This window comes from Ovis canadensis, chromosome 3, assembly GCF_042477335.2.
Source record: "Ovis canadensis isolate MfBH-ARS-UI-01 breed Bighorn chromosome 3, ARS-UI_OviCan_v2, whole genome shotgun sequence".
NCBI classification, from domain to species: domain Eukaryota; kingdom Metazoa; phylum Chordata; class Mammalia; order Artiodactyla; family Bovidae; genus Ovis; species Ovis canadensis.
In genome coordinates, this window is record NC_091247.1 from 43,149,131 (window position 1) to 43,221,219 (window position 72,089).

Sequence of the window (72,089 nt, forward strand, 5' to 3'; positions counted from 1 at the left end):
ATAAACAACTGGTAGATACTAGTTCTGCATTTATGTCCTTTAACAACTCAGTATTCAAAAGTCTAGGGGGATTGGTAAGTACATAATTAAGGGACATATTAGAATTCCAAAGTAACTGTGACACCCATGTCCCTAAAATCTTACAGACATTATTCATAGGCTTATTCATGTGTACTGAAGCATGTCCAGCATGCAGGCAAACTTCTTTTATTTGTTCAAACTGAGGTAAAAGAGACAAAAAATACATAATATTAACAGAAGTGATATAATCTCTTATTACTTTATTTTTCAATTTAGAAGGAATTCAAGTCTGGGTACTATTTGATATTTTTTTCAGATACCAAGCAATACCGACAGGACTCATAAATATGCTTTTCTGACAGGAAAGTCTGCTAACATTTACAAAATACCAACTTTTCTTTCAAGCCTAAGATGGCTAAGATTTAGTAGTTATGATTAGTTTTTTCAGTACAAATACATATCTAAATCTTGATTTTTGGGGGGCCAACATTTTAAATAGTCATATTTTACTCCACTTTCAGGTTTTAAATCAAAACATACCAACAACAAAAGAAAATTAGTGAAAATTACCCAACTGGCAGGAAGTCCTATATTTCAATGTTATTTTTACCCCAATAATTATAACCTACTGCCAGTAATTATTTATATGTATCTACTTGTTTTTATTAAATAAGCACTGGTCGGTTATATAAAAGAATTTTTTAAGAATGGTACTTGGCACTGGGTTACCTTAATGCTTCTGGTATAAACAGAAGCACTTAGAAAAAATACCAGCTCTTAAGCACTTTTTGTCTGAAATTTGAATTTCCAAAAGCATTTTTTCAATGTTACTTTTCCACTGATAGATTCTAGGGAGTCTAATCCCAGCTGACATGGTTAATTTTAAAAAACAAATAAAAAATCCCCAAACCACATAATAACGGGACACTACACCTGCTTTTTACATCAGATAGAAACAGTTCCAGGCAGACCAAAAGTAGAAGAAAACCCGCCAAATCAAAGTATTGTAAATAAAGTTCATCTCCCGTACCCTAGAGCAGAAAAGCTCAAAAATCAAAAAATGAATATCAAAAGACTACCCCTGTCCTCCACACAAAAACCCACCCAAACAGTTTAGTTCTGAGCCTACCATTTCCCTAAAATGTTAATACCAGAAGCTTTAAGGTACTTAAAGCTGCAGCAGTAACTGTAGAAAGCACCACACTACAGAGGAAACTCCACAGAGGGTTCCGCAGCCGCCCACCCAGTCCTGACCACCCCCACCCCAGTAATATGTAAAAGCTCCTGTTAAAGTTTTTTTCTTATGCTAATAAAGGCATACCACCTAGTGTGCTAAAGACTAAAACTAGCAGCATTAGAGCAGTAAAGTGAAAATAGGAAGCCTACAGGAATGATCTAAATGCCTACCGAAGAAACAAAGCAGCAGAGAGAGGACCCTTGCCCTCTCCTGTGTTCGCAGGGAAGTGGCAGAATTAAACAGTCAGAGTCACCCACACTAACCCAAATTTAACACAGCTTCCACAAGACACCAGAATAAAACCTGACCTTTCCAGTCAGAGGGCACAGACAGACAGGCCTCTTCCAGGTCCTGGAGCTGAATGAGTTCAAAGACTGGCAGTAATGGAAAAAAAGAAAGCACATTAGGGCGTGATGGGAACCAGCTTCACAGTTTATCGAACCGTCACCCCGAGTTTCTCCAGCACACGAACACCCTTTTCTTGGTATTCCTGTCGGGTCATCCAGAAGTTGTCTTTGTCCTTCATGATGTCTGCTAGAACTGCACCTCCTAGGAAAACCATGTGCTTCCTGCGGGGCGGGTCTTCAATGCGGATCTTGAATTTCTAACGGAAGAGGAGACAGAAAAATGTCACACGTGCATGGTGTTTTCTATCTTAAGAAAATGACTTTTTCTTAAATTCTCATAAAGGTCCTATGATGTATACATGTGTAGGAGAGACCCAACTCACAGTCAGGAGATCGCAAATCCATCCCAGTGTGTTTAGAACACTCCCTGCTTACACCTGTGGCCCCATCGTTAACTGCACCCCTCATCACTCTCAAAACCATCCTGATATGAACAATGAATTCCACGGTCACCCTACCAAAAGCCCAAGTACTGGAGCACTGACTGTGACAGGTGTCTCACTGACCGGCAGATCATCCAGCCAGCTATCAAGTGAAGAGTTGGGATAAGAAGACTTGTACTTTCTTCAAGGTCTCATGCCCTTATGATTGTAGTCCCAGGCAACAAAGTAAGATTTAAGTTCTTATAAGCAAAGCTCACTTTCTATTGTCTCAAATTCAAATGAATGTTTGAATAAACAAGGCCAAATATGGTCAAGATAAATTATGATGTTGGAAAAAATGAACACAGTAAACAAAATTAAAGATAAGCGGGAAAAGCTTTGCACTCTGTAGCCACTCTCAGCTGTCTAACAAGGAGAGACCTCCTTCTGTATGGTAAGTCAACACATGAAAGAGAAACCTTAAAATGAAGTAGCAGTTTTATTTACAAAGTCACAAATCGTTCAAAAAAACTCGAAATAACTATGTCATCTTAACTGTCGTTATGTCACATACGTGAACTGTACGATCTATCATAACATAGGACATAGAAAAACACCTGTTTACTGATTAATTCTGAGGCTAACCTATTGTTCTAACTGCTCTAGTTACTTTTTTACTCCTAGGCAGGGGCCAGCAAACTTCTTCTACAGGGATCAGAGGGAAAATACTCGAAGCTCTGCGGGGTCTACTGTGGCAACAGCTAAAGGCAGCCAGAGACTGTGTGACAACAGGTGGCACACTAGGCGACAAGAGTCCGCTTGGCCACGTTCCCAAAAGCTTCCTTTATCAAACAGCCAGGTCTGGCCTGGGGCTGTGTTCTGGCCACCCTGCACCTGGGGAAACCTGGCTAGCCCTTGAGGACACCGCTGCCCCTGCAGCTTTTGCAACGGGCTGCTGTTTCTCACTACTGACATTCCAGAGACCCTCAGAAACTCGCCCTTCTGGCCATTCCAGCCACCACTCTCTGGGTCCATGGTGTCTACAGAGCCCCATGAGGAGGAATTCTCCTCAGACCTGCTCAGTGGCACATGTGAGTACTCTCTCCACCATGTCCTGACACCATCCTCAGTGACCCGGCCCATCTCTGCCTTGCTTGGCAGACTCCCATTTCAGCTGATCAACTCTTTCTTCTGCCCCTGCCCCCAAGCAACTGAGCGCAGGATGAGAAAAACTCAACATCCACTTTAAACTTTACCTCAACTGAGCCCCTCAGAGATGCTCAGCAACCCCGCGACATTTCTCTTCTCTCTTCCACCCTCTAAGACACCACTTCACACCTCCTCATTTATTTCACAAACATCTACCAGCTTCCTCCCTCCTCTGAGAGCCTCCTAACCCATACTGTGACGGTCACATTTCTTCCTCCCTTTCCTCAAGCATGTACTCACCTCATCAGACTTAATGATCCTTTAAACAAATCAGATACTACTTTCTCTGCTCAAGATCCTCCCAAGACTTTCTATCTCAATAGAAGGAAAGCCAAAATCTTTACCATGGCTGAACAAGACTTGCGTCCTGACTACCTTCCTCTTTTTGGGGTCTACCATGTGGCATGTGGGATTAGTTCCCCACCAGGGATCGAACCCATACCCCCTGCAGTGCAAGTGTGAAGTCTTAACTACTGGATCGCCAGGGAAGTCCCCTGACTGCCTTTCTGCACTCACCTCCCAGTCCCCTCCCTTGCTTACTCTGTCCAGCCATTCCTACACACTCCCCATAACTCAGGACTGTTACTACTGCCTGGAAGATTCTTCTCCCCAGAGTCAGGCTCCTCATTCCCTTCAGCCTTTGTTCAAAAGTTATCTCATTGGGCCCCTTCTCTGACACACCATCTCCCCAAATCACTACCACTTTCAAGCCTCTAACCTGACTTTTCCTCATAGTGCTTATTACTAACCAAAGTATTATTTACAGACTAAAAGCAGATATTTTTAGTTTTGTTCACCACTGTTTTGCCTAGACAAGTGTTTGGCAGATAGAAGGAGTTCAAGAAGTATTTGCTAAATAATCATCTAAGACTGACTTTAAATTATATGTATAACTCAATAAAACCACACAGATGAGTGAAGTACTTCGACAACATGCCTCCTTTAAGTCTTTTAATCTGTTTAATATATGAGTCCATATAGAATTTAATTTCAATAATTTGAGTTACAAATGAAAGATGTAATATAGTGTGTCTCCAAATATAAAGCCCTCTGTATGATGTAATCTCATTATCTAAAACAACTGATCAAAGTTGGCAAGATGAACTGCAGAGATTTTTTTTAAACAAAATTAAAATGTTTTATTTTATGCTGCTTTTCTTTTTTTAATTTACATTTACTTATTTTAATTGGAGGCTAATTACTTTATAATATTGTAGTAGTTTTGCCTTACATTGACATGAATCCACCACGGGTGTACATATGAACCTCAGAGATTAACTTAGACGACTCCTAGTTGAGCATGTAGTATGTACAGATAGTGTACTTCACACAGTCCAGGGTTTGTAGAGAAAAATCAATGTCAAATAACCATCAACTGTTACACCCTGGTTTAAAAATTTTTTTCCACTCTATGTATCAACAACTCATTTAAAGTCTGCTTTAGAGCTATGATTGTTGACACGGATGCAAAAGAACTGGAGACTATCTGATTGGGGAGATAAAAGACATATGCAAAAAACAGCCAGAAAATAATTTTATATCAGAAATACGAAACAGTCCAAGAGTAGCACCGAATGTCGATGACATTTAAAAAACACCCAACAACCTCTCTCCACAGTACAGCAGGTTCTTCCCACCCAGATACAGGCACCCTGGTTCCAGGCATTTGTCACAGATGAACCAAAACGTGTCCCTGGACCCACTGCCTCAGTTCACTGAGTAGAAAGGTGAGCTGGCACTAGGACTGCTGAGACAAAGCTCATCTCGAACCACGTACTTCTTCCTACTTTTCAAGGCTGCACTGGACTGCAGTAGACATTTGTTTACGAAGACTTCTTGCTCCCTCTGGTGGTTGTCAAGATTCACAAGCTATTTTACAGGGTTTTAACAGTATGCTAACAGTTGGAGTACTGACTGATACTTACAGAAAGTTTTTCCACATCACCCTTCAATACTCGTTCTAAGTAAAGCTGTTTAAGCTCTCGTTCCAACCGGGATGGCAGACCGGGGTACATAGTAGACCCTCCAGAAAGCACAATGTGCTTATAGAACTCAGATCTAGGAAGACACAACAGGTATTCATTAGGGGTTTCAGATTAGGAAAACATTACCTCAAGAGTTGCTTTTATTTACATTAGCCTCAGGTGGTTGCTGGGAGAATTAAATAAAATCCAACATGTAAACTGCAGGGCTGAATGCTTGCTATTACTACTATAAACAGATAACAAACTATATATAAAATATTTATATCATTTTGATGACAATACTCCTAAAGTACATAACACATTTTCTTGCAAATGTAATTAAGTCTTTCAGTAATGACTAGTTCACATAACAAAGGAGCGGTATTTGGGCTGTGCTGTAATAGTGCTTCCATGGAGCCACTTAGAGGCGGTTGTCTACTGTAATAAACTACATTCCACCATGACTCCACTTCTAGCTTTTGAATTTTTCCATTTGCCTTTTGTAGTTTTCCCTTTTGTTCCTCTGCTTTGAGGCCGCCAGCTATTATTTTTGGTTAGACTGATGTGCTTGCTTCTAATAGCAGTCCTGTCTTTCTTCCTTAAATATGCTGTTGGTCATGATACCAGATAATCAAACCTAAAATAAGTGCATATGGAGTAAAAGTATTAAGAGTACAATCTAAGTGAGGGTCGGAGGAGCTTTTTAGTAAAACTCAGGAGCTAAGTTGTATCCATTTTGGCTTCATTCAAACTCACTTCTAGGTTTTACTTCCTTTCAGGTTCTCAAGCGCTCAGGCTATTGTAATTCTAGCTTCTAGAAGTTTTGTATTGTATTTAATTGCAGATGCATGCATGAATGTAACATAAACTAAGCAGCTGAAGTCTAGCTACATGTGGTATATGCCCATGAGCATTTACATGTACGCTTTCAATACACTGAACATGCAGAACAAAATCTGAGTGCTCCAACTTTCCAACGCTAGCAATGTGGAAAGGGTACTGAACCTGACTCCAGTGCTTTAGCATCACTAAACTTCAATCACCACCAACAGGTATGCACTTTTAAATACAATCTTGCTATTAATGATCATTACATCAAGGGACAAAAGCATCTACCCAATTCCCACTATGAGAACTTATCATAATTATGAAGTCTAGAGTAGACTTCTGATCATCTTCCATTAGATTTATAGCTTGTTCTAAGCCAATTGCTATTTTTACTAGTTACCATTATTGTCCTGTTCCCCAGCCTCCCACAAAAATTAGGCAGTTATTTCATTAGGGTTAAATAAAGAAGTAAGTAAACACTTGCTTAGTAAAATGTTTCTGAGTGAATTTCTCAACTTGGGTGAAGAGGAGAGCTTTCTGTGACTCAAACTCAAGCTGCAATAAAAGATTATAAATCTTCTTTTACAACTAAATAAAACCAAAATTTTGTGTGGCCAGAAACACCAGAAGAGACAAATGAAAAATTACAAAATATCTGCAAATGGATCACAGAGCTCAAATAAAATGAACTTCTTTAAAAATTGAGAGAAAAAAAAAATTACAAAAATTTTACAGATAACAGGCAAAAGCCACAACCCGATAATTCACCAAGAAAAGATATAAAAATGGTCCGTAGGGCTTTCCAGTTGGCTCCAGTGGTAAAGAACCTGCCTGCCAATGCCGGAGACGTAAAAGACTTGGGTTTAATCCCTAGGTTGGGAAGATGCCCTGGAGGAGGCCATGGTAACCCACTCCTGTATCTTTGCCTGGAGAATCCCCATGGACAGACGAGCCGGAGGGGCTCCAGTCCAAAGGGTTGCAAAGAGTTGGACACAACTGAAGTGACTTAGCACACAACACACAGAAAACTATATGCAACTTCAATCTTAAGAGAAATGCAAGTTAAAATTACATTGAGATATCATTTCTCATTCATTAGACTGACATGCAAGTAAAATGCTGACAAACTCTGAAAGCTGTAGTGTCCTCAGACATGACTGCAGGAAAGAGAAGGGAATTGAGCAATAACAAAACCACACGCATTTGCCTTTTGACCCAACTATTTCCCGCTCAGGCATTTTTTTCAGGACATATATTCCAACAAATCAAAGATACAGTGTGCGCAAGGTTATTAATTGCAGCATTATCTGTCAGCATAAATACTGAACCCTACCTAGATGACCAGGATTCACTGAAGAAGCCATTATCTGTACACACTGGAAAAAAGAACAACAACAACATATAGGAAGTGGTATAAGATTGTTTAGGATGTATTAAGAGAAAAAAACGAAGCTCAGAAGAGTATTTACAGGATGCTACCTCTTGTGTAAGAAAATAAGAAACAGAGGGAGGAGCACTATGGTGAAAGACAGCAGGTGGGGAGAGTAATACTTCTGAGTGTCCTTTCTTTGTTTAGTTTTGACAGCCTCTTCAGAAACCAAAATTAAAGATGAGCTGGGAATATCCTGTGCCACAAACCAGAATGAAATAGAACGTGCTCAAAAGAGCTGAGGGTGCAAAGAGCCCCTGGAGAAGGAAACAACACCCCACTCCAATGTTCTTGCCTGGAGAATCCCACCAATAGAGGAGCCTGGCAGGCTACAGCCCATGGAGTCCCAGAGTGCCTGACATGGCTTAGAGACCAAACAACAACAAAGGACACAGAAGCCTGCCTGAAGGGGCTCTCATAGGCCAAATCACGAACAATTTAACAATTCAAAATGAAATAAGGCAGAGATAAGAAATTATAATCCACTGAATAAACTTACAAGTCCATACTGATAATCAACAAAAACAAGGGAGAAGGAAAGGCAGTTCCTTATGCGAGAGCCAACTAACAGACACACAAGCAACGACAGAGTTAGAAACACCATCTCTCTGCGACCATCACAATAAAAATGGACTTAGGAAAAATCACCAACTGATGACAAAAGGGGTGGAAGTCAGAAACTGACGAAGAACAGGAGATTTACATGGTCTCTAAAGTGTTTTCCGGCTCCTCTGGTGGCTCAGACGGTAAAGACTCTGCCTGCAATGCAGGAGACTCAGGTTCATTCACTGGGTTGGGAAGATCTCTTGGAGAAGAGGATGGCTACCCACTCCAGTATTCTAGAGAATTCCATGGACAGAGGAGCTTGGCGGGCTACAGTCCATGGGGTTGCAGAGAGTTGGACACTACTGAAAGTACTCTCCCACAAATTACTTATACATCAAGAAAAAAAAGAAAACCTATACAATGGAGAGGACGGGCTCAAACAAACCTTGTATGCACCAGGACCCAGGGACCTCACAGAGACTGAGACAGAACTGTGTTTGAGTATCTCCTGTGGAGGAATGGGTCGGCAGTGGTCTGGCGCAGGGACAGGGGCTCTGGGTGTGGATATAGCTTAAGTCCTCTTGGAGGAGGTTGCCATTAACCCCACCATAAAGCTGCCAGAACTTACACAGGAATAGGAAATAAACTCTTGGGAGGGTTCAACAGAATCTTGTGCACCAGGACCCAGGAGAAAAGAACAGTGACCCCACAGGAGACTTGCCTATAGGTGTCCAGGAGCCTCTGGCGAAGGTGTGGGTTGGTGGTGGCCTGCTGCAGGGTTGGGGTCTCGGACTGTAGCAGTACATGCATGGGATCTTTTGAGGGAGGTCAGCATTATCTTCATTACCTCCACCATAGTTTGGCCCCAGCTAAATAGCTGGGCTCTTCTCTGGTGGCTGAGACAGTAACGTATCTGCCTACAATGCGGGAGACCTGGGATCGATCTCTGGGATGGGAAGATCCCCTGGAGAAGGAAATGGCAAACCACTCCAGAACTGTTGCCTGGAAAACCTAATGGACAGAGGAGTCTGGTAGGCTACAGTCCATGAGGTGGCAAAGAGCTGGACACAACTGAGCAACTTCACTTTCACGTTCAAATAGCAGAGAGGGAACACAGCTCCACCCATCAACAGAAAATTGGATTAAAGATTTACTGAGCATGGCCCAGTAATACCTGAACCATGAACTTCCAGATGTTCAAGCTGGTTTTAGAAAAGGCAGAGGAACCAGAGATCAAATTGCCAACATCCGCTGGATCATCGAAAAATTGCAAGAGTTCCAGAAAAACATCTATTTCTGCTTTACTGACTATGCCAAAGCCTTTGACTGTGTGGATCACAACAAACTGTGGAAAATTCTGAAAGAGATGGGAATACCAGAACACCTGACCTGCCTCTTGAGAAACCCATATGCAGGTCAGGAAGCAACAGTTAGAACTGGACATGGAACAACAGACTGGTTCCAAACAGGAAAAGGAGTATGTCAAGGCTGTATACTGTCACCCTGCTTATTTAACTTATATGCAGAGTGCATCATGAGGAACGCTGGGCTGGAACAAGTACAAGCTTAAATCAAGATTGCCGGGAGAAATATCAATAACCTCAGATATGCAGATGACACCACCCTTATGGCAGAAAGGGAAGAGGAACTCAAAAGCCTCTTGATGAAAGTGAAAGAGGAGAGTGAAAAAGTTGGCTTAAAGTTCAACATTCAGAAAACTAAGATCATGGCATCTGGTCCCATCACTTCATGGCAAATAGATGTGGAAACAGTAGAAACAGTGTCAGACTTTATTTTTTGGGGCTCCAAAATCACTGCAGATGGTGACTGCAGCCATGAAATTAAAAGACGCTTACTTCTTGGAAGGGACTTCCCTGGTGGCTCAGGTGGTAAAGCGTCTGTCTACAATGCGGGATCTTCCCTGGGTTGGGAAGATCCCCTGGAGTTGGACACGACTGAGTGACTTCACTTTACTCCTTGGAAGGAAAGTTATGACCAACCTAGATAGCATATTCAAAAGCAGAGACATTACTTTGCCAACAAAGGTCCATCTAATCAAGGCTATGGTTTTTCCTGTGGTCATGTATGGATGTGAGAGTTGGACTGTGAGGAAGGCTGAGCACCGAAGAATTGATGCTTTTGAACTGCGGTGTTGGAGAAGACTCTTGAGAGTTCCTTGGACTGCAAGGAGATCCAACCAGTCCATTCTAAAGGGGATCGGTCCTGGGATTTCTTTGGAAGGAATGATGCTAAAGCTGAAACTCCAGTACTTTGGCCACCTCATGTGAAGAGCTGACTCACTGGAAAAGACTCTGATGGTGGGAGGGGGACGACCGAGGATGAGACGGCTGGATGGCATCACCGACTGGATGGACGTGAGTTTGAGTTAACTACAGGAGTTGATGATGGACAGGGAGGCCTGGGGTGCTGCAATTCATGGGGTCACAGAGTCGGACGCGACTGAGCGACCAAACTGAGCATGGCCCCGCCCATCAGAACAAGATGCAGTATTCCCCTCAGTCAGTCTCTCCCATCAGGAAGCTTTCATAAGCCTCTTATCCTTTTCCATCAAAGGGCAGACAGACTGAAAACCACAATCACAGAAAACTAACCAATCTAATGACATGGAGCACAGCCTTGTCTAACTCAATGAAACTGTGAGCCATGCTGGGTAGGGCCACCCAAGACAGATGGGTCATGGTGAAGAGGTCTGACAGAATGTGGTCCACTGGAAAAGGAAATGGCAAACCACTTCAGTATTCCTGCCTTGAGAACCCCATGAACAGTATGAAAAGGCAAAAAGATAGGACACTGAAAGATGAACTCCCTAGGCTGGTAGGTGCCCAATATGCTACTGGACATCAGTGGAGAAATAACTCCAAAAAGAATGAAGAGATGGAGACAAAGCAAAAACAACACCCAGTTGTGGATGTGACTGGTGATGGAAGCAAGTTCCAATGCTGTAAAGAGCAATACTGCACCTGGAATGTTAGGTCCATGAATCAAGGGAAACTGGAAATGATCAAACAGGAGATGGCAAGAGTACACATCAACATTTTAGAAATCAGGGAACTAAAATGGACTGAAATGGGTGAATTTAACTCAGATGACCATTATATCTACTACTGTCAGCAAGAATCCCTTAGGTGAAATGGTGTACCAATCATAGTCAACAAGAGAGTTTGAAATACAGTAGTTAGATGCAGTCTCAAAAACGACAGAATGATCACTTCATTTCCAAGGCAAACCATTCAATATCACGGTAATCCAAGTCTATGCCCCGACCAGTAATGCTGAAGAAGTTGAACGGTTCTATGAAGACCTACAAGACCTTCTAGAATTAATACCCAAAAAAGATGTCCTTTTCATTAAAGGGGACTGGAGTGCAAAAGCAGGAAGTCAAGAAAACACCTGGAGTAACAGGCAAATTTGAACTTGGGAGTACAGAATGAAGCAGGGCAAAGGCTAATAGAGTTCTGCCAAGAGAATGCACTGGTCATAGCAAACACCCTCTTCCAACAACATAAGAGAAAACTCTACACATGGACATCACCAGACAGTCAACACTGAAATCAGACTGATTATATTCTTTGCAGCCAAAGATGGAGAAGCTCTATACAGTCAGCAAAAACAAGACCAGGAGCTGACTGTGGCTCAGATCATGAACTCCTTATTGCCAAATTCAGACTTAAATTGAAGAAAGTAGGGAAAACCACTAGACCATTCAAGTATGACCTAAATCAAATCCCTAACGATTATACAGTGGAAGTGAGAAATAGATTCAAGGGACTAGATCTGATAGACAGAGTGCCTGGTAAACTACGGACGGAGGTTTGAGACACTGTATAGAAGACAGGGAGCAAGACCATCCCCAAGAAAAAGAAATGCAAAAGAGAAAAGGAAAGATATACCCATTTGAATGCAGAGTTCCAAACAATAGCAAGGAGAGATAAGAAAGCCTTCCCCAGTGACCAGTGCAAAGAAATAGAGGAAAATAATAGAATGGGAAAGACCAGAGACCTCTTCAAGAAAACGAGAGATATCAAGGGAACATTTCATGCAAAGATGGGCTCAATAAAGGACAGAAATGGTAGGGACCTAACAGAAGCAGAAGATATTAAGAAGAAGTGGCAAGAATACACAGAAGCACTATACAAAAAAGATCGTCATGACCCAGATAATCACACAATGGTGTGATCACTCACCTAGAGCCAGACATCCTGGAATGTGAAGTCAAGTGGGCCTTAGGAAGCATGACTACGAACAAAGCTAGTGGAGGCTGATGGAATTCCAGTTGAGCTACCTCAAATCCTAAAAGATGATGCTGTGAAAGTGCTGCACTCAATATGCCAGCCAATTTGGAAAACTCACTAGTGGCCACAGGACTGGAAAAGGTCAGTTTTCATTCCAAACCTAAGAAAGGCAATGCCAAAGAATGCTCAAACTACCACACAATTGCACTCATCTCACACGCTGGCAAAGTAATGCTCAAAATTCTCCAAGCCAGGCTTTAGCAATATGTGAACCATGAACTTCCAGATGTTCAAGCTGGTTTTAGAAAAGGCAGAGGAACCAGAGATCAAATAGCCGATATCCCCTGGATCATCGAAAAAGCAACAGTTCCAGAAAACATCTATTTCTGCTTTGTTGACTATGCCAAAGCCTTTGACTGTGTGGATCACAGCAAACTGTGGAAAATTCTGAAAGAGATGGGAATACCAGAACACCTGACCTGCCTCTTGAGAAACCCATATGCAGGTCAGGAAGCAACAGTTAGAACTGGACATGGAACAACAGACTGGTTCCAAACAGGAAAAGGAGTATGTCAAGGCTGTATACTGTCACCCTGCTTATTTAACTTCTATGCAGAGTACATCATGAGAAACGCTGGGCTGGAGGAAGCACAAGCTGGAATCAAGATTTCCAGGAGAAATATCAATAACCTCAGATATGCAGATGACACCACGCTTATGGCAGAAAGTGAGGAAGAACTAAAGAGCCTCTTGATGAAAGTGAAAGAGGAGAGTGAAAAAGTTGGCTTAAAGCTCAACATTCAGAAAACTAAGATCATGGCATCTGGTCCCATTACTTCATGGCAAATAAGTGGGGAAACAGTGGAAACAGTGTCAGACTTTATTTTTGGGGGCTCCAAAATAACTGCAGATGGTGACTGCAGCCATGAAATAAAAAGATGCTTGCTCCTTGGAAGAAAAGTTATGACCAACCTAGACAGCATATTAAAAAGCAGAGACACTGCTTTGCCAACAAAGGTCCATCTAGTCAAGGCTATGGTTTTTCCAGTAGTCATGTATGGATGTGAGAGTTGGACTGTGAAGAAAGCTGAGCGCCAAAGAATTGATGACTTTTGAACTGTGGTGTTGGAGAAGACTCTTGAGAGTCCCTTGGACTGCAAGGAGATCCAACCAGTCCATCCTGAAGGAGATCAGTCCTGGGTGTTCATTGGAAGGACTGATGTTGAAGCTGAAACTTCAATCCTTTGGCCACCTGACGCGAAGAGCGACTCATTTGAAAAGACCCTGATGCTGGGAAAGATTGAAGACGGGAGAAGGGGATGACAGAGGATGAGATGGTTAGATGGCATCACCAACTCAATGGACATGTGTTTGAGTAAACTCCAGGAGTTGGGGATGGACAGGGAGGCCTGGCTTGCTGCAGTCTATGGGGTCGCAAAGTGTCAGACACGACTGAGCGACTGAACTGAACTGAACTGATACAACGGAGAAAACAGGAAGCTTCACTAGGAGTTTAACACTAATATCACCAAACAGGAACAAACTGACATCACTCCTGGATGTGATAACCTAAGAAGGACACATCACTTAAGCAGTGTTCCAGCCAAAAATGCACAATCTAAATTTAATCATGAGAAAACATTCATACCCAAATTGTAGTCTGCAAAAATATCAATGTCATGAAAGACTGAAGAATTATAACAGATAAAAGGTTACTAAGAGACATGACAACTAAATACAATGTGTGCTCTTAGTTCTGACCCTTTACCAGAAAAAAGAAAAACTGTATAAAGGACATTACTGGGACAGAGAACGAAACTGAAATATGGATGGCAGATAAAAGTACATTAGCAATCAATCCCCTGAACTCAGTAACTGCACTGCGGCTGTAAGAAAACAGCCTCATTCCTAAGAAATACAAAGTAAATATTAAGGAGTAAAGAGGACTCACATATTCAATTTATTCTCAAATGACTCAAGAACAGGAGAGAGAGAGAAAGGGAGAGCACACAAACACGTAGAATGCTAAAATCAAAAAAATGGAAAACTGGGTAGTGTACAGGAGTTCTCCGTTCTATTCTGGAAACTTGCAACGTTTAAATTATTTCAAAATAAGTTTAAATGGGCACTTGTGACACAATGATATATGTCATTCAACAACCAGTGTTATCCTATCAAAAACTTGGCTGAGACAACAACCTGGTCACTCTAGCTATTTATATTCTATCTATTTCTGACAAGCTTCTTTGAAACAACCATTTCTAAAGTACCTGGTATCAATGTCAGCCGCCTGGATTGTGTTAAAAAGCAATTCAGCAACACCTACTCCCTCGACATTGATCAAGTGAGGCTGAAACAGAGCTTCCGGTGCTTCAAACCTCTCTCCCCCGACTTTGATAATGCGGCCATCTGGGAGCTAGAGACCAAGAACAATCAGGTATCAGTAAAAGATTTTAAAAGTTCCCAGTGTTCTTCAGATGCTAGTATGCCTGAAATACTAGCATAGTATAGTATATATACTATAACCGAAATAGTATAACCGAAATCATTAGCAATATATTTCTCCCGAAATACATTTTTGAAAAAAGACAAAGTAAAATACATTAAAATAATTGTTTTTATTATCATGCTCTGTTCTGCTTTTGAAATGATATGTCCTGCCTCCAAATAGCAGGAATTTCTTGAAAGAGTCACCAATACACAAATGTGTGATGTCCTGGTGTGTGCAAGGGAGCACTACAGATACCGCTGATCACCCACAGCAACTGGACTTTTGCCGGAGTCAATGCTGCTTCTCATTATCATTTTAACATATTTTCGAGTTTATAGAGATTTTTACCATGTAGCACACACATTCAATTAAAAATTTTAAATTTCTTTCAACAAATAATTATTCTGGGGAACTATTCTTTTTGCCATCAAACACTTTATATCACGTGTGAAACTTCTATCAAATCATTTAATCCAAGGAAAATCTTATAATCAAAAAAGTTCAAGGACGCTAACCTATTTTTTAGCAGGCAGTTCTGTTGTATCCTACTTACTAGGTTCTATTAAATTTTTAAATAGATAAATATAATTTTAAGAAAATAAGATTTAAGCAACTGGTAAGATACCACTAACATATGACCCTGCTAACCCTTAAGTTACATCATGTTTATGTTTAATTAAATGAGAAATGTTAAACAAAAACTCTCTCACAATTCATAGAATTGACCTAAGTAACAAGCATGCTGGTATATACTGGCATTTGACACATTTCTATACGACAGACCAGAATTAGTTTTACATTAACATTTCTAACAGTGTATCAGTTTAAAATAACGTAATTATAATAACTATATGTAGATCCCCAAACTCACTTTCCAACATGACAAAGTTATCTCAAAGCAAGTTCTTAAAGACGTTTACTCCATGTTTGCTCTAACTGTATACAGTATGTGCAACACAATCACATCTTTCAAAAACTCCACAATTATCTTTTTATAAATTTAATCAAATTTCTTTTTTTTTTAATTTAACAAAATAAACGCAACCATCCAGTGACTTTAAAAACCACATGAAATCACCCAAGATATATGGAAAAGCTTCATATGACAGAGTATCATTAGCATAAAACATCTATACCTGGACAATGTGGCTTTTCTCAAAGCTCTGGTTGGAGATCAACCCAGGGCCACCTACCCTAGGAACTACTTACCTTTCAGAACTGTTAAAACTGTATGCCTCCCAATTTCTCTGCACCAAACCTTATCCTATACTCTATTTGTCCACTATTTTCCCTCTTCATCAGTTCCCGGTTTATTTGTCACAAATACTTTTGTAACCTGCCTCAAATTCTGAGAAAGGAGGGGAGAGATAAAACATGTTTTGTATTTCTAGTTCCCTTATCCTCTGTCTCACGACACTTTCTTCCAAAATCAGGTAGACAATAAATTCTGAATCTAGGGGAACTATCAAGAAGGCCTCAGGAAAGAATCCCTAGGGCAAATCTGTAGATGACTGGGTTGCAAAGTATTGATTTATTGTCTATTTGGATCAGTATCTTCTGAAATGAAACAACATAACTTATAAAAATTTTAAATTATTTTTAAAGTGACTATTTTGTACATATTTATGATATGCTCTGTTTATATGAATTAAATAGTGGAAGAATACTTGCTTTTATTGCCTATCACTCAATTTCAGTTTTGGTGGCTCAGTGGTAAAGAATCTGCCTGCCAAGGGTTCAGTCCCTGGGTTGGGAAGATCCCCTGGAGAAGGAAACGGCAACCCTCTCCAATATTCTTGCCTGGGAAATCGCACGGACAGAGGAGCCTAGCAGGTGTCCACAGGGTTGCAAAGAGTTAGATATGACTTAGCGACTAAACAACAGTAGCAGATGAAAGACACAGTGTGGAAGTACTTTATACCCAGATGAAAATGACAGACTTAAGGCAGCAATACACTGAAAATTCAACTCCCCTGATACAAACTATAACTTGGTTCTAAGTATCGTTAGTTACAATTTCAAGTTAACATTTGTTCTGAACATCTCATTAAGAAAATACCAAGTCAGGGAGACTGCCACCTACTGAATGGTTAAAGCAATCCTATAGGATGACCATTTTCCAAAGTATCTTAGTATACCAGTCCCATGAAATGCTGAGGAATACCGTAATCATGTACAAATCAGCATATCAAAGGTTCTGAGAAGTCCTTTAATAAAGTGAATTGACTCTCCCCCAAACTTATCTGACAATGTAACCCTTCATTTTAATTTCTGTCAATACCTACTAACATCTCAGAGAAATAACATTATGTGAAACCCATGCTGAAAAATGCTACTCCAGGTACTGCTGCTGCTAAGTCGCTTCAGTCGTGTCCGACTCTGTGCGACCCCATAGACGGCAGCCCACCAGGCTCCTCTGTCCCTGGGATTCTCCAGGCAAGAACACTGGAGTGAGCTGCCATTTCTTTCTCCAATGCATGAAAGTGAAAAGTGAAAGGGAAGTCACTCAGTTGTATCCGACTCTTAGCGACCCTATGGACTGCCACCTACCAGGCTCCTCCGTCCATGGGATTTTCCAGGCAAGAGTACTGGAGTGGGGTGCCACTGCCTTCTCTGACTCCAGGTACTAGAATCTCAAAATAATATTTCATATCTAACTGTATCCTAAAGTAGAAAAGCAATATATGATTCTTGCCTTATTAAAATAACTAAATCATAGTATCATAATGTAGAAAGACATTAAAGGTCATACATATACAAATTATAACAACCCAAACCCCCAAAGTACTGGATTCCAAGAAAATCTCCTTAAGCACACACCAATAGTCACTGTCGCCCACTTTAAAACCATATATATATATCATACACCAGATATACTTACTGTGTAAGATTCAACCAATACTGTGGTTTCTAAGGCCAGTTTCTGCTCTTGCTCAATATTATATCCCACATAACACAATTTTTCTTTAATCATGCGAACCGTTTCAAAATCAGCAGAATGGTTGAAGGCATAACCCCGCAACAGAAGCAGCTAGTACAAAAAAACAGCAGTAAGTCCACAATTAATCTGAGTGAGTTCAAGTCCACAAAAGGGATTAATGCTAAGTATGTCACATCAATACCAAATACAATGGACAGCAGAACCTTTGCTCTTACTATTTCAGAAAGGAGAATATTACTCACCATAAAAGAATTTAATTTCACTTTCACAGAAAAGTTTCATAGGGAGTGACAGAATTTACAGTTCATGAATAATAAATGGGCAAAATATCTATTAATAATATTTTAGCACTGGATTCCTATAATCTGCAATTTACTCAGTCACTGCCATAATCATGAAATATGACGGACACATATTAGAGGGGCAACAGTATTTGTTAAATAGACAAAAACGAGAATTCAACCTGACAGGAAAAACAAAAACACAATACACATCATAAACAAATTAGACTTTTCACATAAAAAACTAGAAATCCTCTGATCTTTGTGTTTACAGTCAAAAGAAAACCCTTGGGCGATCCTTTGGCAGTAACCCTCAAATAGAATTCTGGCTTAGAATGATATTATAATTACCAATCTTATTACTAACCCAATGTCAATATGAAGACTTAACACGACCCAGAACAGTCTTCCCACAGTAGTACCAGTGACATATTGGACCTTATAATCCTTTGTTGTGGGGGATGCCTTGTTCACTGCAGAATGTTTAGCAGACTTCCTGCAAAGATGTTAATAACCAAAAATGTCTCCAGACATTTCAAAGTGTCCCTGGAGGAGTAGCATCATCCCTGATTGAGAACCACTCACCGGGAGAGAATGTACTAACTACAGAGTTCTGGTACAGACAATATTCTAAATCTTTTTTCCCCCACATTACAAAAACCACACATGCTTCCAAAGAGTGGCCTTATATATATATACTTTATCTAGCAATGTTTTAAAGAATATCATCACTAATTACATTCACAAATAAATTTTAATATACATCTTGTTCAAAGAGGGTTTTACGGCTGAAAGGCTGCCCAAGTTGTTCAAGGAAGTCTTAAGACTCTTCTTCCCTCCTTGATATACCTCTCTTCCCATTCCTCAGGAAAGACAAATTATAATTATGTAATGATGAACTCTCATTAGCACACAAAAGATCATGTGTGTGAATCTCATACAGATTTTTATATGAATAAAGTACTCGGCCACTTCTCTGGTGGTGCAGACTCACTAGAATCCTGAGGTGACACATTCAATTTTAAGTAGATATATATACAAACTTACAAAATCGAATTCCATGATATTCTCTTTTGCTTACCTTGATAAGATATCTGGTAATATCCCTCCCAGCAATATCCAGTCTCCTGGTAAGGTGGGGGAGAGAAAAGCCTTCATACACTGGGCAAATGTGAGTCACACCATCTCCAGAGTCCACCACGACTCCAGTTAATAAACCTGCGGAAGAATCATGAAGTTGTAAACAAAAAGCCAAATCAGAAATCAAAGCCAGCAAATTTCAAGTATTTCAATATTCAAAGATGCTGGCTTCTTTACAATTGATTAGAAACATCACCAACCAAAATGGCCTAAAAGCTAGCATTTCTTATTTGCTTACTGTGCAGTTTATTTCTAACACACAGACACTGAAGTCAGTGTTCTCTCACATGCCTCCTGTGAGACCTTTATTCTAATCATGTGCTCCCTCAGTGATGGGAAGAAACAGACCCCCAGACTGAGGACTGAAAAATACAACATGGTCTTTAATCCTAATTTTAATCTTGATTCCTGAATTCCCCTGAAGTCAAATTCTCTACTGTATCATGGATAACTTTTATGAAAACCACTGTGAAGGGTAATTACACAAGTTAATAGTGAATCTGCTGAAATAATCTAGTTCTTTATTATTATTTCTGTCATATAGTATATTCAAAACTCTGCTGTTTGGAAAATTTCTGTTGATACAAAATAGCTAGAAATCTGAGACTAATTCATCTTGACTAGCCAAAGAATCACTTCAATTATTCACCAGAAATCAAGAAAGACACTGTCAGTTAAACTTTGTGAGTGTGTGTGTTCTAAGTCGCTTCAGTCATGCCCAACTATTTGTGACCCTATGGACTGTAGCCCACGCGGTTCCTCTGTCCATGGGATTCTTCAGGCAAGAATACTGGAGTGGGCTGCCATGCCCTCCTCCAGGGGATCTTCCTGACTCAGGGATGGAACTCATGTCTGTTACCTCTTCTGCATTGGCAGGTGGGTTCTTTACCACTAGCGCCACCTGGAAAGTCTCTTGTTTCTCATTATGTGCTATTTAACGGTATAAATGGGGACTTCCCTGATGGTGCAGTGGTTAAGACTACATGCTTCCAATGTAGGGGACACGTGGGTTTGATCCCTGGTCAGGGGCGTGTGGAATTAAGATCCCACATGCTGTGCAGTATGGCCAAAACCAAAAATAATAATAATAAAATGAAATTTTTAAAAAATATATAAAAGTACAAAAAATATATAAAAGTTAGTGTTTCACCTTTTGTCCCAGAGTTAATTCAGAAAAAAAATTTTCTAAATCACATTTTCTAGCAGTTTTAAAGTCTAATGATACTTTTAACCAGAATATGCATTATCTACAGCTGCTTAAGCTCATTATTTTATCACTGTCCCATCCCTGAATAGACTCTCTCCCTCTTTTTTACTATGCACAAAACATCTAATTTATCTCTGAATACATTCATTCAAACCATCTCCTACTAAGTTCATATAATTTTGACTGATTTTGCAAGTTTCATAAAAAAATCATATGCTGCCTCTTAAGGTTGCTTTCTTTTAAACAAGAGATTTTCTATTGCAAGAAAGAAGAATCCACAGTATCATTAATTCAAAAATGCTCCCAGTAATACCAACTAAAGCACTAGATTACTCACTCTTTCTACTTCAATTCTGAAGGATTCTTTAAAGCTCAATCTAGTTCTTAACTTTTCATTCATACCTCCCTGACCATTTTAACCTCTAACTCAGACTCCATAATTCCAGTTATTCCCCTCAATCCTGTTCACAAAATGCAGTCAAACATACTTTCTTGAATCACCGTGTCACCTCTCTTATTCAAAAACCTTTCCTGGTTCCAAAGGTAGCTTCTTACTTTTTTGATTTAACTGGTAGCTTTTAGCCACCTTGTTTTTATGCAAGGTGAAGAGTTCTCTTCAGCTAAGAGTGCTTTTGATTAGAATTACTGAATTATCACTTCTCAAAACTAAGAATTCAGTATTTAAACAAAACCAGCTGAATATGAGGAGTTAAGAGAGGATATCTTCTCCTTGGACAGAAATAAATTTATGAATATTGCTAGAAATGTCTATTAAGGTCAATTTTATTCAATTAAAGCAAAAATTCATTTCAGCAGAAGTGTCCCATCTCCACCCCCTAACTGGAATCACCAGTTTCAAAGCTAAGATTCAAAATTTTTAGTATCTATTTTTCCAAAGTATTTTCTAAAATAAATTCTGAAATTTACTTGAAAAAAATGAAACACAATTTCCTAGATGCAGACAAACACTAGCTCCTCAGAACGCCAAGCTCACACCACATTGGTGAATGAATAAAGCCTCTTTAAAAATTTAATTCTCCCCAAGTATTTTCTTAGTATCTACATGAAGTAGTAAAGACAGGTTTAAAACCTAGTACATATTCTGACAAAGTGATTTTCACTCATCCATGTGTAGAGTCAGATGGGTCACCATAATATTAAAATTTGTTTCCTAACACAATTGATCCTTGAACAATATGGGGGTTAACCTGCATATAATTTATAGCTGGCCCTCTGCATCCCGATTCAACCAACTATGGACCATGTAGTACTGCAGTATTATTTACTACTGAAAAACATCCACGTATAAGCGGAGTCATACAGTTCAAATCAGCACTGTTCAAGGGTCGACTGTACTGTCATGTATCACTTAAGTACTAAGGCTTGACATTTAGTTGTCACCTCCTTCAGAAACCTTCTCTGACATGCTAAATCAATTTCTGTATCTTTCCCCCATTAAGAGTCTAAGTTCTTGAGGGATCTTTACATTTTAAGTGCCCAACAGGCTCTGTGCATGTATCTGATGGCCTCTTAAGGTCACCACAAGATCATCAGGATACAGAGTTCTCCCTACATGGCTACTATTTTATTCCCAGTAGATACGGAGGCAGTTACTAATGGTAGTACCAGGAAAACAAAATAAAAGTAGGTCCACTCCATTAAACCCACTTCAAAAGTTGGGAAGGTACGCTCAAATGTCTGCCTTTTCCTTTAAATCTATTATGTATTTTAAAAAGATAATTTTATATGAAACTTTCTGGCTTTTTTAAACTCTTGACAATTCTGAGAACAGATTCCATGTTTATTTTTCCCTTCAAAAATTTTCTTACTTTAATTTGCCTAAAAGAAGAAACTTTCTGCTGCTGCTAAGTCGCTTCAGTCGTGTCCGACTCTGTGCGACTCCAGAGACAGCAGCCCACCAGGCTCCCCTGTCCCCGGAATTCTCCAGGCAAGAACACTGGAATGGGTTGCCATTTCCTTCTCCAATGCATGAAAGTGAAAAGTGAAAGTGAAGTCACTCAGTCGTGTCCAACTCTTAGCGACCCCATGGACTGCAGCCTACCAGGCTCCTCCGTCTATGGGATTTTCCAGGCAAGAGTACTGGAGTGGGGTGCCATTGCCTTCTCCAAAGAAACTTCCTACTTATAAAAAAAAACTGAGAAGTTTCTTCTTAAGTCCTTCATTGTTTAGTAAAGAAAATAAAAATGTGTATATTTTATTTGACAAACTGTGGAATATTTGAATTAATACAAATATATAAAACTGAGCTTTCTGGGACTTAAAACTTCCTGAGAAATCAAATTCCTCCGACATAAAATACACGTAACAAATGTTTTTGAATTAATGATACGGAAAGTTAAGCTTTACCTACCTTGAGCATACAAAGTCAGGACTGCCTGGATGGCTACATACACACCAGAAAACTGGTAAGTTTCAAACATTACCTGAAAGTGCAAAAGGAAAGGGAAAATATTAGTATTTAGAAATTACATTATAATGTAATATATATGTATTAATATATGCTTTCTTGATGGCCAGAGTGGATTAGCTGCGAATCAAACGACCCAAAAGAATCTTCCATTCTCTTCAGGTGTTTCTTGCCTCTATTAAAGTCCTGCTGTCAGAGAGCCCTAATTTTGAGGACAGATTTTTTTTTTAAAATACACACAGTCCCCAAGCATTTCTTAAGTGCTACAAAGCAAAGATTTCTGAGAGTTTTTAGCTAATGGCAGATTAGAGTGAAACAAAGTGTTCTGTTTTTGAACAAGACTTTCTGAACTCATGTCCCTTAAGGGAAATGTCTTTTAATTCAAAGACAAACTACACAAACTACTGAACTGCCAACCTTCCCATCCCTTTACCTCAACCTGGGCCAAGCAAGACTGTGGCTCTACCTCCAGGTAATAAACGGTACAGCAGGGAAACAAGACTAAACAATTCTCGAATGCTGGCAGATCCAGAAGCTGCTCAGCTGCTGAGTCTGAGCTCCCCAGTGGAGCAAGGCTGCACTCCACCCTGTGCTGAGGTCCACTGCAGGGATGAGGGGCTCCTTCACGTCCTCTCTGCTCACAATGCTGCTCATTGTCTGTATCGCAGGTTGGCCAGGAATATTCTGTAGGATTTTCTCTGTCATCCACAGTTAGCATTCACTGACTGGCAGTGCAGACTACCACTACGAGTATCTGATATTTAGAAATTTTACAACTGATCACAATGAGAATGATATACAATTTAAATTTTTACAACTCTGGGGAATTCCATAGTGGTCCAGTGGTTAAAACTCTATGTTTCCACTGCTGAGGGCACGATCTCTGGTCAGGGAACTAAGATCCCGCATGCCATAGCCAAAACAAAACAAAAAACCTCTCAATCACTATGCTGTATACCTGAAACTTAAAACAGCATTGTAAATCAATCATGCTTCAATAAAACTAAATTTAAAAAAAATTTTTAATCGTAATAAATAAATAAATTTTATAACTCTGAAACACAAACTCATCAATTAAGCAACTAAATTTTCTGACTAGTATTCTATTCCATCATCCTTTATCCTCCTGCTACAGGGACAAAAATGGTATACAGCTGACCCTTGAACACCACAGGTCATTCTGAATTGTGCAGGTTCATTTAATTGCAGATTTTTTTCAATAAATGAATACTACATCATCACATGATCCAAGATCAGCTGAATCCAGGGATGCAGAACCTGGAATACAGAGGGCAAATTATAAAGTTTTATACAAATTTTGACTGAGGGGGATTGGCACCCTTAACCTTGTGTTGTTCAAAGGTCATTTGCATTTATCAACTGTATTTGCATTTATCAATTTGACAGTCTGTCAAAATTTATTTTTATTCATAAGATCATTAAGAAGTATTTGTAGCTCAGAAACAACTTCCTGAATGAGATTAAAATGGGGCATTATCAGTCATAGTCAAATTTCTATTTACAAGTAAAAAAGAGCATTAAACGAAGAGGAGACCTTAGAGTGTGTAGTAAGACTAATTCTTGTCATTTCTGCAGATTAAAAAAAAAATCTGTCCTAGTCAAATAGTTAGTTAGTGGATGACAGGTATGATGTTATCCACTACATAGCAAATGCCATCTCCCTTAATTTTCACTTGAAAGAAAACTTGGTTTCCATTCTGCTACTGTATTATTTTTTTGGAAGAGGTCTCCTTGTCTGGTAACCTCTTGATTTAATACAAAAATATCTCTACACTCTGTTTTTGCAATGCATTGGTAAAAATAAAGAGCAATTATAAATGACCACTTATCTGTTACAAATGATTAGTAACAATAAATCATTTAGAAAGTATAAAGCACAATTAAAATATAAATACAATAAAGCCCATCTTTCATAGTTTCAGGGGTGGCTAGGAGAAAAAAAAATAAAAAACAAAATATGAACCATAAGAAATGATTATGGATTCTGTAGCTAAAACCACAATCTCAAAATTTGAAAATACAAAAATTTTAAATCTCTTCTAAAATTTCCATCAACATCTCAACATAGTCAATGAGTAAAACAAAACATTTACTTACATTAAGCAGTATCTGGAAAGCTAATAAAATCCAAAGTAATTAAAATTTCCTACCTCATATATAACAAAATGAAAGAAAACTGTTGAAAAGTTACCCATCTCAAGTATTAAGAACGCAGACTTTTTGCTCTTTAACTGCCTACCTCGTTACTGTTTCCACCTCCCTTCCCGAGCCCTCCCATCTCCCTGGCCCTCAGCATTCTCCCCACTGTCTGCTATCACTTCTTTGGTTAACTATATTATCTATATCCTCGTGACTCCCAAGTTTATACCCCCAGCCTCAGACTTTTCTCCTGAACTTGACCTTATACATGTAACCATTTTTGCTTGGATGTCTAAAGAAAACCTAACATGTCCAAAACTGAACTCCTGATCCATCTCCCTCCCAAATCCTGTTCTACTCTCAGTGTTTGCTCAAGTGAAACTTTCAGTTACCTCTCTATCACATGTATTTAAGAAATCGGAATCTTTTTTTGGCCCTACCTTCAAAACAGAGCAACAATCTGGCCATTTTTCATTACCTTCTCTGCTATTACCCCTAATCCTAACCATCATTATCTGGTGTCTAGATAACTGAAAAAGTCTCCAAACTCGTCTTTCTTCTACGCTTGCCTCCTTATGTTCTACATTCAACACAGGAGCCATAGAAACCTCAGTCTGTAATAGCTCCTCCTTGTAGTAGCCCTACATTTCACTCAGAGTTTAAATCTAATCTGCTGTAAGAGCCCACAAGGCCCTGGATGATTCAGCCCCATTATTCCTCGCACCTCATCTCCCGTTGCTCTCCCACAGCGGCTTCCTTGCTGACTAATATGCCACGCTTGGTCCCATTTCAAGACCTTTATACTGGTTACTCCCTTTGCTTGGAATGCTTTTCCCCCAGTTAGTTACTGGCTAACTCCCTCCATTTAAATATTACCTTACAGACACGTACTATCACAACCTATGAAAAATGCAGCCTTCCTACATGCCCGATCTCCCTTACTCTTTCCCACCCCTCCTTTAGCATCTAGTATCTTCTAATAAACCATTCAATTAACTCTTTTTTTTTTGGTCTATTTTCCCCTGCTAGATGGTAAATTCCATAGCAGCAGGATTTTGGCTTTGTTTACTGGTATATTCTACTTATAATGACTAACATATACTTAGGTGCTCAATAAACAGGATCTGGGAGAAAGTAACAATTACTCTTATTTCCTTTATTCTCAACAACAGAGGTAAGATAAATTTGCTTTAATATCACATCACAGAAACATATACATGCACAACCCATCTAAAATCTTACCTCTACAATCTTCTCTCTATTTTTGGTTGGGTTCATAGGAGGTTCTGTGAGTAGAATTTTACAATTCCTGGTATCTATGTTAAGTTTTTCTGGTCCAAATGTGTAGTCCCATAGGTGTTTCATGTCATCCCAATTTCGTACTATGCCATTTTCCATAGGGTAATTAACTTCTAACATCGAGCGTAATTCACTTGCCTCATCACCAACCATAAGATCCTAGAAAATTATAATATCAAAGCTTTAGACCAAATTTTTGCATAAAATACCATCAGAAAATTATCCTCTTATATTTTGGAAAACTGGAGAATAATTAATTTTAATATTTCTGGCACTTTCAGATAAATTTCTTCATTCCACAAGTTAAAAAGTTGATCTTTCCTTTCATGAACAATGTCTTACAAATCTTAATCATGAATAATAAGTTTTTATGTACAATGTGGTTTAAATCAATAAATTGACCTTACCTTTAATAAATATGTTTCCAAAAGAAGAGCATTAGCACAAATAAACCCCACATTTTCATATTTTGGAGGGGTTTGTATGAGGTTTCATCTCTTTCTTTTGCTCAAATGTTCAAAAAATAAGGCCTGTGATATGTGAGATAGCATATCAGGGGAAAAAAAACTTGCAGAAAAATGCTCAACGCATGCAGCACATTTCTTTTTACTAAATATCAAAATGATAAGTGTAGTACTATGCGGCATAATGAGAAGCAAAAACTAAAATGATTTTTATTATACTTTAATAGTGGATATATGCACTACAAACTTGTAAATTTCACAAATGCCTACCTAGATATGTCCCAATTAAAACTGAAATTAAGCTTCAATATGTGCCTCACCAAGATGAAAGATAATTTGTAGAGATATAAAAAGTTAAGATACAGAGAAGAAATTCTTCTTTAAAATTATCTCATAAGCAACATTTCCAATCTTAAAGTAAAATACTGGAAAACTACGCTATCACCCAGGAAGCAGAATACTCACAAGTCTTGTCTCCAACAAGCACATACTTAAGATGACCCACATTTCAAAAGTCAAATTTTATGTGTATAAGGCTAATGATGTCTCAGAATTAAATCTTACTTTAAAAATTGGCTAGTCGAGATACTAAATAATCCTGATTTAAACACATACTGATGAATTAAAAAAATTCTACTATCAAAATAGCTACTATTTGCTATAAGATCTTAAGATGTTTTAAAACAGAAGTTTAAATAAATATATGACTTTAAACCGTTTTTAAATAATGATTTTTAAAAAAAGAGATAAGAAAGAAACCAGGGTGAGGACTCTATTTAAAGACAATAACAACCAAAAAAAAAAAAAAAAAACCAAAAAACTGGAAAATCCACTGAAAGCAACAAAAAGGAAAAACAAAGTTAAAGCAGATGCTAGAAATACTCACTAAAATGTTTCTATTGCAACTAAATTGCATATAAAATTAATGCACCATGCCTTAATACTCAAACTTCTTAAATATTAACTATTTAGAATGATCTGATACAAAAATGAAAAACTAAAAATCTTATATTAGATAACTCTACTAAATGACATGCATTTGTTGAATTACTTAGAAGAATACTGTTAATTTCAAATACACTGAAAGACAAGATACACAGATGGACTGACAGATGGATAAATGGGTAGATATGTGATATATCAGTATAGTAAACATTAATGTCAGAATCTAGGTGATGGATGTATGAGTTTCATGGTAAAATTCCTTTAAATTTGCTGTGTATTCCAAACACTTCATAATAAAATGTCAGGTGGAGGAATCTGTATCTCCAAATACCTATATGACTTCTGGCCATCAATATAATTTAATATATAATGTTAGTTACTTTTTTCTGGAATGCACATTTCTGTTATACAAGGTAATAATAGATTAGATAATTAAGATGGTTTATATCATTGATACATGTTCACAACTGTATTTCAACAAATTTAGTATAAATCTGGTCTAATTACATCTGACTATTTAGTTCTTATTCCATGCAAGAATAGGGGCCTACATATGTCTGATCTAATACCAACTCAAAATAAAAGTGTCATGTGTCTACTTCTAGGGCACACATACTATGAAGAATTAACTGAAAGAAACATCTGGCATCAAGTATCTTACCATCCCTCTGAACAAAGAGGACATTTAAAATGGAAGAAAACAAGTGTTAACTTGTCAAATTAGTGCAAACATTCTTGAATAACTCAAGCTACTTAATTCAAAAACTTATCTAAAATTTTATTTCAAAAAATCCTAAAACATAGTTTTCCCTAGAACATTTCAATTTCCAAAACTCCAAAATGCTAAGAGTTTTATGGAACTTGCCTTCATCTTCAAGATCAAAATTACAAGCGGTCAGATCAGGCCTTGGTTTTTTTTACCACCCACCTCATCACTGGACCTCAAGTGACATCACCTATTTACCACCCACCTCATCACTGGACATCACCTATTATCTGAAAAAATGAAAAATTACAGTAACTGTCTGAGATGCCATTTTAAAGGCATTTATATTTTATGAAAAGCAAGCAGTGTAGATGCGATACGCCAAGAATCATTCTGAATAATGTCACCTCAAATTGGAAATTAGAGCAAATATACTTTAAAACCACAATTAAATTCTTAGAAAGAAATTTCATAAAAAACATTAAAGAGTTCTCTGCAACTACTCTCTTTTCTTAATCTCCTTAGGATTTTAAGACAAATGCATGATCTTATTTAGAAATAATTTCCAGTTTTCCATGTTTTTGTTTATTCAAAAGAACCTGCCACTAGTTTAGTTACTGTTACTAGCTAAAACACTTATCACTAGAAAGGCCTGATATTTATCTCTGTCAAAGTTACTTACAAATAATATTAAAAACAAATGAGAATATCTACTATAGAAAAACTTAAAGACTATCACAGAAAAATATAATAAAAGACTCAACTGCTGGGATGTGTCCAGTTCTAGTTTAAATGAAAAAGGTACAATGGTATTTATTTAGAGGGAAAATCCACTGTCAATGGAAAAGTCTTACAAGACTTTGACCTTTTTCTTATTTATAATCAGGTAATGTAAAATCTGCTCATAAACAAGGATAATACAGGAAACAAATCAATCTTTTTCTCTCCTTTACTATTTATAGTTCATTGGCACATTACAATCTTACCTAGTTTATTAAATACATGTATGATACTGTACCAGATGCAAATATATACATATATAGGCTATGACAGGCAATGTTCAATTTAACAGTGAATTGATCCAAATGCAACAACTTCACCCCACTTTTCTGGATCACACATATCCTAAAGAAAGCCACTTGGTTTCTAACATAATGCACACTACATTCCATTTTAATTGTAACATTCATCTACAAAAAACACAAGGAAAACAATTCAAAACTATGTTAGTAATTAGTTCTGGTTTGGTCCATTGTATGCAATCAGGAGAGTATAGGACTTAATTAGTTGCTACCAAATTGAAGCAATGAAAAAGGTTAAAAATCAAAGTACTTAGAAATTAAAATATGGAATCACCCCCCTCCCCAATACTAAAGGGACACAAAACAACAACTACTGTCCCACCAAGCAAAAGTGGAAAACAAACAGAGAGCATGTGTGTAACCTCACTTACCATCTTTTTGTTATTCTACTTCAACAGGTCAAGAAAGGTGAAGAGAGAGAAGGTAGAAGTAAGAGTCAGAAAAGGCCTAAATAAAATCCTCACTGAAATTTTTAAACATACAAGCAATAGAGACAAATTAGGTCGAGGCAGATGCAGTACTACTACAGTTTACGGAGTTAATAATTAGGGCCAAATTAACATGGACAGTTATTACTCCTGAATGAAAGTTAACTCATTAAACAATTTAAATTTCCAGTTTTCAGTCTACCACATTTTAGGTAACAAGACACAAAAAGTATAAATCAATCCACTAGGCATATTCCAAATTTGAAATATTCCAAAAAAGTCAAATTTCTTTCATTTGTTACTGAATTTAAGTACCTTAATTAAGGAAAATAAACAGCAGAAAAGGTCTAGCTGAGTAGGGAAAGGGTGTTTAGAGTGTTTTTCAAAGCTCTAGTAGTCAAGTTAAATTTGACACAGTTCTCTTTTCTTTCACTGTTTTCTACTGGAAGAACAAATTAACTTGAAAGACTTAAAAAGCTAAGCAGATTGAACAGAAGTAAACCAACTTAACAGACTGACAAACCATACAAGCAAATGCTACTGGGGAATTCCTTAGCAAAAATGTCTTATTTGAGTATCACCTAGACTCATTTCTATCACTTGCCCTTAAAAAGCAAGAAAAGTAGGAGTGAAAAATATAGGTAATTATTTGTGACTATGCTGGACAAGAAAAATAGCTATATGTGATGTAGCTTAATACCTCAAAAATGTTATTATCCGTAAAGTATATTAAAAAACCATTCTTTAAAAGGCTGATACTGAATAAAAGTGACTTTCAACATTATTAAAAAACTGTATCCTTATCACTATTACTAGCTAAATTTTAAGCTGAAGTTCATTTAAGATGGAATTCAATCAGAACAAAAGGAGTTAACAAAAACAGAATATGGGATTCTATAAAATTCCCAAAAGACACTAAAAAAAAAAAACACCCCAAACCAAGAAACTCTCATATTGAGTATCCCTTCTGATTATAATAAAACAGAGGCCAGAATCATTCACTCTTTTAAGTCTTTAAAAAAATTATCACAGAACCTAAGTTTCAGTTTGTATTTTTATTCATCGTGTAACTCAATCCTCTAGTCCCAACAGCAGAGAGCTCTTCAGCAGCAAATGTCTCCTCTCTATTACCAGCTTTCTAAACACCTCAAACAAACGTCCCAGAGATGGGTAACTTAACTTACAACCTAACAAACTCTCTGAAGTCTTGTCAAGGACTGTCCAGATAGGACCAACGATGCTAGTCTGTTTACAAATGATTCATAAAACGGCTTCTAAATTCTACTACATTTCGTGTAACCTAATCTGATCCCTAGGCTATCTGAAGATTTTAAGTCAAGTGGTAACCACTGACTTTTGATTGTTCTTTTTTTTCTCCCTTCTAAAATATTGTTAACTCCCTTTTGATTTCCACCTCCTTTAATAGAAGATAAAAATCTATTAAGGTCCAGTCTCATGTTAAGAACGGTATGTAGGCAATGACAACATTCCCTCCCTTCTCCTTGTCCTAAGATAAATGATGCAAGGTCAAATAAAGACTTGCACAGCTTCCTCCTGCACACTGTGGAAATCACTTATTATACTGGTGAAAAAAGGAACCAATGAGATGCACACTCTATTTTTCCTGAATAGCTATATAAAAATGTAGGGATATCAGGCCATGAGAACATGGAAGAAGTTTCAGCTCCCAAAGAGACACTAACACTGAATGGCAAATATATGGAATTGAAAGGCATAAAAGTACCAGGCTGATTTCTGTTAAAATTATACTATAGGACTTTAAGTCACTAATACAGCATCCACATCAACATAAAAATCTTATTTTTATTGTATTCAGAGAGTAACGGCATCAAGCTATACTTAAAGTCAGACGAAATTACTTTCAGTTTCTGAACCTTTCTTCACGTGTTGATAAAAATTTAAAATATAAGAAATTCGGCCCTCCTCCTTTGCTTTTCAAGGCATCACATCTTAAAACTACTTAATTCAAAGAACATTTCAGTAGGTTTTGCTCCTCATTTATCAATAAATAAAATATTACCTTGATTTCAATGTTTCCCACTTTGGTGGTCGATCTGATAATAGGTCTTCCAACCAAAGCTGGGAAGATATGTTCTGGAAAGTTAGAGCCTGCATATCCACACTTCACAAACTGGAAAAGAACAGTAAAAAGTGGGTTAGCGTCAAAGTATTTACACTATTATCCATTTAAAAACTGTATCTGAAAAGTACTGTTTGCATTTATATAATATCCTAAACTTTTGGTGCTTTCAAATTACCCAAAGTAATCACCCCATCTATCATATCCTCCATTTATTTCCTTCATGGCCTGACTACTGGAGTTCCCATTTCGTGACTGGTTAACTCTTAGGGAAAGCCTCAAGGGACCTAAGCTGACCTGCTGCCTTGATGCACAGCAAGGAAGGGACAAATTCATTCAAAGAATGCTAAGGATTTTTAAAAGAAACGTCAGAAAATGAACAGAACGGAAGCAGGCTTTCATTCATGTCTGGGAATTCACTTAAGTAACACCATTTTCCAAAATGGGGAAATCAAATGGCACCTGGACCAGCAGCAAGTTAAAATAAACATTTATTAGGCATTTTTGGCTATTTACATTTTTATATTTAGAGAAACATTTAGTAATACCAGGTGACATAAGTTCATATTTAGATAGCGTACTTCTCCAATGAGGATGTAGCATTGATTCTAATAATACTTCCACTTTATGAATAAGAAACAGATAAACTAGGAGATTTAATGACTACAGTAAAACTGAAAATAGAACCAAGGGTTTTTAATGCTTATATCCATAATGCAGTCTGTTTAGCCTTATTTTTAAGAGCAGCCATTACAAGGAAAAGGCAGTTAAAAACTTTAGGGTAGGAGGAAGAAGCTATATAAGAGGAGCTGTCATCAACCTCTACCATTCCCTTAACAAGATTTTGTGCAATGTACAGTATACTGTGCAAACACTTTTGTGTCTACTGATGAATCCCAAGCACCTAGAACAGTGTCTGACACATGCTAGGTGCGTATCATTTAACTGATCAACAAAAATGAAAAGTTTTGCTGCTGACTCAAGAGTACAATAGTATGATTATTTTAATATAGAGAACATGTTTAATATTGAGACAGTCTATTGTTCCATGGATTTGGCACCACATTATCTTAGAAGAATTGAGGAGAAAAACAATACTTGAATGTGACATATGACAGAAATAACACAAAAGTGGACAGAAAGCTGTTACATACAAGGAACTGTTTTGTTTGATGGTGGTAAAAGCTAGCAACAACCTGAAACTCACTGACTTCTGACTAACTCTCTAAAACACAAAATTTTTCTATTTCAAAGACAACCTTGTTGGAAATGATACTGATGAACCACATTTAATTATAAATAGCCTAGAACATTCTGCCATGCATAACTGCAAGTCTTTTAAAAATAGTGCTTTAAAAAAATATGTTAAAATCATGTCTTCAGCAGACTGAAGCTACTAGTCTGAAAAAAATCTGTCTAAAATTTAAAAATTGCACATTTCCAATACCACCTGAATTCATATCCCCTCATTCATGTTCACATTTTAGAATTTACATAAAATATACTGTTCAAATAGGTTTTCTTCCAAACCCACAAAACCTAGTCCTGCTCAATTTGCCACTGAACCTAGGTTTTCTAAAACCTAAAACATCATGATACGATTCTTTCCGGATTACCTTCCAAGGCTGAAGTTAGTGCGATATGATGGCATATGCAATAGATATCCTGCCTGCTCATCCCTACCTCTACTTGAATAGTGGTTGATAGTAAAGAACAATATACTTCCCACGCTAAAAAAAAGTGTTTAACAGAATTCAGAAGTGTTAGTTCATTTTTCCACAATATCTTCCCCCAAAATTTATCAATCTGACCCAGAAAGAGTTGGAGCAACAACTGCCGCAGAGGAAAAGAATAATACTTAGTATTTTCTAGTCTATTCAAATTAAAAGGAAAAAAACCTTTCACACTCATCTCTTCTAAATCAAACTCTCTAGTCCTTAAGCCAAAAGCCAGTTCACTTATTGTGAACTGAGATCAGATGTTAGACCAGAGAATCTCTTCTCATTATGCCACTATATTCAAATTTCTACATAAATAAAATCTGTCATGACCACCAGACAAGTATCAGCTTTAGTCATAATTTATACATATATTCCAAATATAAACAGCAAAAACAACATGCACATTAAACTTTTATGTAGTGACATAACGAGCAGATAAACACACTGCTGCTGCTGCTAAGTTGCTTCAGTCGTATCCGACTCTGTGCGACCCCGTAGATGGCAGCCCACCAGGCTCTGCCATCCCTGGGATTCTCCAGGCAAGAACACTGGAGTGGGTTGCCATTTTCTTCTCCAATGCATGAAAGTGAAAAGTGAAGTCACTGAGTCGTGTCCAACTCTCAGCAACCGCATGAACTGCAGCCTTCCAGGCTCCTCTGTCCATGGGATTTTCCAGGCAAGAGTACTGGAGTGGGGTGCCATTGCCTTCTCCGATAAACACATTGTAAAACGAGTGAAAAAAAGACTCTACACATTTGTAAAGGCAATTTTCAGCATATTAAATGTAAACCAATGATTTAACTGAGAAATCTTAACACTAGGTGAAGGTGGGAGGAGGAGCCTGGGATGGAGCCTAAGTCAAGTCGTGTCTGTCCCATCCCCCCCATCTCCCCACCCGACCAGGCAGTCAGGAGGCTGAGGAGGTAAAATGCTTGTTCGAGCATATTTCACAGGACAACATATTTGCCAAGTGCCTAAAGTAAGAAGACAAAAATTAAGAATTCCTAAAACTATAAAAATAACTCTGAACTACTATTCCTGTGCTTCATTAAAAGATGAAGGAACTTCTCTGGAGGTCCAGTGGCTAAGACTCTGCATTCCCAATGCAGGAAGCCCAGGGATCAGGGAACTAGATTCCACATGCCACAACTAAAGATCCCATGTGATCCCTAACTAACCTAGTGCCACCAAATAAATACATTAACTAAAATAAATATTTTTTAAAATTATTTAAAAAATGGAAAGTTGGCTTTTAGTTCAAATTAAAGATAGCAATCACTAATTAATGAAATTATTTATTCTGATTAAGCAGTAGCTTACTGCAAGTAGATGCTGCCACAGTAATCCAGTGCTAGCATTCCTACAGGGAACTAGTGTTTGGTCAAAATGGCAACAGCTGCACTACATCACATTATTTCAGATGTCAATGCAATAGCAGTTAAAATAACAAGAATATAATTACAATGATCTATTTCTCAGTAATATATAACCAACAGACAACCTGGCATTTCCTTTCTTTCAAAAAAGCCAGCATTTTTTAAAAAATCTAAACCATAAGGTAATAATATACAAAGAAAATATTCTTTTCTAAACTACTTGTTTGGCATAACTTTAATTCTTGAAATACCTCCCCCCACTTCAATCATTTTAAGACCTCATGACTTAGTTCTCTCACTGTGTGCAATAGGGCTGTTTAAGAAATAGACTTTACCATATATAGTTTCCTCTTCATAGCACTGTGGTTTAAACAGGCTCCCTTACTTCCCACTGAGTCATCAAATGGTAAGAACATGAACAATATAATTTTCTTTCAAAGAAAAAAAAAAGCCCATGTACATTTGCTGTAAAGGTATCTTTCTCCCCTCAAAAAACAAACTGGGATTTATAAAGCTTCATTTGGGCTTATTTAATTTGTATTTTTCCTTTATTACTTTAAATTGGCACTGATATAATAATTTAATTGCATAGTGATTACTCTGATCTTAGATCACCAAAATATTTATTCTGTTTATTCCAAAGCATTTTCAAGGGCTAAACCAAATCTACTTTTGATTTGGTTCTACTTCAAACACTCCTAAATCCAACATATAAATTTGCTTAAGCCTGATAAAGCAAGCTGTAATCAACTACAAACATGAATTGTAAAAGTACAATTAAAAAAAAAAGTGTAACTATCTTAACACTACAAGCTACTCTGTGTCACTGGACCCTAAAAATTATACCAGTCAAGCAGCAAGCACTCCAAAAGTCTTCACTGTTGGTAAACTAACTCAACGTTGATGAAATCACCCAAGTCTGGCAAAAGAATACACAACGTCAGAGGCCTGGGCCCAATCCTTGAAAGGCACCTAAGCTGAAGCAGATCTCCACATCTTCACCTATCTGGCCACTTTCCGCAGCTTTACATTAGGTGGCGGTTTACACAGGCTCCATTTTAGGTTTGGATGGTTATGAGGATGAAGTGCATAAGGTATTGGAATCGGATGCGCTTTCCTCCTCTAGGAGGCCCTACAGAGGCACTGGCCAGCTTGGGAGCTGGAGAGGTTGAGGAGCAGGACCATAACCTGGCATGTGACCGTAAGAACTCATCTACCCTTATGGCTTTCCATTTAGGGCCTGCCAGAGAGGCTTTAAAAAAAAATCAACTTCTCAAATGGCCTATAATTTTAAAACCTAAAATGTGTTAAGAGGTAAGTTGCTTCAGAATAACAACTATTCTCATAAATTTTTAGAAACTAAATTTTAGTATCTTCTTAATCACAGAGGAATCATTAGACCTTCAGGTACCTAAATAAAATCAACAGGACTATGAAGTATAAGAAATACAGACTCTAAGTGGCTCCTAATTCTCTAAATTTTCAGAAATATCACAGCATTCCTGACTACGTACTACATCAGAGCTTTCTTCATGGAGTTTCTTCATTAAGTCAATCATGTCCTATAGAAAATCTGGATATTTAAAGTAATTAGAAATACAATGCCAAACATTACACAAAGTTTTGTTTGAATTAACTACACTTTTCTACTTATGTCACAATAACTTATCTTTTGTCTTAAGGAACAAGATTCTTAAATTATAGACATAAGGCTAATCAAATATACAATGAGTTTTGTAACAAGCTAATGAAACAGTAACATAAAACTAATTATGGGACTTCCCTGCCAGTCCAGTGCTTCCACTACAGGGGAAGTGGGTTCCATCCCTGGCCAGGGAACTAAGATCCCCACATGCTACAGAGCCAAAAAAAAAAAAAAGCTTAAGAACAAGAAAAGAAAGATTTTTAATTGCATATTATGAAATAACATATACTACAAAAACTGGTTTCTCTGTCCTTCAAAGAGGAGGAATCCATTAAAATATAACAGACTTCAATTTCTAAAAAAAAACAAAACTGACAGTCACAAAAAAAAATACATTAGTATCAATTTTTTTAAAGATTTACATTTATTTATATGTCAATTTGAGACTACAGGGAGGAATTAGGCCTTTTTTTTTTTTAAAAAGCACCTTTAAACTGAGTTTTAACTGTAAAAGGAACACATTTATAATTTCATTTAAAGACAGTTTAACATTGCATGGTTTGTTAAAAAATAAAGAACATTTTCCCAATAACTGAGTCATGAAGTCCTTCCCACCTGACCTCACTCTTATCCCTAGTCTCACGGATAACCACGACGAACATAAATTTCTCACAAATCCCTTCAAAACTTTCACATACACATATACATTTGTGGACACATAAATAACTTTAATAAAGAACACGCACATAAATGGAAGCTGCCTCTTTTTAAGTACTATGCTATTTTGTATGAACGTTGCATTAAATGATAACACTCTTCTTACTCTCATCCATTTTCAACTTAGTTCAGATAAAGCTAGTATAATCACTGCTTGTAAAAATTCAATCAAAGGCAGTATTATGGCAGTGAATATCAGCTCTTTTTTCCCCTCAACGATCCAGTTTCCAAAGTGACTTGAAGTTCATACAAAATCTATTTTAATTCATATATTACATTTATGGAAGGAAGGGGATAAAGCGACAAAATACTGCAGCTTCAAAATGGTTAGAAATTGCTTTAATGCAGGGGGAAGTGATCACTACAGAACTCATCCAAAATAAGTAACAGTTCTGTATTCTAATTTGCTGACTTTGCTGCCTAAAATTTTTTTTTAATTGGGGGGAGGGGCAACTGAGAGAAACAACTTTCAAATAATGTCTAAATCAGTGTTTTACTCTGATTTTTACAATTATTTGCATTTTAGGATCTTAAATACTAACATTAACTGTAGTCTGCCAATAAGGGAAAAAAGAAGGAGGGGTACCCAAACTTCCTAAGGTTAACTTCCCTAAGGTTAGTGGAATTACTACTTGGGCCTTAAAGGATCAAGATCAACCACGGAAACATACTGGTCTCTGCGGGGCTGCACCTGGGCCAAATTTCCAGCATGGAGAACAAAACGTAAATGATGCACAGCTGATCTGGCCTTCCATTCTCTCAGAAAACAAGAAAACAAAACAACAAAAGCCTCAGACACTGCGAAAGGACTGAGGTTCATTGCATGACAGCAGTTCCCTTTTTTCTTTAAACCCGTTTCCTGCCTCCTGTTCCGTATCTTCAACTCTACAGGAAGAGCAAGGCCTCTTGGTCTTTCTCCTTTTTTACACATCGGCGACCCTGGTGAGTGAAGCCCTTTCGCAACGCACAAGCCCAGCCTTTTACCCCTCCAGCCCTCGAGCCAAATTCCTGCGGCTAGAGCGCTGGGCCGGCCCCGGACCGGTAGCAGGTGGAAACCCCAACCATCATCGGCCTCGCCCGCCGTCCTTACCCCGAGCTGCGGGAGTGCCCAGCTCGGGGCTACTAAGGGGTCCAGTCCGCTCGAGCCCCACACCCACGCGGGTGGAAAGCGCTGGCCAGCGGCCCTCGGACCGGGCGGCAGAGGTCCCAGGGGTGCAGTTCCGGGCGCTTTAGGCCCGCGCGCCCCCCGCACATCCGGGCCCCGGCCTGTGGCCGCTGCAGCCTCCCCGCCGAGCGCTTACCCCGGTGCCGTTGTCGCACACCACCACCTTCCTGCCCTGGCTGTCCATCGTCCTCCCGGAAGAGAGCCGGAGCCACAGCCGCTGCCGAACAACCTAGAGCACCCACCGCCCTTCTCGTTCCTCTTCCTCCTCCTCCCTCTTCCCGGCCCCGCCTTCGGTCTAACGTTTCTCCCCCAACCGGAAGTGACCGCCGGCTCTCACCCGCCACCTAACAAACTGCCTGCACGGAAGAGGCGGGGACGGGAGGAAAGAGGCCGAGACTGGCAGTGGTGCACTCCAATAAGAAAAAAAGGAGCCCGAGGCCCCGCCTACGGCGCCAGCCCGGCTTCCGCACCTGCTCCGCCTTTAGGGTCGCCGCCCTTCCGGGTTCTTCCTGTGGGCGTCTTGTTCCCGACCCTTTGGTGGGCAGTAATAGTAGCCGAGCTGGCAGGCGGTTTCCCCTGCTTTCTAAGGCTTTGCAGGAGTTCGGCGTTTTCCGGCTGCAGGCAGATGAAGGACAACTGTCTGTGGCGAGAGGGCTTTGGAATGTGACAGAGAAGCCTGCCGGCAGGGCCGAAACAGAAGACACCCTTACTATCCCCACCATTGAATGAAACTTGGTGTGTCATTGCTTCTAGGCCTTTTCAGCAGGCAGAGCTGGGATGGGTATAGACACATGAAATCTTGCATTTATACAGATCCCCCTGATTCCAGTCCAACCCATCTCGTCCGGGTTTGCCGTTAGTTAGGTGAGCCTCACTGCTCACCACTTCCCTTCTAGCAGCACCATATTGCTTCACACCTCTATTGTACCTGTTTCACAGGCTCTCGACTTTGAAATGGGGCAACCCTACTTTCAAATACGGCCCTGCCAACGAAGACTAATGTGATCTGGGCCTACCCCCGTCTATTTACGGGGATAGCAGTCGCTCTTCCGTGGGTGGTTGTATGCTTAAAGGAAATGGCAACCCGCTCCAGTATTCTTGCCTGGATAATTCTATGGACAGAGGAGCTTGGCAGGCTATAGTCATGGGGTCGCAAAGGGTGGGACAGAACTTAGAAACTACACAGCAAAGTAAGCAATCCATTCAGTGGACGCTATTTACTATTAATTTCATATTCTTAAACTCGAATGTGCGTGCTCAGTCGTGTCTGACTGTGATCGCATGGACTGTGGCGCGCCAGGCCTCTCTGTTCCTTGGGCTTTTTCAGGCAAGAATACTGAAGTGGGGATCTTCCCAGCCCAGGGGTGGAACCCCACTCGCGTTCATTAGCAGGTCTGGAGTCTCTATCGCTGAGCCTCTTGGGAAGCCCTGTTAAACTTCTGGTTCTCTCTATAATGCTCCTGCCTTTTTTCTTTTTAATCAGTCAGGAGACATGCTCTCAGAGCCGGTTGTCACATCTTTGAAGACTTTGCTGATAACCTCCAAGATGCTCTTTATTCTCTTTTCTTGCTATTATTTTACCATGGGTGTTTGAATATTGTGCTTGTTACACTCAACAAGTATTTATTGTATGAATGACATTAATCTATTTGAAAATGCCATCATATTTGAGAGGTGAGAACTAGAACTGTGCCTTTCACTTGCTGTACATGTGTATTGACAAGAATAAAACTTGGATGATGAACCCCCAGTTTGGTATTATAATACTAGACTGCTTCTCAGTTTCACTCTGTCCTTTTATCAGTAGTTTTCAAACTTTATAAAGACGAAGAATGCTTTATTTAAATTTAATCTTAAATGGAAACCAAGTATATTAAAATAGATCAAAATATGGGAGTTCCATGGTGGCCTGGTGGCTAGGATTCTGTGCTTTCACTGTGGTTGGGGTTCAGTCCCTCGTCAGGGAACTGAGATGCCACAAGCCGAACAGCCAAAATTTGAGGGGGGAAAATAATCCAAATAAAACTGCCATAGTTGTTGGAAGTTTGAGAATTTAGGATGGCTGGATCATGGAAAAAGCAAAAGTTCCAGAAAAACATCTATTTCTGCTTTATTGACTATGCCAAAGCCTTTGACTGTGTGGATCACAATAAACTGGAAAATTCTTCAAAAGATGGGAATACCAGACCACCTGACCTGCCTCTTGAGAAATCTGTATGCAGGTCAGGAAGCAACAGTTAAAATTGGACATGGAACAGACTGGTTCCAAATAGGAAAAGGAGTACGTCAAGGCTGTATATTGTCACCCTGCTTATTTAACTTATATGCAGAGTACATCATGAGAAACGCTGGACTGGAAGAAACACAAGCTGGAATCAAGATTGCCGGGAGAAATATCAATAACCTCAGATATTCAGATGACACTACCCTCACGGCAGAAAGTGAAGAGGAACTAAAAAGCCTCTTGATGAAAGTGAAAGAGGAGAGTGAAAAAGTTGGCCTAAAGCTCAACATTCAGAAAACGAATATCATAGCACCTGGTCCCATCACTTCATGGGAAATAGATGGGGAAACAGTGTCAAACTTTATTTTTCGGGGCTCCAAAATCACTTCAGATGGTGACTGCAGCCATGAAATTAAAAGATGCTTGCTCCTTGGAAGAAAAGTTATGACCAACCTAGATAGTATATTCAAAAGCAGAGACATTACTTTGCCGACTAAGGTCCGTCTAGTCAAGGCTATGGTTTTTCCTGTGGTCATGTATGGATGTGAGAGTTGGACTGTGAAGAAGGCTGAGCACCGAAGAATCGATGCTTTTGAACTGTGGTGTTGGAGAAGACTCTTGAGAGTCCCTTGGACTGCAAGGAGATCCAACCAGTCCATTCTGAAGGAGATCAACCCTGGGATTTCTTTGGAAGGAATGATGCTAAAGCTGAAACTCCAGTACTTTGGCCACCTCATGCAAAGAGTTGACTCATTGGAAAAGACTCTGATGCTGGGAGGGATTAGGGGCAGGAGGAGAAGGGGACGACAGAGGATGAGGTGGCTGGATGGCATCAGGGACTCGATGGACGTGAGTCTGAGTGAACTCCAGGAGTTGGTGATGGACAGGGAGGCCTGGCGTGCTGCGATTCATGGGGTCGCAAAGAGTCGGACACGACTGAGCGACTGAACTGAACTGAACTGAAGGCTACAGGGAAATCTGTCTTCCCTGCATCTGCTTCTGTAGTCACTGAGGTACCTCAGCCTGCTGAACTTTGCAGTAGTTCATAAATTACACATCTTACTTTCGTGACCAGGTGTGCTGCAGTCCATGGGGTCCCAAAGAGTCAGATACGACTAAGCGACAGAAAACCAACAACTTTTGTGGCCTGAGTGCTAGTACTGTGCAGTTTTTCTGGAAGTTTATTTAATTGGTGTCAGCAAATTGAATTCAAGCATTTCTGTGTCCTTTTACTTTTCCTCTTTATGAAATTTAATGGATTACTAATTTTTCCTTTTTAAGAAGTAGCATTTGTTGTTCTGATTATAAAATCAGTCCATGCAGATGTTAGAAAATATCAACAAACATCTATGCTACACTAATGAAAATGCAGTAAAACCCCTTGATTATGCAAATTCAGGTATCACACTCTTGGTGATGCTCCTGTCTTCTGTACCAGCCTCATACTGATCATTTCACTTTCCTCAAAATAATGTGACCTCACATTTTAGGTGATTGAATTGTGTGTGTGTGTATGTGTCGGGTCGTGGTTGTGCTGTGGTCCACAGTGTGTGTGCCGTTAGTCGGGTTTGTGCTTTGTCTTCATGTCTCATTAAATGGTGTTTTTCCCCCATAGCAGTAAGTTGAGTTGGTGTATCACTATGCAGTTACAGGAAAAGGCAATGGCAACCCACTCCAGTACTCTTGCCTGAAAAATCCCATGGATGGAGGAACCTGGGTGGCTGCAGTCCATGGGGTCGCACAGAGTCAGACACGACTGAAGTGACTTAGCAGCAGCAGTGTGTGTGTGTGAAAGAAGGTTTCATTTCTAGACTTCTGCTGAAATTTTATGTATATTACTCTGCACATAATCTTGCTAGGCAGGTATTTCCTTTTTACATATGACAAAATGGAAGCGTTAAAAAAAATAAAGTCTCCCAAGATCTACATACAGAAATAAATATATATGCCATCAGCAAACAATCTGAAAATTAAAGAGAACAATTTTATTTACAAGAGTATAAGAAAAATCCGAATAAATATAATAAAAATAATTCAAGACCTATACACTGAAAACTACACAACATTGCTGAGAGAAGTCAAAGATCCAGGTAAATAAATATACCATTGTCATAAATTGAACACTTGTTAAGATGACAGTTCTCTTCAAATTGATCTACAGATTCAATATAATCTCTATCAAAACCCCAGCAGTCCTTTCTCTTTTTAGGATTGACAAGTTTGATTCTAAACTTTATGTGGAAATGCAAGGGAACCAGAATACCCAAAGCAGTTTTGAAAAAAGTGAAAGAGGCAGACTTCCACTGCTGCTGCTGCTGCTAAGTCACTTCAGTCATGTCCAACTCTGTGCAACCCCATAGACAACAGCCCACCAGGCTCCTCTGTCCCTGGGATTCTCCAGGCAAGAATACCGGAATGGGTTGCCATTTCCTTCTCCTAGACTTCCACTATCTGATTTTAAAACTTACTCTGAAGCTGCAGTAATGAATATAGTGTAGTATTGGCACAAGGATAAATGTATAGATCAATGGAACACAAAAGACAGCCCAGAAATAAACTCTAACATTTATGGTCACTTGATTTTCAACAAATGTGCTAAAACGATTCAAAGGGGAAACTAATTTTTTTTTACGCCAGTAGCGCTGAGATAACAATATGCAGGTATGCTGCTGCTACTCAGTCACTCAGTCGTGTCCAGCTCTTTGCACCCCATGGACTGTAACCCACCAGGCTCCTCTGTCCATGGGATTTCCAGGCAAGAATACCAGAGTGCGCTGCATTTCCGACTCCAGCGGATCCTCCAGACCCAGGGCTCAAACCGACGTTTCTTGCATCTCCTGCATTGGCAGGTGCATTCTTTACACCTGGAAGCCCCAAATTTCCGTGTGTAGTGGGAAAAGAACTTTGATCCTTACCTCACATAATACATAAAAAATTATTTCAAACGAATCTTACGCCAAAATGTAAAAGAGCTAAAACTACATAATTTCTGGAAGAAAACAGGAGAAAAAAAATTATTTATTTTGGCTGTGCTGGGTGTTAGTTGTGGCTCTTGGGATCTTTGTTACAACATGCATGTGCTATCTAGTTCCCTAACCAGGGATCAAATGCAGGCCCGCTACATTGGGAGGACTTCCCCAGGGAAGTCCAAGAGGAAAAATCTTTTGATGTTGAGTAAAAAATGACCTAGATATGACACCAAAATCATGATCTATGAAAGAAAAAAGTGATCTACTTGGTAGAAATGTAACACTTTTAAGTCATGTATTAAGAAAAGAAAAAGACTAGCCACAGACTAGAAGAAAATATATGCAAATCACATAGCCAACAAAGTACTTGTATCCAGAATAAATTAAAAACACATAGGGACTTCCCTGGTGGCTCAATAATAAAGAATCTCCCTGCCAATGCAGCAGACATGGGTTTGATCCCCGATCAGAGATGATCCTACATGCTGAGGACCAACTAAACCCATGTGCCACAACTATTGGGCCTGTGCTCTAGAGCCCAGGAGATGCAACTGCTAAGCCCACATGCTGCAACTATGGAAGCCTGAGTGCCTAGAGCTCGTGCTCCACAAGAGAAGCCACCTCAATGAGAAGCCCATGCACCGCAACCCAACTAGAGAGTAGCCCCCACTCTCCACAGAAAAACCCATGCAGAGAAAAGAGAAAAATCCATGCAGCAATGAAGATTCAGCACAGCCAAAAATAAATTTTAAAAAAATTTTTAAATACTTATAACAATAAGAAGATACATTATCTAATCAAAAAGTGGACAAAAGATTTGAGTAGACATTTCACTAATGGAGATATACATGTGAAAAGATGTTCAATGTCATTAGTCATTAGGGAAATGATTATGAGATACCACTTTATACTCACTAGAATGTCTATACTCAAAAGGAGAAAAGAACACCTATTGGCAAAGATTTGGAGAAACTGGAACTCTCAAACATCACTGGTAGGAATGTACAAAGGTGCAGCAACTTTGGAAAGCAGTTGGCAGTTTTTCAAAAAGTTAGACATAAAGTCACTATACCTAGCAATTCCACTCCTAGATACTATACCCAAGAGAAATGAAAAATTATATTCACAGACTTGTACACCAATGTTTGTAGTGGCATTACTCATAATAGGTGAACAGTAGAAACAATTCAAATGTTCTTGAATTTGTGAATGAGTAAACTGGTATATCCATACAATGGAATAGTGTTTGGCAGTTAAAAGGAAACTACATGCTACAACATGGATGAAACTTAAAAATATACCAGCTGCAGAAGACTCTGTGTTGTATGATTCTGTTTACATAGAATGTCTAGAAAAAGCAGATGTGTAGATATAGGAAGCACATCAGTGTTCGCTCAGGCTGGGAGCAGGTTTGGCTGAATACAGGCAGGAGAGAACTTTATGGGGTGATGGAAATTGGTGATAGTCAGTCAATGGTATAATTCACGAAAATCATGAAACTGTACATTTGAGAGTTGTAAATTATACCCTGTAAATTCCACAGAGTTGTTTTTAATAATTGTTACCTTACCCAATTCATCAAACTGTATCAGAACCAGGAATAGTTACAGGTGTGACTGACTCCAAAGTTTCATTCATTCAGGATTTAGGGGAACTTTGGAATTGCCATGAAAACCTGAACCTCTAGTTGGCATCTCAGTTGGAGATGACTTTCCTAGCATTTCACTTGGATCTTATTTAGCTTCTATGCTTAAATGGAAGTGCGTCAGTAGGTTTTTGTGGTTATAGAGTAATACAATAACTGTTAAAATACACTCCTACTCATTGATGTGTATCCTGCTTGAGTTGAGAAGGAAAATACTGTCTCCTAGTAATTAAAGTAAAATAATAAAACTGATTATTTTCTCTCCAGAATTTATGGATAGGAATAATTTCCTTGGATTCCCTTAAAAATACAGTGATTTATATCTGCAGTTTCTAATTTAATAAGCACAAAGTCACCTTGGGAATGTTTTGAGTAACACTTTAATTCATTCCAAAGGTGTCCTCGCATTTAGGAAACTGATAGTGTTACCATGTCTATTATGTCTTATTCTGTATCTGAGAACTCAGGAAGAGAACACCCATATCATTTAGTTGGTTTATATGTCTCTTAAGATTATTTTGGTCTATACTACTTCCCCATCTCCTTTCTAAATAAACTGGACCATTTTGTCTTCTAGATTTTCCAACATTCTATATTTGGCTGGCATGTAGTATCGTTTTTCTTGTTCTCTTAGCCTCCATATCTTTTGTAAACTGGTAGTTAGATCTAGAAGCATGATTAGATTAAGATTCAGTTATTTTGGCAAAAGTATTTCATAGGCAGTAGTATGTACTTCCTCTTGTGTCACATTTGAAGAAATATGTCTGGGTGTCCCATATTTAGTGATGTTAAGAATATTGACTGGATTTTGGGGGTCCCAGATGACCTATTACAGAATTTCCCCAGGAACTTGTCACTTAAGCAGATGGGAGTTTAAGCAGCCATCAGTGATTGTTGCCAGAATGGACCAAAAACAATGAAGTACAGTTTGCCTGACCCACAATTTCTCATTTTCTAAGCTAAGAGGTTTTTACCTAATTAGCCACTGCATTTGCTTTCAAGTTAAAAGGCTATAGTTTTGAAACTAGACTACTTAAGTGTTTCTTTAAATTAAAAAAAAAAAAAATCTCATAGGCATTCTGAAAGTGAAAGTGTTAGTCACTCAGTTGTGCCCGACTCTTTGTGACCCCATGAGCTGCAGCCTACCAGGCTCCTCTGTCCATGGAATTCTCCAGGCAAGAATTCTGGAGTGGGTTGCCAGTTCCTTCTCCAGGGCATCTTCCCCACCCAGGAATCAATCCTGGGTCTCCCACATTGCAGGCAGACTGTTTACCAACTGAGCCATCAGGGAAGCTTCTCATAGGCATTATGTGTATATGACTTACAGTTTTACTTGACGTTTTATTTATTTTTTAATTTTTTAGCGTTCTTTCTTTCTTTTGGCCAAGCCCCCTGTGATATGGGATCCTAAATCTCCCACCAGTGATCAAACCCGTGGCCCCTGCAGTGGAAGTCCATTTAATAGATTATTATTCAGCCAAAAAAGCAGGGTAGTACTGCTACATGCTACAACGTGGGTGAACTTGGAAAACATTACACTAAAAAAAAGCAACCAGAGACAAAAAGTCACATATTGTGTGATTCCACTGATATGAAATATCCAAAATAGGCACATCTTTAGACACAGAAGATGGATTGTCAAAGCTTAGTGGCTTGTGGGGGAGAAGTAGAGAAATGGGGAGTGAGTGCTAATGGGTATGGGGTTTCTTTCTGAGATAATGAAATGTTCTAATATTGCTTGTGGTGATGGTTATACAACTCGACTCTTATAGTGTTTTTTTTCTAATTTCATTGAGATATGCTGTGCTGCTTAGCAGCTCAGTCATGTCTGACTCTTTGTGACCCCATGGACTGTAGCCCCTCAGGCTCCTCTGTTCATGGGGATTGTCCAGGCAAGAATACTGGAGTGGGTTACCACGCCCTCCTGCAGGGGATCTTCCCAATCCAGAGACTGAACCTGTGTCTCCTGCATTGCAGGTGGGTTCTTTATCATCTGAGCCGCCAGGGAAGCCCAAGAACACTGAAGTGGGTAGCCTAACCCTTCTCCAGGTGATCTTCCTGACTTAGAAATCAAACCAGGGTTTCCTACATTGCAGGCAAATTCTTTATCAGCTGAGCTACCAGGGAAGCCCTCATTGAGGTATAATTGACTATAATACAGTATAGTATTATATACTTTAAATAAGTGAATTGTATAGTACATGTGTATCTCAATAAATATTTGTGAGGGTTTTTTTTTTTTTAACTTTCAGGATAAAAATTAAAGCAGTTCACTGAGGGGCAAACTGTCCTACTGTTATTCATGGTGGACTAAAACTTGAACTTTTAGAATGGACTGGCTGGATCTCCTTGCAGTCCAAGGGACTCTCAAGAGTCTTCTCCAACACCACAGTTCAAAAGCATCAATTTTTCAGTGCTCAGCCTTCTTCACAGTCCAACTCTCATATCCATACATAACCACTGGAAAAACCATAGCCTAAGTTAGGGAGATGATATTCTAACATATTAAGACTGAGGAAGTTAGCTGTGGGGGCCATTTTAGTGGCAAGATTGTATAGAAGTTAAGGTCTAAAGATTCTTTGGCGCTCAGCTTTCTTCACAGTCCAACTCTCACATCCATACATGACCACTGGAAAAACCATAGCCTAAGTTAGGGAGAGGATAGTCTAACATATTAAGGCTGAGGAAGTTAGCCGTGGGGGCCATTTTAGTGGCAGGATTGTATAGAAGTTAAGGTCTAAAGATCCAGCATCATAAAGACTTGAATTTAAAACCTGGTCCCCCTGCTTCCAGGCTCTCTCCTTGAGCAAACCGCTCAATCTCTTGAATGCATTTTCTCACCTTGTCCTCACATCACTCTTGATATATAAGTGTTGTTAGTCCCATTTTTACAAATGAGAAAACTAAAGTTCAGTAAATTAACTAGTCGAGTTCACTTTTCTTTAAATGGTAAAACTGCTGTTCAAACTTCTCTCTGCTTACACTGAAAGTTATGCCAGCCACTTACTGTTGATTCTTATATGCTTCTATCTCCAGGTTTAATTCTGTCGATGAGGCTTGCTAAATGACAGGTACACAATGACTCTTTTGTTGTATAGGTTTTATTACAAGTTGTATAATAGATCTATACTATAATAAAATGCATATAACATATAGAACACATATAAAAGTAAGCATACATATATGATAAAAACTTCTGTTTATACAGTGTAGTACAAAATGATATATAATTTTAATGACAATTATTAGAAGTTTCTTAGAGATATTGTTGATACTCTACCACTGAAAGAGGCAATATGAAGTCTATTAATACAGATAGTTTTAGAAGAGCACAGAATTTAAAGACACATACGATGATACTATATATTTTCTATATATCCTTACTTAGATAATGTATGTGAAAAGGATAAACCAATATCCTCTTGGGAGAATATAAGATCTGAAAGGGACCAAAAAGGACTTACTCCAAGTAAAATATTCTGGTTTTTGTTTTTCCTTTTTTTACAGAGGATGTTTTCATGTATTCCCCATGAAATTAAAAATTAATGTTTAAATAAACGTGTAGACTTTAAAATAAATTCTAAATTCTACTGAGCTATAATACACAGTTAGAAAAGGACACAGGACTTCCCTGGTGGTCCAATGGTTAGGACTTAGTGCTTCCACTCCAGTGGGCTCAAGTTCCGTCTCTGGTTCAGCCAAAAAAAAAAGGAAAAGTTAACAAATGGTACTTTTCTGGCTCAAGACTATTACTAAGTAAACACAGCTACATAACCACATCAAGGTCAGGAATTACACATCTCAGGAACCCCGGAAAATGCCCCTACACTTCCTCTGCCGCACTTTTCCACTCCAAAGGAAAACACTACTAAGCTTTGATAGATTAATTTTGCCTGTTTGCTGGGGTGGGTGGGGGGTATTCTTCTGGTGGCTCAGTGGTAAAGAATCTGCCTGCCTATGCAGGAAACGCAAGAGACCCAATTTTGATCCTTGAGTTGGGAAAATCCCCTGGAGTAGGAAATGACAACCCGCTCCATATTCTTGCCGGGAAAATTCCACAGAGGAGCCTGACAGACTGCAGTCCATAGGGTCGCAAAAGAGTCGGCCACGGCTGAGCACACAGCGCACACCTATTTTTGACTTTGTGTAAATGGAATCATTACACTGTGTATTCTTTTGCCTTGTTTCTTTTGCTCAGCATTATGTTTGTGAGGGTCATTCATTCACGTAGTTGCTTGAGGTTGTCATTGCTCTCAGAATTAAACTATTAATAGATGACTTTTTAAAAAGCTTCCAATACCACTAAAAAGTTTTTTGAATAACCAAGTAGGATTGAATTTCTCTGTTCATATGATTTACGGGGAAAAGAGTGCCCGACATTAGTATCCAACATCAAAATGTAAGCTCCCAAACTCCAAATGATCCATCATTACGGACTGACAGAAAACTCTCAGAATGGCAAAAGTTTCAATTCCAGAATCATTTGAATTATCTGCATAAAATGTATTAAATCTGACTAAATTCAAAATTTACATATCTTGAACCTAAATATTTTAATATATATTCTGTTACCTCCATACTGCGATTAAAATCTTATGTTAATAATTTGCTAGTGAAAAGAGAAGAAACACAAAGCTTGTGGAGGCAGTGATAGATTTAAATTTCTAATGAAGGATGAAAAAGGAATAGGTTCCGTGGCCAAATCCCCTAAGAGCAGCCTGTAGAACAGCATGAGCTTTAGTCACAAGCTGCTCGGGCCTTGAAGCTTAACAAACAAGTCTGAAATAAAAAATAAGTGACTTTATGGAAATAAAAATAGGACTTACTAAGACAAAGCTCGAGTTCTGCCTCTTCTGTTGACCTGGAGGCCTAAGGGCTGTTGCTTCTACCCTCCTGGGATCTCATCTTATCTGAATTCTGGTCTTTATGAGTCCAGCTGAGGTCTTTACCTACAACCTTCAGAAGAAGCCATGAGCCCTGACTCATCCGGGCTCATCCCCTGACTCATGTGTTAGTCCTGGCTTTTAGAGAGGAAAGAGCAGGGAGGTAACTCTCTCTCTGCCACTGCTAAAGCAACATCGTGGTCTAGCCCAGTGGTTCCCAACCTTCCCAGTACATGGAGCCCATGGAGTACACTTTGTTGCTTAAATTTTGGCTACTCCTCTGAGCTGTTGCCAGACAAAGCACATCCTCTATGTGTTCAGTTCAGTGACTGTCTGACACATGTTCCAATAACTGTTGTGGCACACCCTGAAATAATCAGTGTCACTATTATACAAACTAACAATATTGCTGGTTTTTGGAAGAACATTGGAAACACCCTACAGATGCCCATGATTACCTTCAAACTTGTTACCACACCCTTCTTTTGCTGCTTGCTGGCTTTCTCTAGTTGCAGTGAGTGGGGATTACTCTCTAGTTGCAGTTTGCAGGCTTCTCATTGTGCTGGCCTCTCTTGCTGCAGAGCAAGGCTTTACAGCTCTCGGGCTTCAATAGTCGAGCGCTGGCTCAGTAGTACTGCGCACAGGCCTAGTTGCTCTGAGGTATGTGGACTCTTCCCCAACCGGGGATCCAACCTGTGTCCTCTGCATTGGCAGGTGGATTCTTAACTACTAGACCAGCAGGGAAGTCCCACCCTCTTCTTTTAAATATGAATAGACAGAGGTGCAGAGAAGTTAAATGGATATAGTTATATCATGGAATAATGAATCTAATGGAAAGCATCCTGAATCATGAATGAGAATATCTGGGCTCTTGTCTTCACTTAGAAGGTTTAATTTTGTGATCCTGATCAGACTTTTCAAAATTTTCTCATTTTATAGAGTTCAATTTGTTTTTTTGCCCCCAATAAATGTACTACTCTGTTAATTTATAGAAGGCATTATTAGTAGTAGCTTTTACAAATCACAGTTAAAATAGTGAAATTCATCTTCCCTTTTGTTTTTTCACTGAGTGAGCATTAAGATGATCAGATAGGCTCATGTCATATACTTGTTCCTTATTCTCCTTCCCATGTTTCTTTTCTGTCCTTTATTATCAGAATAAGATTCATCATGTTCACCCCACAACCTTTATTAACATTTCTAGAAGTGTGATCACTCTATGTGTGTTCAGGTAAACATAGGTAATTGGCACAGAGATAAGTGCAAATTATGCTTGAATCGAATTTGCACTGTAATGAGAAATTCAGCATGTTGGCACCTAGAAGAATGTTGGCATTGATGATAGATCAGACATCAAAAATGGCAGAGAAAGCAAGTGTGCGAAAGTGGACTAACTTGTCTTGGAGACCTCTGACTTAATTTTCATGATATGGCACCTTCATTTATCACACAGTACAGAGAGCTTGAATTTCTTTTGAAGATCTGTGTGAGATTTCATCTTGGAACATAAAGTTGCCACAGAGAAACAGACCTGTTCAAACCTGTTTCGGCATTCTTAAGACTTGATCATTGCTCTGTGGTTCAGTCTTTGGTACAAGGAGGCTTTCCTGTGTAGATTTGGTCTAACAATGACACTGATGTAGAAAAACACTTTGTTAAGCATTATAGATATTTTTGTAAATTTCGAGGACCTCAAGGAAAAGAGTTTACTAGGGATTTGTGAGTGTCAACTTTGTACAACCCCAAAGCATAACCTATTACTCAGTTAGGAAGCATTGAATGAGATCACTAAGCATGTTACAGCATGATACTTTTTCTGAAAATGAACACTAGTCCATTTATTGGAAGTTGAGAGGAATCGAAGGTCTAAATACATTAAACACTAAAAATTTCATTCTTTGTAAGAACAGTAGCTTACTACTACTTATTGAACAGCTCTTTTCTACCATACACTATACTTAGCCCTTTTAATACATTATCTAATTTAACTAAATCTTCATAACAGTCTTATGAGATAGGTATTATAATCACCTATTTTACAGTCAGGAGAAGTGAGCCTATCTTTACGGGATTAAATTCTAAGAAAGCATAGATGGGACTTCCCTGGCTGTCCAGTGTTAAGACTCCACACTTCCACTCCAGGAGGTATGGTTTCAGTTCCCTGGCTGGGGGACTAAGATTCCCCATGCTGCCTGGTGAGGCTAAAAAAAATTAACTAATTAAAAATAAAAGTGAAAAAGAGTGATTATATGTGAGTGTATAACTGATTCACTGGTATAACTGATAACAGAGACTAACACAACACTGTAAATCAACTACGCTCCACTAAAAATTAATAAAAATAAAATGCTTACTTTAGAGTTAAAAAGAGAGAGGAATGAGATTAAAGGGGGTTAAAATCAACTATTTAAAGTTTCATACTTGATAGGAACATCACGATTCAAACCCAAGTCTGATTTGAAGTCTGAGTTGTTTCCATGATAAAATACTGCTGACGCTTTTTATTTTATGGTTTTAGTTAATAATTAACTACACAAACAGTATATGAATTCATTCTTTCTTTTAAAACATAAGGTATTACAGATACACTTTAAGTCCCACTTAAGACAAAGGTTTGGATAGTCAAAGCTGTGTTTTTTCCAGTAGTCATGTATGGATGTGAGTGTTGGACCATAAAGAATGCTGAGCACAGGAGAATCGATTCTTTTGAACTGTGCTGCTGGTGAAGACTCTTGAGAGTCCCTCAGACAACAAGGAGATCAAACTAGTCAGTCCTGAAAGAAAACAACCCTGAATATTCATTGGAAGGACTGATGCTAAAGCTGAAGTTCCAATACTTTGGCTACTTGATGCGAAGAGCTGACTCATTGGAAAAGACCCTGATGCTGGGAAAGACTGGGGGCAGGAGGAGAAGGGGAAAACAGAGGATAGCTGGATGGCACCAGCAACTCAATGGACATGAATTTGAGCAAACTCCAGGAGATAGTGAAGGACAGGGAAGCTTGGCGTGCTGCAGTCCATGGGGTCACAGAGTCGGACACGACTGAGTGACTGAACAATGAAGAACAGCAATTGTGATTTGTAAAAACATATATTTGGAGCTCCTAAAGCCTTTGGAATTTCCTGTGCTGAGAGTGACAAAGGTGTCACTAAATAATCTGGAATTAGTTGACTCATGTAACTGAAAGTGTAGAGGTGAACTTCAAGCATGTGACAGGAACTCAAATAATGACATTGGGACTCAGCTTCTCTTTTCCCATCTTTTGGTTATGTTTCTATTGTGCTGGCTTTATATCAGGCAAGCTTTTACCTTGAGGTGATAAGACAGTGTCAACAGATCTCCATCCTCTATTATTCTGGGTTCAGAGTCAGTTGAAAAGAAGTCCTTTCCCATGACTCATTGTGAAGGCAAATTTGGCCAAATCACCTCCTCTGAATCAATCACTGTGACCAGGGAATGGAATTCCAACACTTGGCTGGTCCTGATCACATGCTAAACTCTTGATGGAGGGAAGGTACCCATTTGCTGCACATGGACTTAAAACAGGAAGAATTTCTAACAGGATACCAGAATGAAGTTACCAAAAGAAGGGGAAATAGGTGTATGTTGGACAACCAAAAAGTCACAGGAGGCCTCCGCAGTATAATAAAATTATTTGTATCAGTTAGGACTTTTGCTGACACAGTGCTGAAGTAAAATCACAGATTTGTCTGTAGTAGGGCAATCAAACTAAGACAGAAAGAAAAAAATAAATAACATGCCCCCTTTGTGGTCGGCCTTTCCCAACATATAGTATGAATCTACATTTTACATTAACCAGACCACCTCAAAAGAGAAGGATGTAATCAACCTTTAAGAAAAACGGTCTCTTTCCTCTGACACAAGCATTATAATTTTAAGGTTAAAATTTCTTTTTTTATCCCATACAGGGGTCACATTGACCAAAGGCTTGCTCTGTACCTCTTTAGTTCAGTTCAGTCACTCAGTAGTATCTGATTCACTGTGACCCCATGAATCGCAGCACACCAGGCTTCCCTGTCCATCACCAACTCCCGGAGTTCACTCAGACTCACGTCCATTGAGTCAGTGATGCCATCCAGCTATCTCATCCTCTGTCGTCCCCTTCTCCTCCTGCCCTCAGTCCCTCCCAGCATCAGAGTCTTTTCCAATGAGTCAACTCTTCGCATGAGGTGGCCAAAGTACTGGAGTTTCAGCTTTAGCATCATTCCTTCCAAAGAAATCTCAGGGCTGATCTCCATCAGAAGGGACTCTCAAGAGTCTTCTCCAACACCACAGTTCAAAAGCATCAGTTCTTCGGTGCTCAGCCTTCTTCACAGTCCAACTCTCACATCCATACATGACTACTGGAAAAACCATAGCCTTGACTAGATGGACCTTTGTTGGCAAAGTAATGTCTCTGCTTTTCAATATGCTATCTAGGTTGGTCATAACTTTTCTTCCAAGGAGTAAGCGTCTTTTAATTTCATGGCTACAGTCACCATCTGAAGTGATTTTGGAGCCCCCAAAAATAAAGTCTGACACTGTTTCCACTGTTTCCCCATCTATTTCCCATGAAGTGATGGGACCAGATGCCATGATCTTTGTTTTCTGAATGTTGAGCTTTAGGCCAACTTTTTCACTCTCCTCTTTCACTTTCATCAAGAGGCTTTTTAGTTCCTCTTCACTTTCTGCCGTGAGGGTAGTGTCATCTGCATATCTGAGGTTATTGATATTTCTCCCGGCAATCTTGATTCCAGCTTGTGCTTCTTCCAGTCCAGCGTTTCTCATGATGTACTCTGCATAGAAGTTAAATAAGCAGGGTGACAATACACAGCCTTCATGTACTCCTTCTCCTATTTGGAACCAGTCTGTTGTTCCATGTCCAGTTCTAACTGTTGCTTCCTGACCTGCATATAGGTTTCTCAAGAGGCAGGTCAGGTGGTCTGGTATTCCCATCTCTTTCAGAATTTTCCACAGTTTCTTGTGATCCACACAGTCAAAGGCTTTGGCATAGTCAATAAAGCAGAAATAGATGTTTTTCTGGAACTCTCTTGCTTTTTCCATGATCCAGCAGATGTTGGCAATTTGATCTCTGGTTCCTCTGCCTTTTCTAAAACCAGCTTGAACATCAGGAAGTTCATGGTTCACGTATTGCTGAAGCCTGGCTTGGAGAATTTTGAGCATTACTTTACTAGCATGTGAGATGATGATTGTGTGGTAGTTTGAGCATTCTTTGGCATTGCCTTTCTTTGGGACTGGAATGAAAACTGACCTTTTCCAGTCCTGTGGCTACTGCTGAGTTTTCCAAATTTGCTGGCATATTGAGTGCAGCACTTTCACAGCATCTTTCAGGATTTGAAATAGCTCCACTGGAATTCCATCACCTCCACTAGCTTTGTTCATAGTGATGCTTTCTAAGGCCCACTTGACTTCACATTCCAGGATGTCTGGCTCTAGATGAGTGATCACACCATCGTGATTATCTGGGTTGTGAAGATCTTTTTTGCACAGTTCTTCTGTGTATTCTTCCCACTTCTTCTTAATATCTTCTGCTTCTGTTAGGTCCCTACCATTTCTGTCCTTTATCGAGCCCATCTTTGCATGAAATGTTCCCTTGATATCTCTGATTTTCTTGAAGAGATCTCTAGTCTTTCCCATTCTGTTGTTTTCCTCTATTTCTTTGCATTGATCGCTGAAGAAGGCTTCCTTATCTCTCCTTGCTATTCTTTGGAACTCTGCATTCAAATGGGTGTATCTTCCCTTTTCTCCTTTTCTTTTCGCTTCCCTTCTTTTCACAGCTATTTGTAAGGCCTCCCCAGACAGCCATTTTGCTTCTTTGCATTTCTTTTTCTTGGTGATATTCTTAATTCCTGTCTCCTGTACAATGTCACGAACCTCAGTCCATAGTTCATCAGGCACTCTATCTATCAGATCTAGGCCCTTGAATCTATTTCTCACTTCCACTGTATAATCATAAGGGATTTGATTTAGGTCGTACCTGAATGGTCTAGCGGTTTTCCCTACTTTCTTCAATTTAAGTCTGAATTTGGCAATAAGGAGTTCATGATCTGAGCCACAGTCAGCTCCCGGTCTTGTTTTTGTTGACTGTATAGAGCTTCTCCATCTTTGGCTGCAAAGAATATAATCAGTCTGATTTCGGTGTTGACCATCTGGTGATGTCCATGTGCAGAGTCTTCTCTTGTGTTGTTGGAAGAGGGTGTTTGCTATGACCAATGCATTTTCTTGGCAAAACTCTATTAGTCTTTGCCCTGCTCCATTCCTCATTCCAAGGCCAAATTTGCCTGTTACTACAGGTGTTTCTTGACTTCTGACTTTTGTATTCCAGTCCCCTATAATGAAAAAGACATCTTTTTTTGGGTGTTAGTTCTAAAAGGTCTTATAGGTCTTCATAAAACCGTTCAACTTCAGCTTTTTCAGCGTTACTGGTTGGGGCATAGACTTGGATAACTGTGATATTGAATGGTTTGCCTTGGAGATGAACAGAGATCATTCTGTTGTTTTTGAGATTGCATCCAAGTACTGCATTTTGGACTCTTTTGTTGACCATGATGGCTACTCCATTTCTTCTGAGGGATTCCTCCCCACAGTAATAGACATAATGGTCATCTGAGTTAAATTCACCCATTCCAGTCCATTTTAGTTCACTGATTCCTATAATGTCGACGTTCACCCTTGCCATCTCTTGTTTGACCACTTCCGATTTGCCTTGATTCATGGACATAACATTCCAGGTTCCTATGCAATATTGCTCTTTACAGCATCGGACCTTGCTTCTATCACCAGTCACATCCACAGCTGGGTATTGTTTTTGCTTTGGCTCCATCCCTTCATTCTTTCTGGAGTTATTTCTCCACTGATCTGCAGTAGCATATTGGGCACCTGACCTGGGGAGTTCCTCTTTCAGTATCCTATCATTTTGCCTTTTCATACTGTTCATGGGGTTCTCAAGGCAAGAATACTGAAGTGGTTTGCCATTCCCTTCTCCAGTGGACCACATTCTGTCAGACCTCTCCACCATGACCCGCCTATCTTGGGTTGCCCCGCGGGCATAGCTTAGTTTCATTGAGTTAGACAAGGCTGTGGTCCTAGCGTGATTAGATTGACTAGTTTTCTGTGAGTATGGTTTCACTGTGTCTGCCCTCTGATGCCCTCTTGCAACACCTACCATCTTACTTGGGTTTCTCTTACCTTGGATGAGGGGTATCTCCTCACTGCTGCCCTTCCTGACCTTCAATGTGGGATGGCTCCTCTAAGCCCTCCTGCGCCCCCGCAGGAACCGCTCCTTGGATGTGAGGTTCTCCTCCCGGCCGCTGCCCCTGGCCTCGGGCGCGGGTTGGCTCCTCTCGGAGGTTCCTGCGCTGTCGCAGCCTGGCACTCTCGGCCGCTGCCCCTGACCTCGGACGTGGGGTAGCTCGTCTCGGCCGCGCTCAGGGCGCCGGTCACGACCGCCTGTACCTGTACAACCGACCAAAACATTTTTTAATGAACTTTATGTACAATGTCAATATGTTGCATAAATTCTTTGACTCAAAAATGTATAAAACTGCGTATTTAATTGCTGACCAGTGGCCAGTTCTCAGAGCTCCCGAGAACCTGTTTCGAGTTAGAAGTCTCATTTTAGGGCGAATAAAATTCTCTTTTTTTCTTCTTAGCTTGATTGTTATTCGATTTTCCACGAACACTGGTAAGAAAAGCAATCTAACTTAAATTGTCTTTTTAAAAATAAAGGAATTTATTGGCTTCTGTTTAAAAATGTACCCTGGACTTGTTTTAATCAGGTATGCTAAGACATACCCACATGGAAATGATTGTCATAAAAGAAGTTTATACTCATAGTTCCTTAGAAACAGGAGGGCCAGCCTATCACACAGGGCCGTTTGGGGAAGGACCAGGGCTGGTCAGGGGGCAGAGAGGATCAAGGCAGGAGAATGTGGCCCAGAGCCTTTAAAAGGGTTTTGATAGGAAAGAATGGGTGAAATAGGGTAGGTACCTGAGTCAGTTTAGAATTATAGAGTTTGATTCATTGAAGTAGGTTCTGGGCTCTGGGATGGTCTCTAGCTGGTCCTGGCCCTGGATTGATTTAGGGCAGGGGGAATACTGGTTTCACACACGAGAGTTTGATAAAGAAAATAATTGGAGAGGTTGGTTCTGGCTTCTCTGGTTTGCATGTCAAAGCCATACTCTGGGTATGGGAGAGGGGAGGGGATCATTTGCTATCTGTAAGAATTAGCTAGCCCTGGGAAGGTAAGTCTCTCCAGGATCAAGGCCCCAAATGCCAGAGCATCAGGAATACAAAAAATAAGGAAGTATAGTCAACATAGCTCCTATAACTGCAAAGTTCAAAGAAATAAATTTCCCAACATAGCTAGATATGATACATACAACATTATCTCTGCATCATGCTCAGGCTCCAACTAGAGTCTCCAGGCAGTTTCAGACTCCCCTGCTGCCTTCTCTACCCCCAGATCGGTGATGCCCAAAAGAGGGCTGCATCTCTTTCCAACATCTTTTCTGCTTCAAATCCTGAAGGAAAGAAAGAGCTTCTTTATTACAAGAGTCAAAGAAAAAAATCTTGATCCACATTCTGATTGGCCAGATTCGCACCAGTTGCTGGTCCAGAGAGGTGGGAATTGCTTGTTGACTTAAGGAGCACGCCCAGCTCCAACTACACGATTGAGAACCAAGAGGTGGCTCTCCAGAGATGTTCTGGCATGATGTTTCCCCAGAAGAATGGGGAATGGATGCTGGGGAAACCAAAGCAACAGCTGTTCATTACACAATTACCTTGTAATTACTGATGACTTGTTTAGTGTAACTTGGAGTCTTTCAATCCAGTCACATGTGTCATCAAGAACTGTAAGCTTAAGTGTTAAGTGAGCTAGCTCAGCCGTGTCTGACTCTTTGCGACCCCATGGACTGTAGCCCACCAGGCTCTTCCATCCGTGGGATTCTCCAGGCAAGAATACTGGAGTGGGTTGCCATTTCCTTCTCCAGGGGAACTTCCCAACCCAGGGATCGTACCTGGGTCTCCCGCATTGTGGGCAGGCACTTTACCCTCTGAGCCACCAGGGAAGCCTTGTAGTATTTAAAAATGTCTCACTGACACTCAGAACTCTGTCTTAAAGTTGCGATATTAGTTGACAAGAATCGATCCTCCACCTACCCCTCACCATCCCCCACCATCTGCCTACATATGTCTGCTGCTGCTGCTAAGTCGCTTCAGTCGTGTCCAACTCTGTGCAACCCCATAGACAGCAGCCCACCAGGCTCCCCCGTCCCTGGGATTCTCCAGGCAAGAACACTGGAGTGGGTTGCTATTTCCTTCTCCAATGCATGAAAGTGAAAAGTGAAAGTGAAGTCGCTCAGTCGTGTCTGACTCATAGCGACCCCATGGACTGCAGCCTACCAGGCTCCTCCATCCATGGGATTTTCCAGGCAAGAGTGCATATGTCTAGTCTTCGGGTATTTCATCTTTTCTTTAAGATTTTTCAGATGACTGTTAGCAGTTCTGTGATCATGTCTGCAAAGTCTTTCATTGCAACAGGATGCAATTTCTCTTGACATTTGAATTCTGCTGTCATAGGCTTCAATTTCATCTTTAGGATATTCATTCTACCAACATCCATCCACTCCTTATGAATAATATAGCAGCTACAAGACCTGAGAGGGTGTATGGGTGGATCCCCATCCCCAGTTTCTAGGGAGCACTCGTTCATTCTCTCAGTCATGTGTGACTCTTTGTAACCCCATGGACTGCAGCACGCCAGGCTTCCCTGTCCTTCACTAACTCCTGGACTTTGCTCAAACTCCAGTCCACTGAGTCAGTGATGCCATCCAACCATCTCATGCTCTGTTACCAAGGGAGCACTCAGATGGGTTTAATTCAATTAGTGTAATTCTGTCTCATTTGCAGCATCATTGGTTTAGGTAGCCCAACTAGAAGCCAGTTGCATGGGACTGGATGATCACTGGAATTGGGTCAGAATTGGTCTAATGAGCGAAAAAAAAATTTTGAAGACTTTAAAAATTTCTCATTTGGATAGTATTGTGTCTCTACTTTCACTGAGGTTATAGTGCAGTGTAGAGATGATATATAGACATGAATAGTTAGGTAACTGTCCCTTACATCCCCTCTGGCAAATTCTCACCCTCCTCTGATTGTGTATGTATGTGTGTGTGTCTATATAGCTATATCTTTGTAAGTCATTTTAGGATTGTGGATCTAAGAAAAACCATAGCAATTCATTTTCATTAGCAAAGTTGGAGGTTTTTAATCTATGTGGTGTGGTTTATTTGCCAAGTCATGTCCGACTCTTGCTATCCCATGGACTGCAACCAGCCAGGCTCCTCTGACCATGGGATTCTCTGGGCAAGAATACTGGAGTGGGTTGCCATTTCCTTCTCCAGGGGATCTTTCCAACCCAGGGATCGAACCTAGATCTCCTGCATTGCAGGCAGATTTTTTACTAACTGAGCCATGAGGGAAGCCCCTTTTAATCTATAGATAGAATTTTATTAAATAATGAAGAATGTAGGCACAAATTTAGCTGCAAAAAGACTCTCTTTAAAGTACTTATGTAGAAGGAAATGGCAACCCACTCCAGTGTTCTTGCCTGGGAAATCCCATGGACAGGGGAGCCTGGCAGGCTACTGTTCACGGGGTCACAAAAGAGTCAGACATGACTGAGTGACTAAACAGCAACAACGAAGTACTTTTAGAAGGACTTCCCTGGCCATCCAGTGCTTAAGATGCTGCATGCCCAACACAGAGGGCACAGGTTCGATCCCTGGTCCCAGAACTAAGATTCCACACCTTGCATGGTACAGCCTTAAAAAAAAAAAATGTTTTTGAAACATCTTGTGGCTTCCCTGGTGGCTAAGTTGGTAAAGAAACCGCCTGCAATGTGGGAGACCTGGGTTCAATACCTGGGTTGGGGAGATCCCCTGGAGAAGGAATGGCTACCCACTCCAGTATTCTGGTGTGGAGAATTTCGTGGACTGTAGAGTCCTTGGGGTCGAAAAGAGTCAGACATGCCTGAGCGACTTTCACTTTCACTTTTTCCATACATCTTGTATAAGAACATTGTAATAAGCATCTTTAGTAGTTAACTCCTTATACACATAATTATCTCCTTAGAATGTAAATGCCCAGAAGCAGAACTGCTTTATACACACATCTCTGAGACCTTGTTCTCAACTACAAGCACCTTAGTTTTCTAACTCATGTTCTTACCTCTGATCTCTCCCTCCTTTCTGCCTTTCGCTGAGAAAAGTATCTTTCTAAAATATTATGTTTATTATTTTAGATCCTTCCAGAAAACCCATGCTTTCCCCTTGCTGGGGCCCAGTTCCTTATCCCGATATCTGAGGACTTTCACAATCTGACTCCGCCCCAATTTCTGGACTTTTCTGCCACGGCTCCCCTCTATGAATCACCCATTATAACTAAAGTCGTCTACTCCCTCTCCCCCAGTGCACCTTGCAGTTTCCTGTCTTTGCACATCTGTTTATGCTGTTCCCATCCCCTACAGGATAGGAAGTGGGAATTGTATGACAAAGGAAATGTTAGCATTAGGAATGAGCGATTCAGTCCATCACAGCTCTCTATAAACCTTTCCCTCACCTGCTTTTCCCCACAGGACCCAAACTGTGGAGTTACCTCTTTTTGGAGCTGAAAGCATAGGAGGATATGCAATAATCCTCCCCACCCCATTCATCTCCGCATCCTCCCCAGAGCCATGGGCTTGTCCACCTGCTGTCTAGGGATCCCTGCCCCTTTTCCTCTCCACCATCAGTCTGGGGTCACTCACCTCATCCAAGCTGCCCTCTCACTTGTTCACATCCATCTCTACCTGGTTCTACATGCCTCTGTTCTCCATCGGTAGCCCTCCAGGTTCTGCATTTTTGTCTGGCCATTTCTAATCTTATGTGTTTCTACTGCCTAGCACACTCTATCTTACCTTGGTCTGCTTTTCTCCTTTTATTGTGTTTCCTGTCGCTCAGGTTGATGCTTTTAGTTCCTGTGTGAAGAGATAGGACTTCACATTGCTGAGAGCATGTCTTTCTGTCATTTTCAATAATTGTCTTTTCAGAGTCCATCAAGCAGAACATGCTTTCCAACCTCCAAGTGATGAAGGGGCTTTTCATCACTGCCTTCCTTCCTTTCCATTCCTTCCTTGTATTAATAGATGCTGCAACTGTTCCTGATGCCTGAAGGTCCTGGCCAAAATCACAGAGACCGAAACCTCAGTGGTGGGGTGAATTGAGAATATGACATGTAATAACTACAGAAAGTTGAAACACAGAAAAAACATTATTTGCTTTATAAGTTTTTCCTAGTCTCAGTTTTCGTTTCTAGAGCACATTATAAAAGAAGTATACATAAATTCTCAAGTGTTATTAGACCCATAGGAAGAGATATAAATAAACTTAAAATAAAAAGGCTTACTTAAAGCACAGCCAAATTGTTAACAACTCTGGAATTGTGACAATTACTACTGACAGTTTAGAAACAAAAAAAGACATAATTTAGCTAGAGAATTTAGAACTAACAAAGCAGCTGCTGCTGCTGCTAAGTCGCTTCAGTCGTGTTTGACTCCTAGCGACCAAAGCTGACAAATACTTAATTCTCAGATGGTACAACAGGTTTTAAAAAATAATTTCCTCTACTTCAGTAGACTATGTAGGGTTCTCATTCCCCTTAAGAAACCAATTTAGAAACAAAACAAGTGATAAAGCAGACTTTTGTATACATCATAGGTTGTAGATTTAAATGATGAAGACCTAGTATAACAATTTAAAATTATATATGTGTATATAATGAAATAATTTGTTTTCATTTGCTTCTATGTCCGTTTTTCATAGAGTTTTAGTTGAAGTAAAAAGAGCTTTGAAATCAATGTAGTATGAGACTTTCAAAGACATAAAAACATGATTTGTTGAGAGAAGGAAAAAGTGAGAGGAGAAAATAATAATTAAGCAGAAAATATTATTATCGATATTTTTAATATCCTCATTGTTCAAACATTTTACAGGATTAAATAATAATTTAAATCTTTCCACAGTCTTTTAGGTAAAATTACTTTTGTTATTTTAAATTATCCTTTAATCAATATCCTTTTAGAAAATTATAACTCACTTACTTTTTCTTTAAACAGCTTTGTTGAGATAATTTGCATACTATGCAATCTACCTCTTTAAAATGTACAATTCAAATAAATAAAATAAAATGTATGATTCTATGGCTTTTAGTATTTCAGCAAGTTGTGCAACCACGATCACAATTAATTTTAGAATATTTTATTATCTCCAAAAGAAACCCTATACCCCTTATGTGTAACCCCCAATTCCACCATTCCCCCCCAGAACTAGGCAACTATTAATATACTTCCTATCTCTATAGTTTTTACCTCTTCTGGACATCTCATATAAACAGAATCATATGTTATATGGCCCTTTGTGACTAAGTTTCTTTATTTTGCATGTTTTCAAATTTCATCCATGTTATAGTACATACCAAGGCTTCATTTCTTTTTATTGTTGAATAAATCTACTGTATGGGTATACCACATTTTGCTTATCCATTCATCACTTGCTGGAGATTTGAGTCATTTCAGCTTTTTTACTACTATGAATAACATTGTTATAAACACATATATACAAGTTTTTGTATATAAGCACAAGTTTGGTAAACATGTATTTTTATTTCTCATTTCTTTTATGTATTAATAAATACTTAGGAGTGGAATTGCTGGATCACATAGCAACTTTATGTATAAGCTTTAAGGAATTACAAGACTGTTTTTTAAAGTAAGATGCCTTTTACACTCCCACCAGCAATGTATGTGGAGAGGGCAATGGCACCCCACTCCAGTACTCTTGCTTGGAAAATCCCATGGACGGAGGAGACTGGTAGGCTGCAGTCCATAGGGTCGCTGAGGGTCGGACATGACTGAGCGACTTCACTTTCACTTTTCACTTTGACGAGTTGGAGAAGAAAATGGCAACCCACTCCAGTGTTCTTGCCTGGAGAATCCCAGGGACGGGGGAGCCTGGTGGGCTGCCGTTTATAGGGTCACACAGAGTCGGACATGACTGAAGTGACTTAGCAGCAGCAGCAGCAGGAATATATGAGGGCTCCCATTTCTCCACATTCTTGCCAATATTTTTTATTATTTGTCTTTTTTATCACAGCATATCTCATTATTATTTTTATTTACATTTATCTGATAGCTAACGACGTTGAGTATCTTTTCATGTGTTTATCGGCCATTTGCGCATTTTCTTTGGAGAGCTGTCCTTTTAGATATTTTGCTCATTCTAACTGGTCTGTGCTGTCCTCTGTCCAGATGCTTCAACTATGTCCAACTCTTTGTGACCCCATGGACTGTAGCCTACCAGGCTCCTCTGTCCATGGGATTCTCCAGGCAAGAATACTGGAGTAGGTTGCCATGCCTCCTTCCAGGGGATTTTTCCAACCTAGGAATTGAACCCCAATCTCCTGCTTGGCAGGCAGATTCTTTACCGCTAGCACTATCTGGCAAGCCCTTTAATTGGGCTGCCTGCGTGCTAAATTGCTTCAGTTGTGTTGACTCCGTAATCCCATGGATTACAGCCCACCAGGCTCCTCTGTCCAAGGGATTCTCCAGGCAAGAATACTGGAGTCAGTTGCTACGCCCTCCTCCAGGGAATCTTCCCAACCCAGGGATCGAACCCGTGTCTCTTATGTCTAACCTGCGTTGGCAGGCAGGTTCTTTACCACTAGCGCCACCTGGGAAGTCCTTTAATTGGGCTACTTATCTTTAATTATTAAGTTGTAATAGCTTCTAATATATTCTAGATATAAGCCTCTCTTTTATCTTTTCTTGTTTGTGTGTTAAATGTCATATCTAAGAAACTATTGCCTAATATAAGATCACAGGAGTTAGGCCTGTGTTTTCTTCTTAGAGTTTTATAGTCTGATTTTGAGTTGATTTCTGCATGTGACTTGTGGTAGAGAATGAACTTCATTCTTATCTGTGTGGACATCCAGTTGTCCTAGCACCATTTGCCAAAAAACTGTTCCTTCCCCACTGAATCGTCTTACCATTCATGTTGAAAATCAACTGATCATTAATGTGAGCGTTTCTTTCTGGACTCTCAGTTAAATTCCATTGATTGACATATCTATCTTTATGCCAGGACCACACTGTCTTGATGATTGTAGCTTTGCAGTAAATTTTGAAATTTGAAAACATGAGTCCTCCAAATTATTATTCTTTCTCAAGGTTGTTTTGACTATTCTGGGTCCTCTGAATTTCCATATGAATTTTAGGATCAGTTTGTCAGTTTTTGCGAAGAGTTGACTCATTGGAAAAGACTCTGATGCTGGGAGGGATTGGGGGCAGGAGGAGAAAGGGACGACAGAGGATGAGATGGCTGGATGGCATCACTGACTCAACGCACATGGGTTTGGGTAGACTCTGGCAGTTGGTGATGGACAGGGAGGCCTGGCGTGCTGCGATTCATGGGGTCGCAGAGAGTCAGACACAACTGAGCGACTGAACTGAACTGAAGCTGAGATTTTGAAATGAATTATGTTAAACCTGTAGATCATTTTGAGAAGAATTGATTTGTTATCAACATTAAGTCTCCTGATCCATGGCTATGAAGTGTTTTTTCATTTATTAAATGTTCTTTCAAAAATGTTTTGTAGTTTTCAGAGTATGGTTTGGTTCTTCTGTTGTTAAATTTATTCTTAGGTAAGTTTATTCTCATTAATCATGGATTCTATATCTGTTAATTTTTCTCTTCACTAAAATTTATTTATAATCCCTTATTCAATACCCATAGCACTTCAGCAGTCATTTGTAGACATGCATATAGCAGCAACATATTTGAATTGCCTGATATGAACAGCCCAGCTGAAGTCAAATAAGGCAGCATCCTGCCTTCTTTGCAGCTCTCCTGCTATAAACAAGTGTCTTTTTCATGGTCTCCTCAGTGCCACATTTCCCACATTTTTTGTTCTTTTTGTTCTTGATTTCACATTGTTAAATTGTCTCCAGCTATAGTGCAGAAGTGCTGTCTAATGCTTCTGAGCACAGAAAGCTGTTTATGTGCCTAATGGGAAAAAGATATGTTAGATAAGCTTCATTCAAGCATGAGTTATAGTGCTGTTGGCTATGAGTTCAATGTTAAGGAATCAACAATATACACTAAATCAGGTGTCTTTAAACAGAAACACAAATAAATAAGATTATGCATTGATAAATTGATGAAAATATTGTGACAAGAGACTCATGGGAGTCTTACTGTGTATTTCCCCAGGAGCAATGGTTCAGTATGCTAATTCTGTGTTCATTGTGACTTTACAGAACATAACTACTGTGATTAGCAAGAATTATATTTTATTTTTTGATGCTACTGTAGATGGAATGATTTTAATTTCATTTTTGGTTTACTCATTGTTAAAGTATAGAAATAGAATTGATTTCCATATGTTGATCACATAGTATACAATCTTTTCCAACTTATTTACTGCTTCTAATAACTTTTAGTGGATTCCTTAGCATTTTCTGCATACAAGAGTACATTATCTAGAAACAGATATAGTTTTTCTTCTCCTGTTCCAATTTAGATGTACTTTATATTTTATTTTCTTGTCTAATTGCCCTGACTACAACTTCCAGTACAATGTTGAATAAAAGTGGTGACATCATTTTGTCTTTTTCCTGATATTAGGGAAAAACATTCAGTCTTTCACTGTTGCTGTTGTTCAGTCAATTTAAGTCATGTCTGACTCTGCGACTGCATGGGACTGCAGCATGCCAGGCTTTCCTGTCCTTCACTATGTCCTGGAGTTTGTTCAAACTCATATCCATTGAGTCCATGATTTCACCATTAAGTTTGATGCTAGTAGAAGATTTTTTATAGATGTCTTTCATCAAGTCAAGGAAGTTCCATTCTATTCCTAGTTTGTCGAATTTTTTATAATTTTTTATAATGAATGTGTTCAATTTTATGAAATGCTTTTCTGCATCTATTGAGATGTTCACGTGGTTTTTGTTCTCTGTTCTACTGATACAGTATATTATATTAATTGATTTTTGGATGATAAATCAATCTTGTATTCCTGGGCTAAGACCCTTTGGTCCTGGTGTATAATTAATTCTTCCTACAAATTGCTGAATTTAATTTGCTAATATTTTGCTGAGAATTTTTAGCACATATATTAATACGAGATATTGGTCTGTAGTTTTCTTTCTTGTGATATCTTTGGTTTTCATATCAAGGTAATGTTCACTTCACGGAATGAATTGGGAAATGTTCCCTCCTTTTCTATTTTCTTGAAGAATTTTTAAGAATTTTTATTAATTCTTCTTTAAATGTTTGGTAGAATTCACCAGTGAAGCCGGCTGGGCCCAGGATTTTTTGTGGATAGGGTTTGGCTACTAATTTAATCTCTTTATGTCTATTCCCATTTTCTATTTCTTCTTGAATCGATTTCAGTCGTTTGTGTGTTTCTGGGAGTTTGTTTCAGTTATTATCTAATTTACTCGCATACAGTTCATAGTATTCGTGTGAAATTTTTTTTTATTTCTGTAAGGTCAGTGGTCCTGCAGCTACAGTTTCTACTGACTGAGCTGGTTCCGCTCAGCCAACAGCTGGGCTTCAGGGCTTCTGCAAGAATCGACCAGCAGGGGTCAGCACTATACAAAACCCTGGAGCTTGAGACCTCTTGAGTTGAAACTTTCTTTCCAGGTCAGTCAAGTTGTCCTGGCCTTTAGTTCTCTCGCTTCACTCTTCAGCCAAACTTTGCTCTGTCATCTCTACCTGCTCCCATGAATATAACATGGACTAGAAGCTTCACTGCTTCCTCACTCATTCAGACATGCTATCCTGTCCTTCCTTTCTCCACTAACTCCAGGAACACTCCTTTCTCCTTATTAAGTCCTGCACATCAGTGACCAGCCATCTTCTCTCCAACCTGCTGTCCCATCCTCTCTTTGATGCCTCATCCAGCTCTGAAATCACTTGTCATCATTGTAATCACGTTTGCAAACACCTTCAACTCTTTCATGATGCCAGACCCCTGCTTTTAACCCAATAATGATTTCCCATTGCACTTGAAATAAAACACAAAACCCACTACAGAGCCCTAATGCTCCAGCCCTGAGCTGGTACCTCTTCTACCTGAATCACCCACCACACCCCCTCAACCATCAACCATCAACCATACTTTCTCCAGATTAAAAAAAAAAATTTATCCTGGAGCATAACTGATTAACAATGTTGTGTTAGTTTCAGGTATACAGCAAAGTGATTCAGTTATACATGTACATGCAACTATTCTTTTTCAAATTCTTCTTCCATTTAGTCAACCATACTTTCATTTCCTCCCTCAAACAGTTTGAAAGACATTTTCTTCAAATCCATTCTCTGACAAGGTATTTATTTCCTTTAAAACATAATTTAAAAATTATACCCATATTTGTGTACTTATTTGACGTTTGTCTTTGACTTGAGACTGTTCACCCAACAAAGGTAGTGACCATATCTGGTTTACATCTTTTATAGAAGTAGTGCCAAGCTTTTGATGGGTCCACAGAAGATGCTCAATTTGTTGAATTAGAATATCAATCCAGACCTTGATCCCACAAAGACAGGGACACATTGAGGTCCTCTGTTGCTTTAGGAAAAAAAAATAGCACTTTATTATTTATATAATACTTTGTCCTTTAAAGCACTCACATTAATCATTGTAACAACTGCATAAGATAGGTTATACAAGTTAGATGTGTTATAATTCTCATTTGATAGATGAAGAAAATGAGTTGCAAAGGAAGCGACTAAAATACCAGGGTAAGTACCAAAACCAAAATCTCTAACTGACCCATCTGTACATCTCAACTTTGTGTACATAAATGTTTTGATTCTCAGCCAAACTTGCAGTGGAGAAGGTAGCCTTAACAGTTAAATTCTCAGGCTCTAAGAATAGGTTGTTAAGGTTCCAAACCGATATCCAGTACTGAACCTGCTGTGTGACTGTGGGCAAGTTACTTAACTTCCCCGAGCTTCCATTTCTCCATTTCTAAACTAGAAACAGCAATATCTATCTGAGGAAGTTGTGGTGAGGTTTTCATATATATGTATAAGATATACATACACACGTAGTGCTGAACACGGAATGTGGGAAGCATTCAAGCAAAGTCATTATTTGTGAAAGTCTTTTGAGAATAATGATTATGTTTCATACTTCTTGGTAACTAACATGGAGTACAAAGCCTTTAAAAGTGATATTTAATTCAAATGTTTGACATGAAATTCTGACAACATTGGGATTTGTTTTCTTAAATTTACCCCTATCTCTGAATACTGTTGCCTTTGAGGAATAAAAAAAAGTGTTATATGTGTAACCAAACTGATGGTTTGGCCACTTCCAAGTGCATACCCTTTAAAAAGACCTGATAATTAGGAGCAGACTTCTAGATGCCTGTTTTCTCTTAGTTCAGTTATTTTAAAGTCCATTTTCTTGTCTTTCTTTGAAAGAGTTTATCTGATACAACTTGCATCTTCAAACCCCCTTTATCTTGGAATGGGTTATATTCCATAGCCATGGCCGTTACTGTGAATTGATCTAACAATGCACTGAGCAAATGGGGTAGTCTTCACCCTCCCCACCCCTCATAGTATTGGCTAGAAAATTATAGAGTAAGAGGCAAGGTAGGTAGGTCAGTTCTCTTTATAATGGTATTCTAAAGAAGCTTATTAGGAAAGTCGCATGCCATTTAAAAAATTGCTTCAGGCAGGATAAAATGATAGTTTAAAAATAAGCCTATAGGAGAGAAGCAAAGGTCATGACATTTGATTTAATTTGGTTGGTCCTTTTAAAAATGTGTAGTGCTATAATATTTTTTTCGGCTGCAGTTTTTACTATAAATATATAGGAATAATAGCCCATAATGAATGAATCTTGTGAAACACACCAGTGAAAATTTAAATGGAGGTTTCCTGTAAAACTAACACAAATGACTAATGGGCTTCGATCTGTTAGGACAGACTAACATGTTTTGTTTAATTATGTATGATGATGCCCCTTCCTCTCTATCTTTGTCATCATTCATGAACATTTTTTACAGTGAATCTTTCTTTAAAAAACAAACAAAAAACCTCATCAGACAAGAGATCTGCTGGCACCTAAAAAAATTTTTTTAAATTAATTTTGGTTGCACTGCATGGCATGCAGAATCTTCGTTCCGAACCAGGGATTGAACCCACACCCTCTGTTGTGGAAGCACAGAGCCTTAACCAATAAACCACTAGGGAAGTCCCCACTGATTAACATTTTTACCTAGCTCCCTGGGGTTATGAATCGCAGTAAAATTTTGTTTAAAATACAGCAAAACCTTCTTGTTTCTTTTTTATGGAATTCAGTGAATTATGAACAGCATAGAATAGAACAATCTCCATCTTAATGTTCAAGGTTTTAAAGCAGTAAAGTCCAATGTTATTTCAGTTTAGCTGAAAAACTACAAATTAGTTAGCTTCAACAGGTGGAACACTCATCTTCCTGCCTGGTTTCAGAGAAAGTACCTTTTTCTCCTTTGAATAAAGTGTTTTAATTGTCAGAAATCAATAGATTTTGAGAACATATGGTTTCTTCAAGGAGGCTGTTGGGGCCTAATTCTTAAGGTGGCAGGTATTGGAGTCAGATTGCCTGGATTTTAATCCACAATGTAGGAAATGAACTTGGTGCCATGGTGGTTTCAAGCATCCTACAAGGCAAGCTGACCTAGACCATGTTGTCAGGCAGACAGACACTGATCAATTTGCTGTTGTTGTTCAGTTGCTGTTGTGCCTGACTCTTTGCCACCCCGTGGACTGCAGCACACCAGGTCTCCTTGTCCCTCACTATCTCCCGGGATTTGCCCAAGTTCATGTCCGTTGAATCAGTGATGAATATTCAGGGTTGATTTCCTTTAGGATTGACTGGTTTGATCTTGCTGTCCAAAGGACTCCCAAGAGTCCTTTCCAGCACCTTAATTCAAAAGCATCAATTCTACGGTGCTCAGCCTTCTTTATGGTCCAACTCTCACATCTGTGCATGACTGGTGGAAAGACCATAGCCTGGACTGTATGAACCTTTGTTGGCAAAGTGATGTCTTTGCTTTTTAATATGCTGTCTAGGTTTGTCATAGCTTCCCTTCCAAGAAGCGTCTTCGAGTTTCATGGCTGCAGTTACCATACACAGTGATTTTGGAGCCCAAGAAAGGAAAATCTGTCACTGCTTCTTCTTTTTCCCCTTCTATTACCCATGAAGTGATAGAACCAGAGGCCATGATTAGGTTTTTGAATGTTGAGTCTTTTTTTTTTTTTTTTGGTATAGGAAAATTTATTACTATCGTGCTTTCATCATCAAAATTTATGATCTTGGTCTTTCCTTCTTGCCTTTGTATAAAGCCAAAAGAGAGACATTGGCTACTTTGACAACCTTAAAGCGGACTCCAGGAATGTCACCAACAGCATGACCTTTGCGACCAAATCCAGCAACCAGAACTTCATCATTTTCCTCAATAAAATTCAAGCAACCATCATTGGGTACAAAAGCAGTGATATTTTTTTGCCATTCTTGATTAGTTGAACCCTGACACACTTCCTGATAGCAGAATTTGGCTGTTTGGCTTCAACTACTTTTTCCAGCACAATTCCCTTGGCGTGAGAAGCACCGCCAAAAGGGTTGGCCTTCAGGGCTGTGCCCAGATGGGCTTTCTTGTACTGCTTATCATGCCACTTCTGGTCTCGTCGGTGGCTA

General features: G+C 39.2%; 1 protein-coding gene and 1 pseudogene across 1 annotated transcript; both read right to left on the reverse strand.

The window, feature by feature from the left end:
- Positions 1-261: 261 nt before the first annotated feature.
- ACTR2 (actin related protein 2) lies at positions 262-39,007 on the reverse strand. Its single transcript, XM_069583011.1, has 9 exons — positions 38,690-39,007; positions 31,870-31,980; positions 26,147-26,362; positions 22,688-22,760; positions 19,051-19,187; positions 17,629-17,778; positions 14,527-14,672; positions 5,162-5,294; positions 262-1,862 (listed from the first exon to the last, which is right to left on the reverse strand). Exons 1-9 carry the CDS (start codon positions 38,735-38,737, stop codon positions 1,692-1,694), a joined length of 1,185 nt encoding a protein of 394 aa, XP_069439112.1. The 5' UTR covers positions 38,738-39,007; the 3' UTR covers positions 262-1,691.
- Positions 39,008-71,640: 32,633 nt separating this feature from the next.
- The window catches only part of LOC138438087 (small ribosomal subunit protein uS12-like), a 520-nt pseudogene continuing 71 nt past the window's right edge, over positions 71,641-72,089 (reverse strand).

Bases quoted from the DNA above. Each gene is read 5' to 3' on its own strand.
- ACTR2 (XM_069583011.1), bottom strand. From the start codon at position 38,737: ATGGACAGCCAGGGCAGGAAGGTGGTGGTGTGCGACAACGGCACCGGG. The intron at 31,981-38,689 runs GTAAGCGCTCGG...GTTCTTTTCCAG, and splicing joins TGTGCGACAACGGCACCGGG to TTTGTGAAGTGTGGATATGC. The intron at 22,761-26,146 runs GTAAGATTTTAG...TTGCACTTTCAG, and splicing joins ATAGAGAGAAGATTGTAGAG to GTAATGTTTGAAACTTACCA.